We start from the raw sequence: 72,089 nt of genomic DNA, 5'->3' as shown, positions 1-72,089 counted from the left end.
GTACTTCTTCCTACTCATCTTATGGCACTGCAGCTCCCATCCAGATTTGATCTTTCAGACAGCATAACCGCAGCTATTCTGCAAAATGTCAAAAACATTTCATATCTCCTTAACTTCAGTGAGAATAATACAGTATTTGCATGCTGTGTCATAATGACCTGCAGCTTCAGTCTTGCAAAAGAACCACCATAAATGGAAATTTGAATGCTATAAAGATGAACTTTGTCTATCATTTGCTTTCAAGGAAAAGGCATATTTGTTGCATGAAAAAGTTTAAGAGATCTTAGTTAAGTGCTAGAGGGACAAAATGCCTCATCTATATTTACACTGAAATAAAAAAGTGAAGCAGATGCAGACTTGTTGAAGAGAATGTTCAGCTTGACACCTCAGTTCTACCTTTTGCTTTCAAAAGTTCCACAGTACAATCTAAAATTGAAATGAAACATAGACAACAAATAGTTTTCATAAATAATGCTATCTATCTTTATTACTTCGTTTTGAGATTCAAGATTCCTCTGAAGATTCTTATCCAGGTAAATTAAAATGTTTATATTCAACAGGAAGAAGTTTTTCCAGACAACACCTATCTGCCAGAATAAAAATCTGCACTCCCTTCAACCCCCTCCCACTCACACACAGGTTTCCCAAACAAAAAACCCTGTTTGAATATCACAGGCAAGTTTCAAGTAGTTTGCAAGAAAAGGCTGCAGCTTTGCACCGCAGAGTGCACTCCTTCACTAAGGAGCATCAGCTGAATGGGACAGGAAGAGGCAGAAATGATGTGTCTTGTTACAAAGCTTTTTATGACACAACACTAAAAAAAAAGGTATAGAGAGCGCAGAGCAATGTCTGTAAATGCAGAGTGCAGAAAGACTCAAGCACTGTTATTTGCCCCCAGTTTCTGCAGTGTAGCATGAGAGCTACTTACATGCAGTTTCACTAGAAACAACTATTTGCAAAATAAGAGCCCCATGTAAGATGGGATATGAATTACAGGGAAGAAATAGCAGCAAGAAAAGCCTTAATAATCTGTGCAGGTGCAATGACAGTGCATCGTGTTATCCTGTTAATTTGTTATTTAGGAACTGTTCTACCAATGCCAAGCACAGACCTGCCCAGAGCAGTACGTACCCTGCTATGTCAACTGTCAGTCTGAGAACTTGCATTTTCAGAAAATAACTTTACTGCGTGAATGACAAATTTGCAGTGTCCCCAACCACTTCCACATTACAAATTCACATTGCATTTTGCTGAACTAAGTTACATTGAGTTTGACAACTCTGGCACAAGAGGTCCTAATGTCATACAAACACGAGCGTTTTATATTAGGTCAGATTCTCCTGTGGTAGAAGTTTGACATAGTCCACAGAGAAGGTCAGAACAGGAGCTAAATCAATTTATATTTGCAATGGACCGAGGTCTAGTGTTTTTTTCATCCTAGAACTGAAAATAACTTAGGGTGCTAAACAAAAGCTGTTGCCTCAACTCACTTCATATTCCTGTTTCTGCTAATTTTCTCTTGTTCTTTACTAGCTTAGGTCTGACATAGTGCTTTCTACAAGAGGGGGGAAAAACTGCAGTCCTTTCAGTTCCATTTGACTTTTTCCCCCTCTTTCAGAAATTGCCATAATTACCAATTATGATTGTGCACATATCAGCATGTTTTCTTAGGAACATTTTCTGTGTAAAAGACATAAGCTAGCTCCCTACCTCATGCACTCGCCTACGCTCCAGCCCCATTATGAAGGCAAACATACATTTTTCAAAGCAGCTGACGAAAGTCTTGGGTCCCATTCCCTGGCAGCCACACTTGATAAATTATCAAATCATACAAGCTTTGCCTAGTCTGTTTGCTTTACTGAAAGTAGTTTATTTTTAATATTAGAGAAGGAAAAAAATAAAAGAGTCTTATTAAATAAACGCAATCTAGAACTAGATTATTGGCCCTGGACAGAAAAAAAAAAAAGAGTATGAGATTTCTGTATTTCAGATTAGACACACATTGGTTCATATAATTTTGGCTGCTAACATACAATCTCATATCAGGCCATACAGGGATAAAGGGACTTTGGTACAGAAAACAAAAATATCCCCTTAAAACAGCTATTCTCTGCAACTATTCCCAGTGCAAATTCTGCTTATAGCAATGTCTTCCAGATCTATGCAAGGACAAAAGAGTACTTAATGTAGTGCTTTAAAAAAAAAAAAAATCAGATAAAAATACATACAAACTTTTTTTTTTGGGGGGGGGGGGGGGGGCGTGGAATACAAAACACCCAGTGAGGGGAAAAAACATCCAGAGGACAAATGCTTGGGGGCGGGGGAATCAGAAAGCTCCAGTGGTTTGAAAGAATCTAGCATGCAATTTTATATATATATATATATGCGCGCAACCACTTTCAACCTAAACCTTTCTTTTTACCCCAATTTTGCGCTTGCACAGAAGGATATAAAAAAAATAAGCTATCATTGGAAACGGCACTTAGAAATACAGGCCTGTGCACAGAAGTATAGCTAGTGATTTGAAGTATAAGACTTCCTGATTCAAATCAGAAGCAGGAAGATTTATTCCCTTCCACCTCGATGAGGCAGAGCTCACTGAAGTCCAAGGGAACACAATTTCACTGAGCACCAGGCTGGACCTACAGTCATGATAATCATGGTGGTACAGTATCTGCCATCACTGACATGCATCATTTACTTCCAGGCTTCAAATGCATCTTCCACTTGGGAAACAATGGCTATGTGGGCTGCTGAAGCAAGCAGAAAAAAGAAAATTAACTAAACCAAAAGCCAGGTTCAAGTTTTGACCTCCACTTGAAAGTGCTTCTCCGCAGGTACCTGAGCTTTCTCACTGACTTACTAGCAAACACTGACTTTTCAGAAGCTATCTTTATTCGCAACCTTCAAAACAGCACCTAAGGGACTGACTCCTAAGTTCTCTGGGCCATTTACACCTGTCCCCAACCCTGCAAATAAGATTGTGTTCTTTGTGAGGCCGCTCCCTCATGTCTTTTCCTCTGAAGCAACGAGAATGGAGTGGCTGTGATATTCAGCTTTGAAATACTGTCACTCACCAGGGGTCTGTCAACACAAGGTCAAGCCCTAGCAGCTCTCATTTTCTCTCCTTTGTTTTCTTTTAATAGCAAAGACAGACACGAGCTAATACTTGCTATGACACCCACTTACCTGGAATTGTCCATTTCCTCAGACGACTGCTAAGGGAGCCCATTTGAATACATTCTTAGGAAAGGTGCTAAAAACTAGGGGTTTACATCTTGGAAAATGTGAACAGCAGGTCATGTTTCTGATCAGAGGAGCTAAAAGCTAAGGAGGTGTTCTCTCTTGGAAGCTTACATGAAGCACACTAGTGATAAAGAAATACTTTTGTACCTGACGTTCAATAACTTTCAAATAAAATTCTGAAAACAAATTTAAAACATTGCAGTCTACAAACAAGAATGCATTCAGCTGTCCATGAAACACTTTGATGACGCACAAATCTAAACCACATTTCACTTCTAAGAGCAATATTCTAGTTTCCAACAATTTTAAGACATAAGACTTGGCAGACAATACTGTTTACCAAGTCCTCAAAATGCAACATGATGCTGGCTGAATAGAGAAATCCAATTATTTGTTCATTGAAAGGAGACTGGATTGTAATATTTTGATTTGATAAAGCACCCACCACTGCAGAAGTCTGCACCTCTGCTCCACATAAGCTTGTGGAAGATGAGAAATAAATAGGTAAAGCAAAAAGCACCTTCACTTCCAAGCTTCCTTAAGAAACTTTGCTTCATTGAGTGTTTTTAGAGGGCAGAAAGAACCTGTAGTTTTTCCATTTCCTCATCTCAGCACAATGGAGACAAGGCTGTATGAAAAGAATACAAAGAAAGGCTGTTAGTTGAACTATGTATTTCCAATGATGCATCTAAATCCTGATCAAGAAGACATTGTTGAGTCTTCATTCTCATACTCATCTCTTCTCAATTTTTTCTTACTTTTCTCAGCATAATATATTAAATCAGTTGATTGGAACAGGCTGAGAGTAAGGAAGTGATTATGAGGGATAGGAAAAGACCAGCTGATGGCAGGAGGAGACTGTGACAGTAATAAACCCATGAGGCAAGAACAGGGCAAGGTGCACTGAGCGCTGGACTGGTTTCAAACACTGCCTGGGGCAACTGCTGGCTGTGTAGGGGCGAGCTAGCAGAAAGATACCCTCCCACAGCCCAGGCTACTGCAGCAGTTATGAAATCTCCACCAGGCCATGAATCAAAAAGCCATGCTTGTCCCTACACATCTGGGCACTGAACCCCAGCTGGCACCAACCAGCTTCTTGGACTTTGAAGGCAGCAGCCCAGGATGTGTATATCCAGGGAGTTAACCTGGCAGCCTGGGTGGGAAGACAGGAGGCAGAGAGGAAAGGGAGGGAAATCCAATCGATGCTATTTCAATAGCTGGAGGTTGGCACAATATTCTGTACTTGACTGCTTTCTTTGTAGAAGAAAACCCATCTGTCAGTTTGCTTGATAGCCTAATTCTCACCTAATTCAATCCTGTGAAAGTCTGTGTTAAAATTCTACTGAAGGTATTTTTGGTGTTTCAGTTGCGGGGAGAGAGGATAGTTTTGTTTTGACGTAGGAAGAATATAGATACAGCTTTTTAAAAATTTTTTTTAAAGCTGCCGTAATAGCAACATGAGTAGAGAAGTAGATTTTGTGCCTTAGCCTACATTAATTCTACATTTTTCTTTGTAAGCTACTCAGATTTCTTAATATCTTAGAGAGGAAGTAAAAATGCAGCCCTCTAGCCCATTACGTCCCATAAAGTTTTTTTTTTTTTTTTACATAATCACCAAAGAGACTTTTAAACTATGACTTCCCTTAATTGTACTAGCTGATCTTTGCTATCCCTGTGGTGGTAGTAACTGCCACAGGATTTCCCCAAGGGGTATAAAGTCTGTTCTACATGGAGTGACTCAGAAGGGGCTCCAGGCATCCACCGGGAACAGTTGAGGTCAGGGCTGGAAAGGCTAAGCACTAGAAGATTTGCTGGCTCATCCCAGCAGCTGCTGTGCAAATGCCACACATCACCCTTCAGCTGAAGGCATCTTAGACATCCCAAAAGAGACCACTCTCTTTTTGGGGGGGGTGTGGGGTGTGTGTGTGTGTGTGTCAGGAAGGTAAAAAAAGAAAAAACAACCACCCACACCACCACACCCCCAAACAAAACCACCCACATGAACATCCCCTGGTGTAAGGGATACAGACATGGGGTGACATGGCTGACACTGGAGATCTCAAGGCTATAAAAACTCGCCAATGGGCAGATAAAAATAAATGCAAAGCCAGGAGCTGGGTAAAAATCATTTTAGGGGTAACAGAAAACAAAGAACAGTTATCCAACAAATGAAATACACACTGTATATATAGCAAATTTGGATGTAATGTGGAGATGCAAGACAGTCAAGAAAAAGGTATAAAAGCTTCTTAGGAAAACATTTTAAAAAATACACCATGTTCCTCCCAGTGATGATGATTTGGGACAGTCATAACTCACTATAAACCCTTCACCCTAGCCTGAGCCAACCTTAGGACCCAGAGAGACTATGGAAGGTCAAGCATAACAGAGAAGGCACAGGGAAATATCAATGAGATGTTCCTAGCAGTTGTTATGCCACAACACCACCAGTTTTCTTGTGCTTCAATATTGCTTTGAGAAGAGGCAACACAGCAGCCATCTATATACTATGGATTTAAAAGATTAATTCTTCAACCAGAATGCAGCAGAGGTGAGAAAGACCATTTGGGGAAAAAAAAAAAACCAAAAACCTTTAGAAGCCAGAGGAAGAAAAGCTGAAAGGAAGCTTTGAAAATAACTTCTTCTGGATGAAAATGACACCAACAATAAGATGTGATGAATGGAAGGACAAAAGGTCAAGTGTTAAAGGAAACCTGCAGCCATTTCTCTCAGCCCAGCAGTCGTAAGAGTTCACAAGACAGGAAACCAGCTCAGACTGTAAACAAACTGTCAAGTGCAAGGTTTTTTCATCTTTTTAAAAAGAAATGAAAAAAGGACATCATACTTTGAGCTTATGGGTAGCTATCTTCAGAAAAAAGGGATTAACAGGTGAATGACAATTATAATGGATATCCTTTAAATGCTATACTGCTCTTTCTCCATTTTATCCATATGAATAACTTTCTCTTACTCTCACAGACTCAAGCAAGTTTCATACCCTTTTTCTGCTGAGCAACAGCATGGTAGCCATGCCAGTAAGCTCATCTAGATTTATTTCCCAGTTTGGGCTCACAATTTTTTGTTATTGGTAGGACATAGGGAAGCCTAAGACCAATGTGAGAAAGGTTCATAAAACCACAGATGTCAGTGAAATCTGAATTCTGTGGCATTGTAAGCACTGAGCTCCTAGAAGAAAGGGGGGGCGGGGTGGTGGTGGAATCAGCATATGCATTGACTACAGGAAAATCCCAAATGGCAGAAAACTGGTCCACTTGTCAGCCACTTATTAAGTGGCCACACAGCATTTCTGAAGATGGAGTGAGAACAGCTGTGACTGCATGTAGTGCTGTAATTCAACTTACTTATGGCAGTGGCCAAACCTCTGAAAATCAGAGGCCTAGACATCCATGAACATGTAGTTTCTCTCCAGTGGGCTCTATCAGTACTGATTCCTGCCACCACCACCCCCCCTCTCTAATTCAGAGTAAAGTCAACTTAATATTTTGACAGTGTCTTCCTAGAAGTAAAGACAAGGAACAAACACAGCCTTCAAAGCCTCTACTATCACATGTGATAAATGCAGTGTTTGCAGTACTTAATGTGCTGTATTTAATATAGGAAAAATACTGAAACCTCACTTTAGACAATTACTAGATTTACCACTTTGCAGCCCACGTGCCCACTTTATGGCTGTTAATTTATTACTTTATAAATTGACCGTTGGCAGGGCATGAAGAACATTTTAACATCCTCTTTGTAGAAAATGGCTTAACATCTGCAAGTGAAAACTTCAAGTCAAATTCAAATATAAAAGAACTCATGTAAGTGTTATGGTGCCCTCTACAACAGGTACTTTATTAATTCCTTAATGTATTTCTAAGTAGTTTTATGTTGTGACTTGATTATTTGATAATAACCTCTCCCAACGTCTTCATTCCTCAGAACTAAAAAGAGTAATAGTTTTCATTTACTGCAGTGTCTCTCTTGCCATTTACTCCCAACTGCATTGAAAGAGACAAATTAGCCAAAAAATAATTACAAAACTTTAGTTTGTAAGCACGATGCGATGAGCAGTGAGAAGGGTGCCTATCTAGAATAGTATGACATTTTTTAAAAATTGCTACTACATGAACAATCAGGCACCAAAAGATCCCACAGTAAAAACAATGCTCATCTTAGCTCACTTGGAAAACAGATACAGGACCTGTATGCCCCTTCTTTACAGTTTAATGCCTAATAAAGCCTAGTGTGACTCCACTAAACTTCACTGAACTTCTGCAAACCTTGAAAACTGACGGACATTCTACCTCATACTTCTCAAAAGAGTAGCAATAGGAGATTTAGGAAAGTTGGATAACAAAAACACATCTCCCTGGACATACTTGTTTTTCCTCTAAACACACTATTCTTCTACTCACAGGAGCATCTGTGATTCAGCTTAATCTTAGGAAATTTATAAATTGCCTGCATGAAATGAAGCAACAATGCTTCTCTGTCAATTAGTTCCCATTTTTCTGAGCACACTGATCAGAACAAGTGGACAGATGTTTACATGAGCCCCATCTGGTTTGGATTCACTGGCCAAAGAGAAGTAATGCAGGTAGAATAGTATTTCCTTTCATTAAGTATAAAGGGCATTATTCATCCAAAATATCTGCCTAATATTTCTCTCAATGTATTTTCTTCATTTTGCTAAAACCATCTTATATTAGCTTGACATCACATGGCCTGTCATCACTGCAATTTTTACCATAGCAACCCATTATCCTACATAGTCACGTGAACTAAAGCTGAATGTGGCACTGTCCCTATGCATATGAAGTTTTAATTTAGGTCAGTATTCGGTGCTGCCAGCTAGCAAAGTGCAGTCATAGGTTGCCTCTCGTATCTAGAGCACAAGGAGATGCGTACAGTGTGTACCAAGGCAATTTATGTAAGGAGGTGTTTTTGCAATGCCACAGGATTGGAAAAACATTTGTTATACCTCTCAAGCTTCTGATTACTTTTTTTCTTAACTACTGTAATCACACTGCCATTTGTAATGGAAGGATTTGTGGATGAGCCTCATAGGGATGCCAAGGACTTCTATGTACATACAACTGGAAGAGCACAGCTCCCCTCCAGGCACCTAAAAAAAAGGCCACAAGCAAAGCCTTAGAATAAACTCCTGAAAACCCAGCTGCCTTATTCTACTGCTCAAGGGAAGCAGGTAAGTTTTAGCCTAGAGATCCAACCGAACTTGTATCTTGCACTGTAAAAATTAATCTCAGTAGTATAAAAAAAAAAAACCTGGAACCGGGAATTCAAATCCTGCAACTATTAGGGAACCTTTTTTCCTCTGTCATTTCTTTAAGATGACATGAGCTCTCATATCTTTTCAAGACTGACATGACAAGAGCTGTGGGACAATATAAGCTGAGCACTGGCAACTAACTGTAGCAAGTGAGAAAGCATTTGCTTGAGCTCAATCCAGTTGCCTCACAGTATCTCACTATTTGTTTCTAGTTGGCTTATTGCACCATTGAAGGAAGGGGAAAAAAATTACTCAAAGGACAGCCACAAAACGAAGTGAACCCTTAGCCATAAAAGATGATAAAGTGAAACACATTAACAAGGACTGAGTGGCTAGTAAGTATTTATAATAGAATTATTTATAATTATTATTTATAACAGAATTACACAACTTCTATATTTTCTTCTGATTTTCAGCATAGAAAATAAAATTAATTCCCAGAAATGGTAGGAGGGATTTCATATTATGCCCACGATGCAAAGGGTTGTACCACTGAGTAAATTACATCACATTTGAACCTGTCTCTGAGGAGGGGGCAGTAGAAGATGATCTGAGCATGACAGGTTGGTTAGCCTGACCTCGGTTGTAAGGTTTTAGAACAAAATTCTGAGAAGGGGAAAAAGAGAATAAGCAAGACAATATACAAGAGAACATAATTAAGAGGTGAACAAATTTCCAGAAGGTCATTTGAAGAATCAAAAGCAGAAGTCTAAAGGATGTGATCCCTAGAGAGCATCTCTTGGCCTTCCATTCCTCACCATGCCCAGGGCCAGTTAAATCACTTATCTTTCCTGTGCCCCCAAGTGGAAAGCAGAGCATTGATTCTGGTTTTTGGGCAAATTCTCAAAAAGCAGTCTTGCACTGGAAAACTATATAAATCCCTGTTGCTAGGGAACCCTATGGGCTTTTTGTTGTTGTTTTGTTTTTAAGCTTCATTTCCTTTCCAATTTCTCCTTCTTGATCCTTTTAATCACAGTACAATCTACAATTAGCAAAGTGGTGCATATGAGTGCCCTCCATTTACAGAAAAAAACCCAACTCTTAAAACCTTAACAGAGATTTCCAATCCCCTGTAACAGTGCCTCGCTACTCAAGGCACTCAGGGTGTCAAGTGAGCTTTAGCTGAACTCCAGATAAACCAGAGATGCAAAACCAGTAATATCCAGTTCAGAGCATATGCAGTGGGTAAAAGAGAAGATGTAAAAGCTGAGATACACTAGAAAAAGATTTTATAAGCATCCTAAGATCTAAATACAGCATTGAGTTACGCACAGCGTATGGGAGCAAAGTCAGGAACACTTCAATCTACTAAAAATTAATCTAAAAGAAGAAAAGCTCCCAGGAAATGTCCTATTTCTTCATTGCTACAGTGATCCACGTGCCTCCATAATCCTCCAGGAAACTACAGCTAATGCAGTTAGACACATATTTTCTACTTTACCTCTTCCTCATTTCCTGTTCCAGGGCCCTTTTACAGGTGACCATGTGTAGAAACACACATGGAACTAACTTCTTGGTTTTGTTTTCAGCTATCTTTGACCACAACCAGATTCTGACCCAGCATTTCTTTTAAGTTATGTAGTCCTCAGCTGAGACCTCAACTTGAATACTGTCCATCTCCAGTTCTGTCTAAAAGCTGTATCCAACAAGTCTCTTAAAAATCCACAGGAGTCTTAAAAAACTGGTTGCCAAGAAAACAAAAACATGCTCCTTAAAGGTTTTATGTACCCTCATCAGAGCCTGCTGCTCATGACACCAGGCCAGAAATTGCTGGTACTGAAACTTAAGATCAGACTTTCCAGCTCAAAGGGCTGAATCTCATCATAACTTTCTAAAAGTGTCCCTGTAGTGATGAATAAATTCTATTACTCTTTCTGTAGTTTACTACTGTGCACAAAATATGCTGCACCTGGAAAACAAAATCCACCATTCTGGTTAGCCATTCTTACAGAAATTACTGTGTCAGGGGAATTCTTTTATGGATTGATTGCTGAAAGTTCAACTCAAAAGCAGACTCTTAGCTTTGACTAACAATGACATCTCTCTAAGTAGCAAAGACAAGCCCTTTTAGCTCTTTTTAAAGGCTCACACATCGCCAGATATTTAATAAGACAACAAGATCAAAGCACTCCTAATAAGCCATTGAATTTCAGCAGTCCTTGAAGCTCAGGAGAGCAAGGCTAGATCTCCAGAATTGCAGTGTTACTGGTTTAGATTCATCTCTACCAAACAATAATTTGATCACCTCCAAAGCGTATTTTTGTATTGTGCCTATTTGTCTCAATGAAGCCACAAGGAAAAAGGAAAGCACAAGACAAAAACCATCAAGGTGACAGCTTTTGTGAAAATGAGAATATAATCACTAAAAGAAACCTACAGCAGCACACTGAATTGGTTTTTCCCTTGGCCACAGCTACACAGTATTAATAGCTTCGAGAATCCAAAATAAGGCTAAATCTGTAATTATGGTACATTTACCTTCCTGCTCTTGAGAAACACTGCCAGTTTACTTTGGCACTCAAACTCCTCAGGAGCATCAGTCCAATCCTTTATCTGGCCAGATTGCATTCAGAAGGCTAAACAGGGGCATCAGGTGGTATTTTGGCCAAAATAAGTGGATGGGTTTCTCTTGGAGTGCCAAACTTAAGCAGGTAGATACTCTCTTTTACTCACTACACTTTCCCATTCTCATGCAGAGCATGCTGGAACAGCCACGCCAGGAAGCTTTAGGAAGGTAGACACTGTTGTTTTTAAAGGTCCAACAGATATAGGTTACATGGGTATTTTTAATAGTGTTACAAATCTTAAGAATGCTGAAAAACCGTTCTTCAAAATATACCAGAACTCCCATTAAAGAGGTTTGTTTAAAGCATTTGAGGATAAAAAGTTTTGTAGTTCTGTAAAAAGCATCTTGTCTGTACAGCACAGAAATGTCCCAGCATTTCCCTGGTCAGGACTTTTATATTTAAGAATGTAATTCCAACTCATCTATTTTTACAAGGCACCATCTAGGTAATTTATAAAGCTTTATGTTTACAGACAATGAAAACTTATTCTACATAGTAATTACACTTAAGTGTTTCAATGCCTTTGTTTAGTCTGAGATCTCCCAAGCTACCACCCAAGATCGATACCTTCTGAAAAATTAGGATTCCTACCTAGACTTCATGGTAAGATACAGCATGATACAGAACCTCCACGAGACCACAAAAAGCACTATCAACACTACAACAGTCACTGATGCTTCAGTGAAATGCCTATTGATAACTAGGCAAACCAGAGTGACTTGATAGTGTATTATTTTAGTGATAATCCACACTCCATATATTTTAACTCCTCTTAGGAAGAGCTCTGTAGAAACATGGTTGTGATTTTGACTCCACTACATCCACTGGTAAAGGCTACTAGAGATATTAAGCCCAAGATTTAATCTTCTTAATTGACTGCTTCCTGGCCACCAATGTCAGACTCATGAAGGCAAAAAATAAGATAAACTGTCAAGTCTCTTTGGACGTTCACTGCAAAACTTTATTTACTGTCCAGTTTCCTGACCCTGCTGGTTTGTTCACAGGAAGGGCCTTTGTTTCACAATGCATCAAAATACTAATTTCTAAAATGCTTGCAGCTTTCACCAATATCTGCCTTCATTTCTCTGAATTCAGTTTCTGTGTTTGGTACCTTTCCTAACTGCAGAATGACAGGCAATATTTAATCATAGAACATAGCTACAGCTTAAACACTAGTACCTGATTTTTGTTCTTACAGGCAAGAAGAATCACAAATCAGAATTTATTTTATCTAGAGTATGTAATTTAAAATTAAATAAGGGCCAGAAAATTGCCTGGTAGAAGCACAAACTCTATTTTCTTTGGACTTTGATTTTTCTTCAATTTCCAAAACTACAGCAAATAGAGAGATGTAAAGAGGACACATAATAAAGTTTCAATTTTTCTAGAAATGATAGGCAACCTGATACTAGTATAATGCAAGATGAAACAAAACTAAACAAAAATCAGAAGGGAGGATCTCTGATGGCTACCTCTAATTGTTTTTTTCTTCTCTCCTCCAAAAGGACAAGAGCTTCAGATTTGCACTAGCATTAGATAAAGGATGAACTTGAAGCCAGATGAGTTATGAAGGTATGTATTTCCATTGTTTTTCATATATTTCTACATTAGCCTGTGCTCTCAAAAGTCAAAGCTACTACATCTGCATGAAACAAAATCCAATCCTAACACCACATCTTGTACTAGAAGTGTTTGTCCCCAGTACTCAACCTTTCAGCCTAATCTCCTCAGCATGAGACCAAAATAGAAGGCAGTGAAAGGCAAGAACTTCTATAGTTGCCAGATACCCAAAACTGTTAACAACTACCTTAGTCCCAGCACAAGGTTAGAGGACCCCATCTGTTGTTCCACATTTAACTAACTACAATGACCCTTAATCCTTTCTTTCCTACATGGGAAGACTTCATTCACCCGAAGATTCTGGGGATACCAAACATCCAAAAGATATCCCTTTCTGCAAGGAAGTTTTCAGCTGGCCTACAGTGGTTTTTTTGGGGGTGTTTGTGTGGATTGGGTTTTGTTGTTGTTGTTGTTGGTTTTTTAAATGCAGCCTTATTGATACCAAAGGCATAGCTTACATGAATTGTTTTGTCAGCAGTGGAACTGCCGTAAATAATCACCAACATCAGCTGACAGTTCTTCTCCCAGCATCATCCTTGTGCCCTACCAAGAGTTACCACATTGGCAGATCTGCCATCAGAAGTATATAGTTGATTTTTAAGCCATATCTACCTATTCTTTTTTATATGTGGCTTTTTATATTAATGTATATATGGCATATACATAACGAGAAACAAATGAAAACTATCTTTGAATAGCTTTTCTTTGGAAAAAGCAGGGGAACATTCGCTTGGTTTGATTTTTTTTTTTTTTTTTCCTAAAGCCTGATCATTTCACAGATTACGTTTCAGGACAGGCTCACATTTGAATCAGTGTAACCAAGGAAATGGTAACTTTTGTAAGGACAGAATGAGTGAATGGCATTACTCAGATCTGTTATAGACAGAGCAGTCCTATATAAACACAATGTTTTTTTCCTCCAGTTTCACAGCATCTGCTAATTTAATAAGCGCACTTTATCATACTCACACATGCGTTGTTGCTGCAGTAATAGCTCATCTTTGCTTAAGACACGGTGATGACAGCACTGTCACACATTTTCCATACTAATAAGAGTCACCAATAGATACCAGATAAAATGAAAAGGTGAGAATAGTATTTTGGATATTTGGTTTTCCCCAAAGGTATATCTTAACAACTGGAGACAAGAATTACACATAGATACATGAAATACATGTGTGTTCACCAGTCTTGTAATAACATGGTTAAGATCACAGACAGAAATAAAATTCACAGAAAATTCAGGTTTTATAATTCAATTGTTTGACTCCTTAAAAGTGTTCAGTCAAAGTCCAGAAGCACAGAAGCTGACAGTAAGAAGATTTGGCAGTTTCACACAAGACAAATCTGAGCTATCAGGAATGCCTGGTATATTAATACATGCAATCAGTGATCAAATAATTCTTTCTTTCCACAGCTTGTGGTAACCAATATAGCACAGAGCCCAGACGCAAGTCTTAGCTGAACATACCATGCAGAACTCTGAAAACATTTAGTTACAAGTTTCCGCTCACACGCTTGGAAATCAAGTTACATACTGAAACTACCCATATGCCAGCCTACAGTCTTCCGCTTGGATTCCCAGACAGATGATTTTGTATTCCATCACAGACAAAGACAATGTATTCAACAATTTCAACCTTTAGGAGTTAGATGTTTGAACTGAACTTCATTAAAAGGAATCATCCTTCAGGAGCACTGGGAAAAGAGGGTGCAGGACAGTCGGAACAGGATTAGCTATTTTTGTGTACCATTTGCTTTGCCATTCATGTACTAGAGACAACAAGTTCTGTATGTTGTTGCAAAGCTAAGTGCACAAAACTGCTATCATCCCCCGAACAACACAGATGTTACCCTTTTACAAAATACCACTTCACTGCAGCCTGCAAAGCTAGTTACAGAAAGTAAGAGCTCTGGAAGAAAACAATTTCATGCTCAAATTGTAAATGTCGTAGGAAAGCTCCACTCAGAAAAATGCTGTATTACCTATTACAGCAGGGACATTTTCTACCCTAGGCTGGTGGTAGGGAAATAGAGCAGAGCTCTGCTCCTAAATGAAGGAAACTACTCTGTCAGAAAGGTTGCATGGGCCTTACAACACCGACTCAAAGGAAGTGGTAGCATCTCCCACCCCCATGCCCCTCCTTACCACCCCACAAGGGACAGTATTTACAGTGAGGTGCAGACAGTGTGGCAGGACCAACTCTACATTCTTAAGAGCTTGTGAAGTCCTGATCTACCAGTAACCAGTCATGCGAAGAGGCATAACTCCTAGAAAAGATCTAATTGCATTTAATTTTGCTCTGGGAACTACTCTCTGCTTTTAAGAGAGTATGGGCAATCTCATGAAAATCATCTGGACTTCACAGATCATATTGAGTCAAGCTAATGTTACAGAGAGCATTAAATAGCATGGGATCAGGAATTTGCAACATCAACTACAATAAAGTGACAGTAAAAACCCTGCTAAATAGCTTAACATCAGCCACAACTACAAGTCAAAGCAGGGCAGCTGGACTAGACTCAGTATAGATTTAATGCCAAACCATTAATATATTCTCCCCCAGAGATTTGCACAGGATTTTTTTTCAGTGGTAAGGACTGGTAGTGTCACTTCAGTTACTCGGAAGACATGCAATGTTTTTTTGGCTGTAAATGAAACACCAGTGCTAAAGCTAGGCTCATCTTAGATCCTGCTGCAGGAATAATTTCCCCACCTTCTCATTAATAAAAATACAACACCAACAGTGTACTCTCTAGACTTAACACTTCTACTTTAAAAATAAAGTAAGGTTGCCACTACATAGTACTCTCCTTTATTTCTACTGACTGGTTTTAACTGATGGCAAGCATAATATTGATCATCAGCCTCTCTTTCCTGTTCTATTTACAGTAACTAACCTCCAGTCAAATACCATGCTACCATTTACAAGAGTGCTCACTCACTAGATGATTCTCAGCCCCAGCAAGGGCTGCGGTGGATGTCTGGTTGATCTTATTTCATATTCTTTATTTGAGCCTTTATCCTATCTAATATATACTTACATGGTGGCCATTACTCTCTCCTCTGAGCTCATTTAATGAACATAGGTTCCCTTCCTGTACAACATGCATGGAAGGCCAGGCGCTTCACAAGAGCCAGCACACTCAAGAGGAGGTCAGCACAGACTGTAAGAAGGCTTGATGAAATGAAATACCCTAAGACAATAACTCTTTCTGGAGAGGACGGATGTTTTTGGGAGCTGCAAAACCAGATCCACTTCACCTGGCATTCGTATTTGCACAGAGATCCAAGAAGCATTCAGGCACCATGCTCCGCCAAGTTGGGGCAGGAATCCAGTGGTGTGGAACTTCACCCACCCTATATCATTGCATGTATTTCTCTTCAGACTCACCAGGAGGTCAAGGGAGGTGATCCTTCCCCTCTGTTCAGCACCGGTGAAACAGATCTTCAGTGCCAGGTCTAGTTCCGAGAGACACGGACATACTGGAGTGAGGCCGGCATGTGGCTACAAATGTGAGGGGCTTGGAGCATCAGACACATGAGGAGAGGCTGAGCAAGGTGGACTTGTTCAGCCTGGAGAAAAGAAGGCTCTGTGGGATCAGTGTGTATACAAAAACAGGGCAGAGGGCCGACAGCATTGTTAGTAAAGAGGGAGCCAGACTCTTCTCAGTAGTGCCCAGTGACAGGACAAGATGGCCACAAACTTAAAACCAGGAAGTTCAGTATTAAACAAGAAACAGTAAAAAAGCTTTAAGGGTTACAAGAACACTGGAACAAGTTGCCCAGTGAGGCTGTGGAATCTCCACCCTTGGAGACAGACAATACCCAACTGCACACAGGCCTGAAAAACCTCTAATTGACCTTGCTTGGAGCCGCGGGGGTGGAGTGGGGTGGGGTGTTGGACTAGATGATCTACAGAGGTGACTTCCAACCTCAGCTATTCTGCAATTCCTGTTGTAATCAGTGGGGAGTTCAAACTCCCATGCTCTAAGGCACCTTCTCCTTTAACACCAGGAGCCTTGGCTCCCAGGCTGAATGACACAATGCCTTTTCCACCCAATCCATCTGTAATAGCACAGAGGCAAACTACCTGCTTTAAAGTCCATTCTGTACTTCCACTTTACACAGTCAGATTTTCCTAATTAATGTTGGGGGTCTTTGAGTAACTGATTCTTGATAATATCTTGCTTCCAAAAACAGTGCCACACAACAGCACAGCATGGTCTCACAAGCAGATTGAAAATAGATTTCTGTAAATTACCAAGTTTCTTAATGCTCCGTGTCTAAAACCTTACATAGAGTAACAAACCAGGTAACCTGCATCATTGGAAGCACCTTGCCCACCACAGTACTTTCCAGCTTTTAATTCAGTAGCCCACCCCTTTACAAAGATTGCTTAAAACTTCTGCAAAACTAGTGGGTGGGAACAATCAGCTCTTTCAGAGCTGCAGAGAAAGAAGTTGGGACTAATTACATTTTTCTTGCCACTGTCTTTTTCACATGGCCCTGTTCCTATTTATCATCTCCCACTCACTCCAGTTCTGCAGAGAGGTAACAGAAAAGCCACTACTTACTTTTTAGACATTAGACAACTTCTGGAGACTAATAATTATTGACGGTTTTTATGCCCCATATACATATCCAAGATAGCAGTCTCACCTGGGCTGCCAAACAACAAGCACAAGATACCTGGACTCTCTTTACGGGGGGGGGGGGGGGGGAAGGAGGGGGGGCAGCAATAGAAGAGATTTCTGAAATTTAACAGGACCTTGTTCATCTAAGCTAAAAATTTCATTCCAGCATTGTTTGCCATCTCTTCAGGGAAAACCTCCTCAGTTCCTTCCCTGTCTCCTAACTCCAGGAAGAGCTGGCTCCCCTCAGACAGGCCCCTCAAGCTGATTCCTGCTCACTTGCTTCTAACATCTGCTAGCTGTTTGCAACTGCATCTGTTTATTCTAGTTCACTGGGAAAGGTCTATTTTTCCAGCATGAAGCAATGCAAGGCAGAGTTATTTTATCTGAATTAAGGCTCTGATGCACTTAGCTCAGATACATACGTAAAATGCAGAGAGAACAGAAATATTATTTTCTATGACATATGCTAGCTGCTCTCATCACCCAACTTATGATAAGCACTCATCACAAACAAGTTTGCCTTCTTCCTGCAAACATTTACCCATTCTGTATTTCTGCTCTATTGCTCTCTGATGGAAAACCAGCACCTCTAAGCAAATTGTTGCTCACCAGCTTGCAAGTATATAGCTGGAAATCTTCAGCTCGTTTACCTTCTGATGTTGCATAATCTCCACGCATGCCAAGGCTGAAACTCTGCTTGAGTTTTAGACACGTTATCTATCTTTAGAAATTAGCTTTTTGAAGAGCTGTTCATTGTTGCATACTAAGCCATGAGATATTTTGTGTTATTTGAAATACTTTACCAAAAATAGACTTTAAGAAACAATGCAGAAAGACCATTCACACCATTACACTTTGGCCATGCTGAAAAGAAAGATGAGATGACCCCCTCAAAAAATCCTGAGTTTAGACATCCAGGCACAGGCCACCACACCTGCAAATCACCTAATGCATCCAGGTACTCAGAGCAGTACATTTCAGTGAAAATGCTCTTCGGAAGAAAAGCAACAAGAGTTGAAATCATCCCATGTGCCATTATGTTAATGCACCTTGTTTGAAATGCACTGTCCCTCACCCCTTCAAAGCTTTGTGCCAATAGGTAGTTGCCAGTTTTCTCTCTCAACCTGCAAAACGTTTATGTATTTGCCATCATAGTATTTGATTAAGTTGCCTATAGAGTAGCTCAGTGGTTTTTTTTAAAAGCGAGCCACTCACAGTCCATGCCGGACTCAGTCATGGTCTCCAATTCAATGGTGCTTTTTCCTGATGTTAGGAGATTTGTATTCAAGTCTGCCAGGTGCAGTAAGCAGCTCATGCAGAGATTTTGTTCCAAAGAGGGCACCATGTCACAAACAGCAATAGAATAAAATCATGCCATTGGAAATGTCCTACAGGGTCCCTGAGCCCCAAAACTTGTTACTATGTTTATGAAAAAGTTATCCTTTCCCTGAAAGAAGCAGTGGAGGCCAAGTCTCTTCACTTCCCCAGTCACTTAAACCCATCTGCCAGCTTCCACATGCTCTTTCAGACCCCAAATTAGACAATCTTCTCCATTCCCATAAGTCTCCTCTAAACTGGTTGCTTGTTTGTATTCAGTGGAGGACCAGTTTTATCGCTGTTTGCAAAGATTAAAGCTGCTTTCGCTCTTCTTTAACTATGCCCAGTTTTGAAAAAAGACAGTATTTGCCTTAAGCAGGAGCTCCTATTATGCGTCACTAAATTCATGGCACTGGACTATGCAAAGGCTTGTTTTCAAGGCTTCAGAGCAATCCAAGACCCCTTGCATGACTTTCCTGTACTTCTCTGCAACAACACTTTTTACTTTTGACTTCAACTTTGTCACTAACAGATTTAATTTGTACAGTCTGTCTTCTTGTAGTATGTCTCCTACAGAAATACAATTCTTAAAACTAATGATCAATAGTAGAAAAGTCAGAATGGTTTTCTCTGTCCTGGTTCTTTCTGTCTCTCCCTGCCTTAAGGCTTCTTGTACTAACTCCCTATAGTTCCTTTCTCATGTGGCACTGTACAGATCTAAGTGACATCCAGACAAATGTGAATTTAATTCAAACATAAAAGAGGTAGCAGTGTTTTCTGGAACAACCTCATTTTGGTAATCCAGACTATGTTTCTACCCCCATTTCTCATTTGTGTGTCATCCTGCTATCATAATATCCCCCAAATTCCACCTCAGCAGCACAAACCCACCATCAACTCAGAGAAGTTAGCTCTCATTGTGATAGTATTTCCTGCAAGCTAGTGATGAGTTACAGACATTACTCACACATGCATATGCACACTACATGTATCTGCAACATGTAGCATCAAGCATTGTAAGTATTAAAAAAAAAAAGCTGTCCTGTAAAATGAAAATCTATAGAGCAAGGGATGCATATCATCCTTTTACCCCCTTTCCAAGCCCTCCCACCATCACACACTCGCTACAGGGAAAGGCAGCATTTATTTCAAAATGAGCTATTTGTTTATCACCAAGTTAAATACTAGAGCAATCATTAACACTTCATTAATGCTTCTGTTTACCATCTAGACAGGAGATGGCTTCAACAAACCATGCCCAAGGGAAATTAACATTTCTAAAAATTTAGATGCTAAAACAAACATCCTAATTAAGCTTTGGGTCACAAGAAAGGAGACCTGAATCTACACCAGAATTTCAGAGAACATCTGGGTATGTCAGGAAATACGCATCCCAAAACAGGACCACCCTTCTGTTAACACTCCACCTAGTGTTAATTTTTTTGTTTGAAGGATGTCCTCACACCTCCTTAATAGCTGAATGATACAGAGGGAAAGAAAGAGAAACAAGTATCTCAGAGCTGGCAGTGCCAGTGGGACTAGAGCACTCTTCCTTTATGAAATGCAAGTATGGGCATCACATTTACTAGGCTAAGACAGGAACAGAAAACCAGATTTCCTCTTGCATTTCTCTTTGGGACCAAGGGTGAGCAGGGACCAGGTGGCAGGAATGGCATTCCACTTCCAGGGCTGCACCAACATCCCAAAGCAGAGCTATTCTTGGCAGCACACTCCAATACAATGACGAGGGTATTCAGAAGGTACGTAGGGAAGAGGAAGAGGGGAAGATAAGTTGGCAGCCTGTAGTACATAGGAAGACACCATTCCCCTGCAAACAGCCTCAGGAGAACCAATGGGAGAATGGACAGTAGGGTCAGAGGCTGAACTGAGCAGTCCCCTGCAAGATCAGACCAGCTACCACTGAGACACCTCGGGTACAATTCAAAAGGGAGCTTCTCTGTCAAATGAAGCTACCTTGAGCATTTCAGCAGAGAGACTTTTTGTTGCTGTCATTTCCTTTGCCCTCCCCAAACTGTGATCTTATTGCAAGTTTTATTTTCACTTTACCAGCAATAGTTTGTTACATATCTTCCTTTTTCCTCACAGCCAAGGTTAGCATTCTAATTCTTCTTAACCTTCACAAATTCTTGCCGTCCTGATGCATCCTGGCCTCAAACACTGCAGCCTTTGCTGATCAGCTATAAGGATTAGAGAAGGAAGTACCCTGTTTCTGAAGCAATCCTTAAAAGAGGAAGATAAGCCAGTTTAAGCTACCTGAAGAATATTTTGGCTTGCACTTTTGTTTTTAATCTCAACACTTTCTTCTCAGTATCTCCCATCAAATACTAATAACTCAGTAACCAAAAAAGTTACAACAAAACATCATCGAACAAGAGGTCAGGTAGATCTAAAATCATGCAAATTTCATCAGCAAAGATGAGTTTGAAAAAAGTCATTGCTAGAGCGCAGATTGAGCTGCAGCTCAGGAAAGGATAATTTTAAAAACATTTATACTCACAGCAATATTTGGATTGTAACTCGGTGGGGTAGGATTGTTTTCTACATCTTTATTCCCAGTTAAAGACCCCTGCCGCAGAGCTGGAGTCAGTTTCATGGGGGTTTTTTTGCGTCGTGACTCATGCAATGAAGATAGGAATGACACCGTAGAGAAATAGTTTTGCCTCCTTCTCTCAAACTTTCTTATCCATTGCTTGACTGCATGACTCATTTAACATCAAGTACAAATATAATAAGAACTTTTATTCACTGAAAAATAGTTGCATTCACAGCTGCCTTCAATGCCAAAAGAAAGTGGGAAAATCCGGACCGGTAGTTAGGTTATTTACATAGTTATATAGAAACTGTGCACAAATTTCCGTGTTTGTGACATTTGTAAGAGTCTAACCTGTAAAAACAAGTCCAACCCCAGCTGAGGCATAAAAACAATTCTTGTGTAAAAATGTTTTATTCATGGAGAAAGCACTGGTACTGTATTCTTTCCACACTCTGTTTTTCAGAGCTTAATCAGCACCGTTTGCACCAAAGGAAATGACAATATGCACTATCTTGAGAGAAACCCAGTCTTTAGGCCCACTCATGACTGATTTACATTTGTGAATCTTGCCATTTATCCTAGCTTGTGGGGCTCATGAGTCAGCCTGTCATGAGCCAAGTAACAGGGCCTTTGCAGACAGATCTGTCTCTACAGCACAACACAGGAGAATTCAAAAGAGGGGTGTAACAGGACATGGGCTCAGCACACCCTGTTCACCTGGACTGTTTCCTACAACCTGCTCCGACCAGCACAGAGGTAGTGCAGCTCTAACTCATTTAAGGCACTTTAACATCTAGCCAGTTCCTGGTAGAAAGGAGCCCATAAGTTTTGCAGTATCTGCTCCTTGTAACATGATGCAGGAGCTCAGCATGGCTGAGCATCAGAGCCTTTTAACCCAACCAAGAACAAAAGGCACTAAAAGAAACTAAGTAAAAAAATTACAGAAAATGGAAGACACTGGTACAGCTGGCCATTATGCAGTAAAGCAAGCCAAACAAGTCACTGTGAAAGAGAAGTACCTTTAAACAACCTGTCAGATTTTGATCTGCCACAAAAAGCCATCCACAAACCTCTCAATTTCTAAGGTGGGAGGAACATCAAACAGTCACCGAGTTGTTCTCCCAGACAAATCCGAACCTAAATCATCACTGGAGGAGCAATCACAATCTGTTTTCTGGGCTGCTATTTGAAGCAAAGCTCTGCATAAGCAAAGAAACAACTCTTTGCTTTCTTTAGCATCTACATCTTCCTGGAAAGTTTCCTGTCCCAACAGGAACCCCACATTGCTGTAGCTCACAGCAAAGAATGGGAACTCCTGGCGCAAAAGCACAGGAAGGGGCAGCCACGCTTTGTTTAACAATGGGCTATGATACAAACGAAAATGGCTTCCAGGAAATGGCTCTTCAGAGTGCATTTACTATGCTACACATTTCATTTCTGCGTATTATAGAAATATTCTTCAGCCAAGCTACAGCAAAGTGTCTTGTTTGCTCGAATCACTACCAGTGACAGAGTACTTGCATTAACATTCACCGTAATGGTTTTTCACTGCCTACCCTTTCACACTTTCTGCTATTAGATTTTTTTTTTTTACCTTTCCAAGATTAATTCTGTAAAATGATCAATGACATTTGTAATGTTTAAACAAGAAAGAAAAAGTGCCTCGATGCTGCTTTGTCTGTTTGTACTTTTGCAGCTTCAATGGAAAGTCTACAAGCTGGCTTTTGTTTGCTAATTAATTTGCAGCATGGAGAGAAGAAGGGTTAGCACATGGCAGATAAGCTTTACTCTAAACATGAAAGGAATCACATGGCAGAGCATTCAGGCCTTAGGTGAATGATTTCCATGCTCTTTATGAATCAGAGAACAGCCTCAGCCATAAATTACATTTCCAGAACAAGAAGAATGTATACCTGTCCCAGGCTCTATCTGCAAAGGAGATCATAGGTTCATTGACACTGTCCCCCACTTGCTTGCTTTAGAAAAGAGGTTTACACCAGAAATAGTTTCAAAATACAAAGCAAACAATTCTTTTGTATCACCCCCTTTTTTCAGTGACTAGCACTGCCTATGTTTCCCCTGCTATTTGATTTCGGTATGCTGCCATCTAAGAATCTGTGTGGTCTTAAAAAAGGTGTTATTCCTGCCAAACCTCAAGTCTCCAGGCAGCTGTTGTTAACCAGCCACATAGTCTCCACACTTCAGTTTTAGCCAATTAACAGTATTCCTCAATACAGTGGAAAATTAGATTATTCATTGATACTAGGAAGAGAATAACTGGACTTTATTACTGACATTATAACAAGCTGTCTGCTGCTCACCTACCAGATGCTGCTCTGTTGGGGGTTTTTTGTTTGGTTGGTTTTGATTGCTTTTTTTTAAACTAACAGGTAAGTTTTCACAGAGGATGTGCTGAAAAGGTTCACTGTAAGTTAAAAGTGCAGCTTTAACAGCTCAAGAACAGTACGCTGGGTGGTCCAGTCCACCCCATGGCACACAGAGAGAGCAAGAGAGGGGGACAACGCTGCTCCTCCACCAATGCGCGGCCCTCGTCCAGGTCCCCACAGGGCTGCAGCCACACACCTCACCTCATCTCCCTGTTCCATGGTGAGCAGCTGAGCTGCCAGCTGGGAATTCCCTGGCACTAGACTGATGCAGAGACTCCAAGTAACAAGCTGTAGAGTTAACTGCAGCACAAATATCACTGACTAGAAATCAAGGAAAACCTAACTGAAAACAATCTAGCAAACTAAGCATGAGGTGAATGGAGAGCTGTTCCCTCAGAGGACATACTACCCCACTGCAACTTGGAAAATTTATTTTTTTTACTTTTTTTTTTTAAAGGCCATAATCATGAAGTGCCAACATAACCTCATCAGATACAATAGTGAGGTGAGAGGCAGTAGAGTTCAGAGCATAACAGACACCCCCCCCAACAGGAAAATGGGAATATGCTACTACCTTATTGAAGAGAAATACCAACATTTAAGCTTTCAGTACACCAGAGAAAGAAAAAATAATCAGAGATCTTTTTCCCATTTTACCTTCTTTAAAATAGTCCATAATTTACCCTTTGGACAAGAAGCAAATTAAAAAAAAAAAAGGACAATGGTTAAAAGCATATGCTGCTTTTGGACACAGATCTTATTCAAAACCTGCTCCACAACAGTGCATTAGATTATACTGACTCTGAATGCAATTCTAGTGTAGCAATTCAAGCTGGACCGCAGAATACTTAGGTCTATTTCGAGGTCTACAGTAATCTTTTCCCTCCCCTCTGCTTTTCCGGTTCCTGACAAATCCACTAAAAGATATCAGCAAAGAGCTTGGGTACATTTTGTTTGATCTCTTTCCCTGTACCCGTTGTGAGCACAAGACCAAGCGATGCCACTTTTGCTGAGCTGTTGTGTGGTTTAGTCTCATCTGCCACCCAGTGGCTTCCTGCCCGTCCTGCAGCCTGTCAACGCTCGGTTTCTCCTTCAGTTAAGCTCTGCAGAGTTAAACTTTTTTTTGCTAGACACTAGGGTCAACTCAGTGGAGTACAACGACAGCATAAATGCCAAAGCCTGGTATTCTCGGTACACTTGAAATAAAGCCAAAAGCACTTTTGGGGGCTTGGGGGTTTTCTGATGTTCTTTCACCCAAAAGAAAGCTGTGGTGGGTTGACCTGGGCTGGACACCAGGTGCCCACCAAAGCCACTCTACCACTCCCCTTCTCAACTGGACAGGGGAGAGAACATACAACGAAAAAGCTCATGGGTCGAGATAAGGACAGGGAAAGCTCACTCATTATAATTGCCCCATCATGGGCAAAACAGACTTGACTTGGGGAAAATCAGTTTATTGCCAATCAAATCAGAATAGGATAATGAGAAATAAAAATAACTCTTAAGACACCTTCCCCCCCATCCCTCCTTTTTTCCTGGGCTCAACTTCACTCCTGATTTTCTCCACCTCCTCCCTGCAAGTGGTGCAGGGGGACGGGGAATAGGGGTTGCAGTCAGTTCATCACACATTGACTCTGCCGCTCCTTCCTCCTCAGGGAGTATCCTCACACTCTTCCCCTGCTCCAGAGTGGGGTCCCTCCCATGGGAGACAGTCTTCCACAAACTTCTCCAACATGGGACCTTCCCATGGGCTACAGTTCTTCATGAACTGCTCCAGCGTGGGTCCCCTCCCCGGGGTGCAGCCCTTCAGGAGCAGCCTGCTCCAGCGTGGGTCCCCCACGGGGTCCCAAGCCCTGCCAGCAAACCTGCTCCAGCCTGGGCTCCTCTTTCCATGGGGCCACAGCTCCTGCCAGGAGCCTGCTCCAGCGTGGGCTTCCCACGGGGTCACAGCCTCCTTCAGGCACATCCCCCTGCTCCAGCATGGGGTCTCCCCAGGTGCAGGTGTATATCTGCTCCACCATGGGCCTCCATGGGCTGCAGGGGTACAGCTGCCTCACCAGGGGCTACAGGAGAATCTCTGCTCTGGCACCTGGAGCACCTCCTCCCCTCCTTCTGCACTGACCTTGCTGTCTGCAGGGCTGTTCCTCTCACATATTCTCAATCCAGCTGTCGTTTGTGTCCAATCATTCCCCCACTTGTTAAATACATTATCACAGAGGCGCTACCACTGTCGCTGATGGGCTCGGCCTTGGCCAGCGGCAGGTCCATCTTGGAGCCGGCTGGCATTGGCTCCGTCAGACACAGGGGAAGCTTCTAGCAGCTTCTCACAGAAAGCACCCCTGTAGCCCCTCTGCTCCCAAAACCTTGCCACACAAACCCAATACAAAAAACTTTCCTCAAAAACTATCAAGTTCCAGTGAAGACTCCTCTCATATTCAAGATGGAAATTCTGGTTGAAGTCTGAGGGAATAAAAATAGTCTTGGCGAGACTGGGGTGTTCCCCAGGGCTCTGTTTTGGGGCCAGTCTTGTTTAATATCTTTATCAATGATCTGGATGAGGGTATTGAGTGTGCCCTCAGTAAGTTTGCAGATGACACCAAACTGGGTGGGAGTGTCGATCTATTCAAGGGTAGGATGGCCCTGCAGAGGGACCTGGACAGGCTGGACCAATGGGCCAAGGCCAACTGCATGAGGTTTAACAAGGCCAAGTGCCGGGTCCTGCACTTCAGTCACAACAACCCCATGCAACGCTACAGGCTTGGGGAAGAGTGGCTGAGGAGCTGCCTGGCTGAAAAGGACCTGGGGGTGTTGGTCAACAGCCGGCTGAACATGAGCCAGCAGTGTGCCCAGGTGGCCAAGAAGGCCAACAGCATCCTGGCTTGTGTCAGGAATAGTGTGGCCAGCAGGAGCAGGGAGGTGATTGTTCCCCTGTACTTGGCACTGGTGAGGCCACACCTGGAATACTGAGTCCAGTTTCGGGCCCCTCAATACAAGACAGACATTGAGGTGCTGGAGCATGTCCAGAGAAGGGCGATGAAGCTGGTGAAGGGTGTAGAGCACAGGCCTTATCAGGAGCGGCTGAGGGAACTGGGGTTGTTTAGCCTGGAGAAGAGGAGGCTGAGGGGAGACCTTATCACTCTCTACAACTACCTGAAAGGAGGTTGTAGTGAGGTGGGTGGGTTTCTCCCATGTAGTTAGTGATAGGACGAGAGGAAATGGGCTCAAACTGCGCCAGGGGAGGTTTAGATTGGATATTAGGAAAAAATTCTTCATGGAAAGGGTAGTCAAGCATTGGAACAGGCTGCCCAGAGAGGTGGTGGAGTCACCATCCCTGGAAGTGTTCAAAAAACGGGTAGATGTGGCACTTTGGGACATGGTTGAGTGCGCATAGTGGTGTTGGGTTAATGCTTGGACTGATGATCTTAGAGATCCTTTCCAACCTTACTGATTCCTAGTTTTTACCTTCATTAATAAATAATCCAGCCACCAAGCCAAGAAGCATGAAATTACTACTCTACCCTTAACTGTTTTAGTGGTGGACTTGGTAGTGTTAGGTTAATGGTTGGACTGGATGAATTTCAAGGTCTTTTCCAACCTAAATGCTTCTATGATTATGCTGAAGACTGTTTCCCCCATGTTTTAATCCTGAAGCAAACAAAGCAAGGACTTAAACTGTGTCTTCCAAACACTGTGGCAAGAGTCCGAAGGTACAGAAGTCTTGAACACTTGGGTTCAAGGTTTTGTTTAGGGTTTTGGGGTTTTTTTTTTGGTCATCAAAAGCATTAGAAGGTGTTACTTGCATCCAGAAGAGACTGAAAGTCAGTCAGATTTTTGAGTTAAAGACTTTGAAGGAAAATTGTTCCTCCTCTTCCCCATCAGTAATTCCCAACCAGTACCTGAAGGAGCACCTTTGTCCCAGACTTAATTACTGCATTCTGACAGTCTTAAATAAGGCTTTATAGATATGGACCATATTAATTTTTTTTCATTTGATTGTTTTTTTAATTCTCTTTGATCTCTCTCAGATCACAACAGACAATGCCTCCTATTTCAGGGAAATGCTTTTGCAAGTAGGAAAGCTCCTGCTCTAAGTCACCAGTTGTTAGGACCATCTGTACAGATGACCTTGACTTACGTAGCTTGTTTGGTGAGCATACCTTCTGACAGAAAACAGCAATCTGGCCTGTACATTTAATGCATTGCAGTAACTGCTTGTACAGATGTATTCTAACAGCAGCTTACCTATCCAACACGTTCTTGTTCTACATGAATGTTGTACAGCTGTGGTTGTAAATTCAGCATTTAAAAACTCCTTTTTAAGTTCCATCCCTTTCTGTCTCTCCCCCTCCAAATAAAACCCATCCTTGCTGAAATAATATCAGGAAAGCCTTGTATACCTGATGTCCTGGTTTCAGCTGGAACAGAGTTAATTTTCTTTCTAGTAGCTGGCACAGTGCTGTGTTTTGGATTTAGTAGGAGAAGAATGTTGATAACACCCTGATGTTTTAGTTGTTGCTAAGTACTGCTTATGCTAGTCAAGGACTTTTCAGCTTCCCACACTCTGCCAGGTGCACAAGAAACTGGGAGGGGCCACAGCCAGAATAGTTGATCCAAACCGACCAAAGGGCTATTCCATACCACATGGCATCATGCTCAGTATATAAACTGTGGGGGGTTGGCCGGGGAGCAGTGATCGCTGCTCGGGAACTGTCTGGGCATCGGTCGGCGGGTGGTGAGCAATTGCATGGTGCATCACTTGCTTTGTATATTATTATTATCATTACCATTTTATTTTATTTCAGTTATTAAACTGTTCTTATCTCAACCCAGGAGTGCTTCTCACTCTTACTCCCCCCATTCTCTCCCAATCCCATTGGGGTAGGGGGAGTGAGCGAGCAGCTGTGTGGTGCTTAGTTGCTGGCTGGGGCTAAACCAGGACACCTGACCTTTCACATTGTATTCTAAACGCTTTGTGCTAATGAAGTAGCTGCATTCACACAGATACAAAGACATTCAATAGACATCCAGGGTCCTTGAAATGGGAAATGGTGGAAAAGATACCACTCTAAATTAGCATGTTGCAAATTTTCAGTAACATTAAAATACATATGTAGTGCTGAAAATTAAATTACTGTTTCATGGGTGAAAAGCCTATCTACCTAAAACCTTGCAAAGTAGCAAACAGAGAGGGGAGAAGTAAGGGGCCAGCAATTTCATTAGGCAAAAGCTACCCTGACTCTTAGATTGGCAAGTGACATGAGCTGTTGCAATTCACAAATAATGAGGTAGAGAAGAAGAGCTAGCACATGAAGTCATCTGCTGCCATCTAATCCATATGCATGAACTCTCAAGTTAGAAAGAAGGTTCACTGCATATTAGTGAATTTTGTAACTATATATAACAGCTGCTTTTCTACTGCAAACCGAGTTTTCTAAACCAGCCCACAGAAAAAAGAAAAATCATGTCAGGTACTCTATAATTTTTCATGTGGCTTTTAAAGCCTGTATTTTCAAAGCAGATATACATTTCAGTTCTACACAAATTAGCACTTATCAGTTAGCTGTGCAAACAAGTTCCAACAGAAGAAACTTACATAGCACAAAGTAGCTATAATATATGTATCAACCCCATTAACACCATGCTCTCCGTGTGTGTAATCTGTGTACCCATGTTTAGCAGGCAAGTTTAGTGTGTACAGGTACTGGAAAATAGTCTAAATTCAGCATGTGGTCCATTGCTCAATTTCATACAAAGAAGATTGTAGGGATGTTCCCATCCCCATGGACACAGGAACAATCATTACTCTGATGGCAAACAAAGTGCAAGAGAACTTAATTTCTTTTTCTCATTTTCTACCCATCTCCCCATTTTTAGCCACTTTCAGAAGGTGCAAGATACTGGCACTGAATAGAGTGAGCTTGGCTTCAAGAGCAAAAATACTAAAGGCCAAGAATATGGCTACCATTGTGCTGAAGAGACACACTGTTTTGGGGGAGTGCTGTTTTAAGATCGTTTTTTTCTTAACACATCCAAGCACCAAACTAGTATCTGTGATATAGAACTAGGACATATTGGAAACTGTATGCATTTAGTGGTAATAGACATAGCTGATCTGCTTCAGAAGGCCTCACTCTTGTCCAAAATAATAAGTTTAATACTATGAAACAAAAATAGCTTAATTGTTTCTGACATTGGGACAGCACCTGACCTTGCTCTACATTGATATGAATGCAGTAAAGCCAAGCTATTTGTTCAAAGTCTAATCAAATCAAACCTACAGCTTGCAGTTTCTCTTACAGCGAGAATGGTTTTGTTTCTGTGAAGTTTTCATGGCCACTGAACTAAAACCAGAAATTAGCCTGCAACAGAAGCATTTCTGCAATAGGCCCCATTCTTTGATGTGGTCACCTTCTCATGGTGAGCAAACACAACTTTATGTCATCCTTGATTAGCATTCACCTTCCCAATGAAAGGAGACAGAGATACCTTTCTGACATAGCTAACATCTTCACAACCTCCCCACCTGACAGGTTCTGCCAGGGCTCAATAGTTATCTCCTGCTCTTCTCCAGGCCATGCTACAGTGACACACAGTGAGGATCTTTGCAGACTAGCAAGGGCAATTCTCCCAGACAGCTATGCTTCCAAGTCTCAAAGGTCTTCATCTGTTTCCCCTAATATCTGTCCATGGTAGCAAAAAAAGAAATTAAACTCACTCATTTAGGCCACACAGTGCAATCTCTCAGTAACAAGCTAAAATTAGTTCCTACAGAGACTGCAGTGGCTAAATTCTATACAGATAGCTCTGTCCAAATACAATTTACCTCACTTCCATCCTGTTGTGACCACTTCTATTTTCAGTCATTTTTCCCCTCACCGCCTCTGACTCAGTATGACCAACACTAATACCTTGCCTTACCTGCTAACACCTCCATTCCCTCTTCATGATATACCCAGATACAACGCATCACTGTCACTGAGTCTTCCTCTTCCATTTCACTCTAGATTTCAACTTTCCATCCCCATCACAAAATCCAAGTCTGGTTATTTCTCCCAGTCAGCTTCCAAATAACCATTTCCCTCCCTTAATTAACAAAACAAAAACCTCACTGACTTTTTTTTTTTTACTTCTAGTTACACTGATCATCGAATCCCCTCCATTGGCTTCCTTGTCCCCATATGTTCAAAAATCTTATCTCCCACCCTTGACACATTGACATCTTTTTGGTTAATACTGGCTGAACTGCCTGTATCTCCCAGGCATTCAGGTCCACTGAGAAGATCAAAGTAGAAATCTCCTAGTGAGATTCTGGATTTTATTCTGGGGAGAGCCAAGTCACTGGAAGACAGGCATTTTCACTGACTGCAATTCGGCTCGAGTAGCTACAGTATAACCTTGAAGAACCATCTTTTGAAGCCGCAGGGAACTATTTGTATGAAACGTGTTACAGTTATGGGTGACCTAGGCTCTGTGCTCAGCTCTGTTCCCAAACTACTCAAGTGGTACGTACTGCATTGTCATGTCTTGCTTTGCCCTCTCAATTTTCAGCTGTAAAGTATAAGCAGGCACAAGGAATCTTTAATCTCCCCTGAAGTCTGCTAGCACTCTATAGCATAGTCTTGCCTTCTCCTGGTCAACTGAAAACTGTACATCATGCCCAATTTTAGGCACCATTCACAAAGTAACTCTCCCCTTTCTCCCTTCCCAACTGTTCAACTGGTTGAAGTTAAAACAATGCTGCTCAATTAGGATATGTAATCACACCTACACCTTAAAAATGAGTGCATACTTAGGTGAGAGAAGGAAAAAAATATAAAATCAATCCTGAAGTAAAAAGAACTGGCCCATTAGCCAGGTTGCCAGGCAAGTAAAATTCCTCTGCCTCATAATTACTGCTTTAGCCTCCCTTGTTCAGAAAGGGGGGAACACAGACCCATTTCCAAGAAAATAATTCATGTAAGGAAACTGTTGTTTCAGACTTCAGAAGACCTAAACTTCAGAAAAGCCACACTGCGTTTCTTTCAACTAGATCAATGAGCACATTTTAATTGTCAGGTTTGTTTACATAAGACTGTACAAGCTGTCAAGGCCCATCAGCACTGGATGGAAAGCAACTAGCTACCCACTCAGCTCCACGTTGCTGACGTATTTGGTATTGCCTTGTCTAACAAGCCTTGACAGCCCTGGAGGCAGGAGCCCTTTTTTCCCTACATGCAAGAGGCAGCTCAGGGGAAAAAAAAAAAAAAAAAAAAATATTTCAAAACTAAGCAGCAGCAAGTTTCACCTCATCTCCTCAGCTTCATGTTTTTGCCCATAAAGAACATTTTAACTGTTTCTGTAGAAACAGAGACAGTCCAACACTACCTTTGCCTTCAAATGTTTACGGAGTTTATTCACAACTGTTGACACTGTCTGTTTTTAAACCCATATGACTGGTAGAACATTAAGTCCAAGATAAGTCACTCCCTTTCAGCAAAGGCTTCTGGGCACATGGCTGAGGTATTTCAACAGTGAAAGGCAGCGGCTTGCAATGTTACATAGAAAATATCTGTGGAGGTACAAGACAAAGCAGCTCTTCCAATACCACCTTAGATACTCTGCAGCTGCAAAAGAAAGTTCTTCCCCCAGATAAAATTAGTGATTTCAGCAGTCACTGTAGAGATGAACTTGAGTTTGTTATAAGGCCTCTTCTATCTAGTGCACTACTGACAAGTGATGCATTAGACTGAGCAAAACAAGCTCTTCCCTGAAAATAAGTCCAGCATTCTAGAAACACAGTAATTAATTGTGTCAAAGTCAGACAGCAAAACCTTGTTAGGTCACCAGGATAGAAGCAGGCAGTAAACAAAGTGCATGTCCAACCCACTGCCCCAGGAACCTTCTCTCCATACAACCCTGTGCACACTTCTGCCTGAAAGAGGGATGGGGCAGAGTCCAGCCTGTTTCTTCTCCCAGGTGCTAGAGTCAGAGCCAGAAACTCCCCAAATTCCTGTCCTTTTAATCTTCTCGCCTTTGCTGCTGTTCCCTGGCAGTGGTAACTTCAAGAAACTGGAGGGCAAGAAAGAGAGAGAAGGTGCAAACCAACCTTTTTCAAATGCAGAAGGGAGGAAAATAGGGTACAAGGAGGCTCGCCACACAGGAAGTATTGCAGCCCTTCTATTCCAAGCACTTGCCTTTCTATGTATTGCTGCCAGACAGTCCAGCTGCATTCCCGGTTTTGGGTGAATTCCTAGGATTTTCTTTGGTTAAGAGAGACTTGTTTATAGGAATTTCTGTAATCCACTCGTGGAAGAAAATGGAAACCAGTAACTTCAGCAAAAAAGCTTTTAAAAGCACAGAACAGAAAAATAAAAGGCACTGTACCCAGTGCCCCTTAAGTGGTGAACACAAAATGCTATGCTCACACATTCACAGTGATATTTTATTTGGCAAATAAATAAAGCAAAACTTCTCCCAAAGGAGTCCATAAAGGCAGTCAAGCAATAACAACAGAGCTACATGAAGATTAGCTGTATCTCAGGCTCTGAAGTTGAACAAAATAAGGACAAGAGGCACTGAAAAGCCTTGCAAGATAGCAGTCATCATTTCACTGTATGTTGTTGTCTACAGATCATGCGGGTAGCACATGGACTGCCCTTTGAAAATCACAACTTGTAGCATAAGTGCACAACAGCAGTTCCTACATGAAAAACACTGGCTAACTATCACAGCTACCCAGCCTTAAAAAATAGATGTCAGGCAAAACAAGTCTAAAATCTAGCTTTAGATTAAGACGACAAACAAACAAAACAAGCAACTTTCACTCTACCCTAGGGCAGATATTTTTTAAAAGTATTCAACAGCAAGTTTAACAATAAGTAAACAAACTTCAGCACACTGCAACCAAGTGTACTTTAGTTTCTCCAGTGTCATAAAAACAAAAATTTGCCATTTTCACTCATGTAATTATAGAATTAGTCTTCTATACACAGGTCTTCCAACAGAATTGCTGTTCTTTCTGGAAATCATAATGCCATTAAGCTTGCATTTAAGAGGGAGTAATGCTGCTTGGGGATACTGCTACATTGCAGTTAAAAGAAAAACAGTCCGAAGAACAAGAGTTTTAATAAAGCCAAGGACATCTAGGGCTTTTTGCTGATCCTGACTTAAAAGATTACTTGCACTTTGTGGCACTCCTAACAAGGCAGATGCCTTGTAAGTCTTACGCTGCTTGAGACTAGTGTAACTGCACACGGTGACACTGGGGACTTGAAGCGCCAGCTCTGTCTGCAGCCATTCTCTGCAAAACCAGACCCCCCTCGCCACGCCACGCCACAGCCAGCACTCGAGGGCCCACCGCTGCTGCTTTGGCACCTCAAGCTGTCCAGCAGCAAAACTGCTTGTCAGTATGTTGTAATAATCTGGCTGACGTGTTCTCAGAAAAGCAAAAAACCCATACAATCAACCGAAATCTTAGTATTATTTTCCTTCAATTAACCGTACATATTTTGTACTAAGTAAAATAAAAATAACCCTCTCAGTATGTTACTCCAAATTATAGCTTAGATTACAAACAAACCAGCCAACCCTAGAACTACTATGAAAGAAATACTGTCTTCTCTGCCTACATTCACAGGACTTTGACAACACCAAGATCAATCCGTTTTTCTACAGAACTACAGTGCGGTGTTACTCCTCCAGATACAATTGTTATGTGCTTTGAAAAGCATAAGTTAAAAGCCTGCTTGGGAATTTCAAGCTCCAGCCTTAAAAACACCAAAACAATTATTAATGAATAATAAAAGCAAAGGAAGGGTTTCCTTTTGTAACACATTATTTTTTTCTTCATGCTACCTGCTAATTCAGAAGAATCTATTCTCTTTCCTTTTGTTGGTCTCCTTCTGTTATCTTCAGTTTTGTTTTCCCTGCATTTTTCTGACCCTACAAACTTGCTTTTCTGTGTTTCCCTTTCATTGCATCTTCCCCTGAGCCAGGCTTAATAATTGCTGTCTTTCTTGCAAGCAATCATTTTTTTCCCCCCAAAGTGCTAAATGAGCGCTTTTACTCTGCTATTACCCTGCTTCATTTTAAATGGGAAGTGCAGGTAAAGACACAGTTCTTTCAATCACTGTAGCTGGTATATAATAATGCATTAAAAATCTTTTTTTTTTTTTTTTAATCTGAATACAACATAATCTAGGATTAAGTGTATATATGAAGATCTGTAAGTATAAGCCATCCTTTACTGAATTTTAAATTGGAGCCTTCTAAAAACAGGATGCAAGCAATTTGTAAACTGACTTCAGCAATTTTTCATCATTCACTTTAGCTCCCCAGTATCTACAGGCCATCCCTTTGGGAAAACAAGTTCCATTTAACTGACATGCAACAACAGCAACAAAAATAACATTGCTTGTGTATGCAGAATCTCAAACAACTACAAATGAAATAAAAAAAGGATTTCGATATATGACCACCAACTCCCAGATAGAAACCTCAGAAGTACTGCATAAAAACATGACACAACAAATGCAGATCATTACGAATAATTATTCAATAAGATATATCAATATGCATATTATCAAAAAAGCAGCTGACTTCATCCTCCAATAATTTGTTTTGCTAAATCAAATGCAAATAGCCTTTAACAACAATTTCTTTAATCTCAATTAGTTAGATAGGCAGAGAGGAGAGTCTGGACTAGCTAAACAGAACTGAAAAAATTCCATGCATTTAGAATGAAAAACCCCAAAATCTAAAGCTTTACTCAAACCTTATGAGACCAGAGCTCTTCAGGATTTACCAGTCTCCACCCTGCCCAGCAGCATCCCCAGCTGCCCTGCCCAGTCAATGGAGCATTCATAGCTTTCACTCCGCTCTCTAATTCCCTTTTACAGAAAAAAGAAACTTAGCAGTGAGGCCAATATCCAGTTCTACAATCTGTTGTTTTATGGCTCTATAGCTAGTTCCCTTCTTCTGAAAAGGCCCCAGCTTAGAGGTCTAACCCTAGTCAGTCCCACACTCCCCCAGATGAGCCAGGAATGGTGCTACACAGGGCTGGTCATGGGCAAGTTCATTGTTTTACAAAAGGGTGCCCAAATGGATCCAGTTATTATTTCACTGTATCACCCAACAGATTTCCCTTCCTCTTTATCAGGTGTTTGATGGAAAGATTGTTAAGACATCTTTCCATCTATAAGAAGCTTATCAGCTCACAATACTGCAGAGCTCAAATTAATCTCCTTGAATTAAATCAATACTGCAGCTGAGACTGGTGCTATGACATAATGAATACAGGCTGAAAGGGAAGTATAGACTGAAAAGGAAAAAAAAGTTTCACACAAGACAAGTACAGCCAGAATATAAAAGAAAGTTGCAGATACCCTAGGCCTAATTCCTTTAAACGGAAGATCTCCAGGCACCACCACCCCCCCCACACACACATTATGCTGGAGGAGGCAGACCTGCACGTGAATGAAATAGACTTTTGAGTTTTTACAAGCAGTAGACTAGTGCATCAGATGCTATGAATTACGGATCCATTAACATTACAACAGCCTGCAAAGCACCTTTCTTGAGCACCCACAGGTTAAAGCAAAGTAAATATGAATCTTCAGCAGCCTGCCTACTGTAAGGGTTAAAAAAAACCCCACCAAACAAAACCACTTTTGCTGGTAGGGTGTTGTGTCCAAAGAAATGTTGTCTCTGTTCTCAAATACCAGTTCAAACAAACTGTTCTATTGTCCCAAAAGGCTTCAGCAACAGCCACTTCTGATTTCAGAGAAAACTGTCTCTTCAGCTCCATGAAACTCTACTGAACCTAGGAACTACATAAGCCTAATGGAAACAAGTTATGGGGAAGCCTTCAGGAAGAGATTTTAAGCTGCATGTATCAACAAATCTCTGTGAGATTCAGATTACCAACACAGCTCTGATGCTGCTGCAGGCCTTTCTATTGCAGCTCTTGCCAGCACATCTCCTGAGAAATCTGCAGTTACCCTTAACATTGCCAACCTTTGACATATCTTTGAAACAGGAATGTCAGACCAATGACAAGAATGATGAAAACAGAGATAACATTTAGCTTGTGGTGGGTTTGGCCTTGTCTAATACACAGAAAGACCAAATGTGATCAGTTGCTCTGTATCTGCAGATTCCCAGTCTTTGCAATCAGGAATCCATGAGTCAACAATCCGAGTGAACTGCTGGTTGCTGTGCAAACACTTTCCCCATGCTTGGGCCGTACTTATGCAAATTCATAAACTGTCATTTCATAAGTTCACATAATCAATTCTGGCTCCTGAAGAATTTAATACGGGAATGCCTCAACAGTACAACTCAGTCAATAAAACATCACTTGGATTTACAAAACAAAACCAGTGTGCTGTCAGCATTTTGCAAAAGCATTCGAGTCAGTTACTCAAACCAAGATGATAGTTACTGCACTATCACCTGCAGTAAGTCTGCAAGACCTTCATTTGCACCAGGGAAGATACTTAAGCCTCTAAACTTTAACAGCAAGGACACCTAGAGTGCAAGGCAAGTGCTAAATCCAGCTACTCTAATTAGAGCTTACTGATATCCAAATGTGACTTTTAAAGTTGCTACGCAGTGTTACTCCATAGAGGGTAGAGCGCAGGCAGCATGGCTGAGATATCTTACCGTTATCTGAGCAAAATGAAGCACTATCTCTGTAGCTAGGTAGCTTGTGACAGTGGGAAAGCCAGAACGTTCCTACGTTCAGATACTCAAAGAAAAGCAGGCTTACACAAGTTTTACTAGAACAGCCTCTGCAGCCACCTATGGCAGCAGTGGGAGGCAGAAATTCATCAACTGCCACATTAAGAGCCATAGAAATAAAAAAAGAGAGCCCACAAAATGCATCTTTAAGGCACCTCACCACGTACAATTTAGAAAAACAAACAGCCTGGTTAATAAATTTTGTGACTCACAAGGAGGACAATAACACTAGATGTGCAAAACAGAACGTAACCATTGATCTGACAGCCCAATTCTATGCCTTGAAGAAGTCCTTGAGCTAGTTCACAGCTGGATGGTGGTGGCAGCATATGTCACAGAACAGATCACAAAAAATTTTAACAATATATTCCTGTATTGAGTTTCCCTCAAAACTGAGGCCTCCAAAACAACCCATTTTAGTTACCAGCCACCAAAAAACTCATCTTAATTGTGCATTACTCACAACCTTTTGTTGTAACTGAGACACCAAGCAGGAGGTTTGTGCAGGAAGGGGTCTCTGCCCATTCTCCTGGGAGCAGGAGGAACAGCTGCTCAAGAGGCAATTCCTATACTCTACAAGTAGAGACTAAGGCTACTCTAAGGCTTGGTCTCTGAAGGACTGGATTAGCAGTTCACAGTGCAGTCTCAGTAAGAGGATCACGAGTAATCCATGCCTCCGCACAGGAGAACAACCTATTCCACAGCTTTCTGCCTCTCAGCTGATTGTCCAACTCTGGTTCAGCCATGCTGGCTAATACATAGAAGACAGAGCCATTTCAAAATGGATGAAGCAGATTTTTTTTCCTCTTGAAGGATTAATAGCTTTTACTTTCAAACAGTTCTTCCTCCTTCATCAGTTAAGATCAGAAACAAGAGAAAGAGCAATTTATTAAAAAAGGTGCCTGGCAGGATTAAAACAAAAGCATTCTCCTCAAAAATTAGAGGGGGTGGCTGACACTACTTATCAAAGCATACTAACATTTGGGCTTGCAGCCAGCTGTGCAAAGGCATTTAGTTTTCTGTTTGGTGGTACAATCACTTATAATCTCTTCCCTGCAGTGGTTTATGAGAAAAGTGGAAGAGGTCAGCTTATGTACACATCCATCTTGGCACTTCTAGCTTGAAGAAAGTGCCAGCAGTAGAAAAAGTTAGAACAAATCTATCCCAGGATACATTTGGCATTAGAAAATGTGGCTGATTGGTTTTCTGTAGGTCCTGCGGTCTGTACTCCTCCGGGATGCCAGTGATACCCATGCTGACAAAGAAGGGGTTGGTAGGGACAGTGTTCACGGTGTGTGGAACAAGCTATACCTTTTAGAAAACCAGTTCTCTGTGTGGTAAGGGGACTGAGGATGGTTCTGTGAATCTCAGTAGTGCTTCAGCGAAAAAACTGCTGTGCGATATGACAAGAGGTCAACAGCCTCTCCTTGCCTACAGATCTCAGAGAATAAGCAAGACATTCTTAAAAACTAGAACAACAGGGGGTTCACTTACATCACTTTTTTTTTAAACATTATTGGAAAAGGAATTTGATGGTGGTATCAAATATGATAAGTCTTATAATCACTTCAAAGTCTTTAAAACATAAGCTAGCAGAAATATTTAGGCTTACCATCATTCACGTTAGCAGTTGAATCTTAATGTTTTTTCCTAGCAGAGACAGAGTAGCAATAGTTGTTTGTTCCAAGTGCATCATGGCAACCTCAACGTAGGATTGGATGCAAGGTGGATTCCCACCCCCAGAAAACAGCATGGAGTGTTTTTTGCATGTTTGTTCCCTCAGCTATCAATAGGAATGGATGGCTGCAAGTAGCTTCATCTTGTTTATAAAAAAGTTACCGGGGGCAGGCAGGAATCAAAGAAGCTGACTTCAGGATTTCAGAGAAAAACAGACCAGGCTGTGTCTGCAAGTGGATGAAGAAACCAACAATGCTGGCTTACGAGTTGGAACCTCATGATGGTCATACCGAGACGACCATGGTGTCGTGCATTAAGTACATAGAACTCTGCTCCTTTAAGTTGCATTGCAACACTAACTGAAAACCAGAGCAACGAGCTCCATTACATCATGGAGACATCTAATCCATGCTGCACTGTGCCTCCTACAAAAAGAAGTACTTTAAAAGATGCCAATCTTCCCAATCACACCAGCTGCTCTTCACACAAAGCCAGCCATCAGCAGCTACCAATTTGAACAGAATGAGAAAGCCACTGCTTGCACCCTGCAGTCAGGGGCCTTGCTACTGCCAGATTCAAGTTTCAGCACAGCTAGAGCTGAAGTGCCACAATCAGCTCAAGGTAGAACAGAGTAGAGCTGCAGAATTCACAGCAGGAGGAATACTTAAAGAAGGATATCCACCACTCATCGTGCAACAAACATAGTTACAGTAGTATTAGCTGACAGGTAGAGGGTGGGAAATGATCAGTATGTATGTTTGCAGAAAGTCAAAATAAGTATTTTTCTACTACACTTTTTTTTTCCTCTCCATAAACTCTACTAGATAGATACCAGTGCAACATCACTATTCTGAGAAAGCTCCAGAGCTGGCCTGCAAGACTCTCTATGCTCACTGGTCAATTCGGGCAATTTGGAGCAACTCCAGAAACTGTCACCGCACACTAGCGCTTACTCAGAAGTACTCATACAATTATGAGCTTCCAAACAACTCAATATTTTCCTAGTGCCCAAGTGTGTCTAACTCACATGAAATGAAAACACAAGCTAGACAGCAGCTTTTGCTCAGCAGCATATTATGACTTCACAAAATACACTTTACATACACTTATACTACAAATAGCAAAGGATGACCCATCTTAGCAGCCTGAACCACAGAATTATTAGTTTTCTGCCATTGCTGTTCCAAGTATCCTTGAATAGCTACTTCCTTCTGCACTTTCCTCTCACCCTTAAAACAAAAGAAAAAAAACCCAACAAGCACAGTGTTTTGAACAGAGCTCTGCAATTGGAACAAAAGGTGGCAGTTCAAACCCTTAAGAACACTAGCATATGCTTACAATTCTACAGTACAAACAAACTACAAGCTAGCAAAAGCATATTGAACTTGTTCTGGCAGAAAACCATGTCTCCCCCAGGGAAGAAGGCGGTAGGGAGGCCTTAGGGACAGAGATTTTGCTGTCTTCCCTCTATTGATCAGGTTTAGCGACATAAGGCTTTTCCTGTATATGCAGCTTTTTCTGTTGAAAAGCATGGCACTTGGGCCACGACACTCTGACCTTTTCTTCAGAGTTAACACCAAGATCCACAAGTCTGTCTACACTGCAAAAAGCAGCATAAGGAAGAGAGCCTTGAGCTAGCTAAAACCAAGCTGCAAGCATTATAGTTACAACACTGGTGCCCTGCAAAAGCTATTTATTGACTTGAAAGATAGGGCTAATTTACAGCAGGTACAACGTCACACTCACATGGCCAAGCAGCTTTCAAGAGTCACATCCATAGCTTGGAACAACATGATTTAGCACTATGTAGATGTAACTAAACCTGGTGCGCGTTGAGTATCCTTGCAACACAGAAAGTTGAACAGGGTAGGTATGCTAAGTAGATTAAGCTACGATGAGCTTCACAAAGCAACCAAGCCTACTTGTGAAAGAAGAATCCATCCAGAGTTACTAAATGCAAAGACATCACCTCTGGTCCAGGGAATGCAGGGATGAGTCTGTCATCTAACACAGGATGGCTGCATTCTTGAATGCACAAGCTACAACATCTGTGCCTTGTTCCACCTGCTTGGGCCATCTCCCACATCAGGTCTGCCTCTCCAGCTCTTTTGAGGTTCCAGGCATCTCTTTGCCCCAGACTCTACCCAGTCTCCCACTGCTTCCTTTCAGTTCACAGTTCTTTCACCCCCATTTGAGCCAGGAGACTTTACCTGTTAGTACACTTCTACATTTACAATACTGTTCTTGCTTTGAGGTACAGCAGTGAGCTCACATAGAGCTTTTCTCAGCCACTGACCGTGGTGGATAGACTACCACTCATGACTGTGTATTATTTCAAACATTTACTATCATATCTTTGCAAACAAATGTCCCATGCCCCCTGAAAACTGAGCCCAGGTTCTAACGTTCACTGTCTCCTCTCACAAAACCCAGGCTAAAATCCTAATTCTAGCAAGGTGAGCTGTATGCCAAGGGGAAAGGGCAACGTGACAGTAAGAGGCCAAATTAAGTCTACAGCAAAAGACATGAGAAACAGTCCTATAGCAGAACTGGAAAGCAATTACAGATCTCAGCTACTTGGGTGAGATCTACCCCTCCATGCTGTGCTTCACTACTTCCAGTCTTGAGAAGGAGCTACAGCCCAAATGAATTAGTTTTGCCAACTCACTACAGTTGCCCATTATAAAGTGTAACATGTCATCCCACTAAAGACATTAAAGGAAGAGCAGAAGACGCGAAGTCAGTATTATTCTGCATACACTACAGTCCTTTAGTCTCAGCTTTCCCTAGGAATTATTACTTCATCCCTCTTCTCAGAACTGCCTTGCCTTTTGAATCACTGGCAATTATTATTTTTAAGGGGCAATATAAAATTATAAGGATATTTACAGATATCCTTAAAGCAGACAGCCTATCATTTCTCTATTACATCTCCTCCTAGATATTTCAAGGCACAGCATGTGGAATACTGCAGAGCCATTTGCATATCAAAGATGATACAAGGAAGTTCAATGCTTTGGCTGGCGTCACGATCAATACGTGCTGTACAGTATATTAAGTTGCCTGACTCTACATCAGATCAGTGCTAGCAATTTTACCCTTTGTAGCTCAAAGTGCTGGAGACTGTCTAAAGAACCACCCAGGCATCAAGCTATCTGCATTTAGTTTACACAAAGCTGTGTCACGGTTTCCAAGAGAAGAGTAAACAAGTGCATTGGCAGTTACACCACCTACAAGAAGCTGTTCATTGGAATAGCTAACACACATTTCACTCGTCACAAAGACTTTGAAAATCCACTAGAACTCAGAAGGAAGTAGGAGTTTTTCTCCTGTGAAACTTTCTTACCGAGGAATTTCTCTATTCTGCACCAGAACTGGGAACCATCCCCTTCCATCACCAATAACTGCCCCAGTAACCTTCAAAAATGAGGACAGGTAGGATACAGTTAGTCAGAGTTTCAGCCACCAAGAATTAGAAATAGAACTTCCCTGTATCATAGCTGAGTATCCAGCCCCCTGGGTTATTATGCATGCAGAGGGATTTCTCCACCTCTGGGTTCCAGAAAGTCTGCCTAGGACTGAGCAACCTTCAGCCAACAAAACGTCACTGAAACTGGTAGATTTGTAACAGAATACTGATCAGTGTGGGCTATACTCCAACACAGCCACTAGCAGATGGACTTCTCTCTTCCACACTGCTGTTCAAAGGGTATACCATATGGGAGGAAAAAATCTCATCCAAGTAGAGCCGAGTACTAGACACCCAAACTTAGTCCACCCCTTAAGCAATTTTACACAATCTTGTGGCAAAAATACAGTAATAGAGCCCAGTCTCCTTTTATGGGAATTCCTCCCATCTGAAAAAACAAAAATCTTTGGTGAAACCCTCTAACAAATCTTAACATCACTTCCACTGAGTGCCTGACCATAGGCAGTGCTTTGCCACAGCATGTATGAAAACAAGCATTGCAATAGAGAGCTGTCTTTAAGCTGCATTCTCACCATACTATCATGTAAGACAAGCTTTACAGTTTGTGTACTTGCTCAAGACTTAAGTGTTCCTTTGCATTTTACACTCTTCAGACATTCACACCTTTGTTTAAGCAATGCTGAGAAACTCAAGTATTATGTGTAATATATTAAATGGTATTTTCTAAATATTCATGCAGTTTTACCTAATACCATATATTTTGAGCTCCTGGTTTTTTGTGGGCTGACAGTGTAATCTCAGTCTGAGCAGGAAGAACAATCAGCCTCACACTGATTCCTTGTGATTTGCATTGACATAACGCTATTCACCCATCCCAAAGTATTTTTTTCCACCCACCCCCAAGAAACAGCCATTTCTAAACCTGAAAGCCATTTTGCCACAAAGCCATCAGTAACCTCTGAGGGCTGGTGACATAGCCAGCCATACCACACCAGTTCAAGAAAACCAAGCAGGGGTGGGAGGCTGTGAAGGAAGAAAACCCTGCAGACAGGTCAGTGTCAGCCAGTTGAAGATAAAGCATCTCGCCTTTGCCACAGGAAAGGCAAGACAGACAAACTATCTTTCAGCTTAAATCAGGTATTTCCAGTAAATAAACATAAATCAGGAATAGTTTAATAGCAAGCACTATTTTAAGAATCAGCTCAGGCCCCAAGGTTAGCAATAATATTCCCCAGTTACTCTTTTCCTTACCTGACTACTCCATACCAAGGGTTCCTAAATCTCAAGGTCACGAGAGGTTTCAGATTCATATCAGAAAGGTATCTTCTTCTTGCAACAACCAGCTCAGATAAAGTACTCTGGGTAACAGAGAATAGGCAAGCACAGGTCACCACTTCCCATCCTCTCCTGCATCTGCCTTGCCTGCCGACCTAGCCTCTTCCCTCAGTCTGCCTTTGCAGCCCCTGACTGCCCCCTCACCCTGCCGAGGTGGTGATTTTTACAGCAGCTGTTGCTCATCCCCACCTTGATCCCAGTCAGGGCTGCAATTAGCCTTTCATTAGCCCTGCACCAGGGCAGCTGGGGATGTTGTTTCCCCTCCTCCAAAGCCCTGATGCTGCAACCTGTGTGTGGAAAGGAACTCAGCACCTACCATCTGCCTGCTGTTTTCTGTCGCTGAAGTTTGGTGTGCGGAGTTGGTTGACACGCTGTTAACACGACCCTGCTGTGGGTACCAGCACCTCATGCGCTGCCTTTTTGCCACCCGACCAGGACCAGCACACTTCAGGAACACAAAGTGCTCTCATCGTCAGAGTGCATTGGCATGACAAAGCTGTGGTGGCAAGAACACATCTTCTGTGGAAGAAACACATTGCAGGAAAGCCCTGAGTGAACTCCTTGTCATCTTTCATAAGCCCTGAGGCATGTTTATTGTTAGTAGAACATATAACAAGATGCTTACAGCAGTGTATGTAATTAGGAAAAAATCTCCAGTGTAAAATGTTGGTGCCATTACAAGTAAGAATCAGATAAGCATGTGTGAATCCTTGATAAACTCAGTTATCCTTATTGTTACCAACAAGGCAAATGAGAAACCTGGTCTGCTGCTGTGCAATCTGAGCATGTTCCATGGAGAGACAGTGAGATGGGCAGGGAGCCACCAGCCCTGAGAGGAGATGCTGTGGGAGCTGGACTTGCTCAGCCTGGGGAACAAACAGCCGCAGAGGGACACAAAAGCAGCCCCCCAGAAACTACAAGGGGTTTATTGAGAAGGTGGATCTGGGCTCTTTATTGAGTTGTCCTGTGGAGGAAAAGGGACAATGGATATTAATTGAAAAAAACAGGTTTTAGATAAAGAATGTAATTCTCACTATGAGAATAATTAAGGAAAGTGTTACCCAGAATCCTTGGAGGTTTTCAAGAGTGGGCAAACCCGTGAGCAGTGTGATGTGGATTCAGTGTGCCCCTGCTTTGGGCAGGAGACCCCCGAGGGCCCTCCTGGCTGGGGTGTCCCTCTGATGCTACTAACCAGACGAGTCCTGCCCGCAGCCAGGCAGAAGCCAGCCACTGGATGTCAGCCTGCGCTCACCGAACAACGCTGCTCCCACCGGCAAACAAAGGATCAAATCCCATTGCAGCAGGAAGAAACTGCAAGGACAATAATCACTGTAGGGGAAAAAGAAAGAAACTAGAAAATCAAAAGCGTCCTCCACTGCCTGCTAGCATAATATTGATTCTCCTCTCCTTCTCGTGAAAGTCAGTTCCTGTTTATTTCAGCCAGGTACACTGCAGCATGAACACTTAGGGGTCTGAATGGCAAGCTGTGTTGTTCTGAAACGAGCTTCACCGAAGAATGTGAAATGCAGAAAGCAGATCCGTGTTCAGTGTCAAAACTATTGATCTTTAACTGTCGACTTCACATTAATAGTGCTGCCAACTGCAAGCACTCAAAAGTTTTCTACAGACATCCCGTGCTCCCTTGCCATTTCTCCCTTCCCTACTTCCCCCAGATTTCATCATACAAGTCTGGGATCATTTTGTTTACCTTTGGTAGCTAGTGCTGTTAAGATTACGGCTGTCACGCTTCCCTACATTTGTAAAGGGTAGAAACTTAGATTTTCCCCTAAAAGCAGGAGAGTCTCTTGTTTTTCTCTTGTAATCATCAGGCCTTAGCAATGGGAATTTTAAGTTTATCAAACATTGTGAAATTTGTGATAAAGTAATGAAAATTGGCATACTGAAAATAAAAACAAGCACCGATTTGATTCAAGTGAATGAATGACATATTGAGACATATTGTGCATCTTCTCTAGAGTGAGAAGACCATGTCAGGCTGCAACATCTCCACTCTTCTGAGCACACACACCATCCCTTGCAAAGTGAATCTACCCAACATGCCTTCTTGGTGTAGCATTTACAGTGAAGAGATTATCCTCAGAGAGGCAATGTCCATAAAGATCAGGAATTGCAGCATTCATTGTATCGTGTCCCTGGTGACTAACGAATGAAGCCACAATTCTCCTTTGGACAACTAAAAAAAGGGTCCTGCCAATAAGTGACATAATGAAGCTATAAATCTATCTAGTCTATCTTACTAGAGTTCAGGTTGTAGCATAGGTCACCAGTGCTTGTGAGATGACAGTTTTACACAATGTGGATGTATAAAACAAGTACCTATGACACTGTGCAGACGAAAGGTGCTATAAAGCTTCATTAGATTGGAAACCATCCAACAGTTGCACATTAGAGACTGAATTCAGTAGACAAGTAGCTTTGCCAGTACAATACTTCTTCACAGCCAGATGCTTTATGAATACCACAAAATGAACCCTTACCTTACTTTCCTCAGAATTAGATTTGCAAGTAGTAAAGACAGACTTTGATGCCCCTTGAAAGCCTGCTGAGTTACGTTCTGCACAGAAGAGATCACCACAGAACAGGGCCTCTGATGGCAGCCAGGGCAAAGGCAAAGAGAAATAAACACATAATGCCCACATTCTGCCACGCCGACCCCAGACTTGCTATAACTGCCAAAAAAAGTCAAGCAGGCTGTTTTTCACCGATACTCCAAAGGTTGCCCTTTGTGCAAGCTCAAAAAGGACAATATATGTATACCTGCTCCCTGTTCTATGCATCCTACACTGAAAATATTCTCCTCTTAGTTGTTGCTCTCCATAGCTCATACAAGCTGGTTAAGGAGCAAACAGGAGCTGAAAGCAGTTATGTCTGCAAGCTTTTCTTTAACAAGCACATGGGTTAAGGATTAAGTGCAATGTCAAGGACTAAAAACACTGGTCTCACTTTGTACCACAGAAAGTCCAGTTCTCCTGGCCTGGAGCTCCTGCACTGTAAATGAAGAGGAAAGGACAGTATCTTTGTGGAGAAATGTACATAAAGCTTTTTATATCTGCTTCTTACTTACATGTAGAACTGGGTACACTAATAATTGTAAGCAATTATCTGAATGATTTGAGGAAAAGCTCGTATTTTCCAATAGCAAGTGCTAAATCTCACCTCACAATTTTCATTCATAATATCCGCAGTGCAATTTAATGTCGTTTGTGTGTTGTTTGCAAACACCTACTGCTACCTGTACTCTTCTGGTACCCGCAGCTTCTAACGTGTGACCAGGTATGGGACCCGTTTCCATTGAGCCTATCTAAAATGCATGCACGGAATTGCAAACGCCTCACCTTGGACAGCTGTGCTGAGTGCGAACAACCCAGCTCAAAAATTACACTTTGTTGGTTAAACAGGAACTGTTTGCTCACAGACAACCCTGCCAGAGGTCTTTGCAAATGTAAGTACGGCTCGCCCTAAAATGTTTTGTCACTCGACCTCCCCAAAATCATGAAATTTTACCTCAAGAAGTCAGTTTTTGAGGCCGAACTGACAGCGTGGAAGCTGACCACCACCACCACTTTCAGCCACAGGCATGTTTAACATTGAGTGGCACACCCTCCCGCTCTGGGGGGGGGCGGGAGGCTCATCCCACCGGCTCCCCAGGCGTCCCCCGCCCCGGGCGGAGGCAGCGGAGGGCCGAGCTGGCGGACCCGCGGCCCGCACCCACGGCCCGGACCCGCGGCCCGGCGGCCATTACGCCGCCGCCGGCCCTCTGCCCGCCCCGCGCGCCAGAGAACGCCCGATGCTGATTGGCTGCCGCGCTGGCGGGCGCTCGGTCCCGCCCTTCGCCGCCGGCTGAGGCGCTGAGGCGGGAGGAGCCGCAGCCTCACCCCGGGCGGGCTCTGGGCGCCGCACGTAGGCTTTGGTTCCCCAGACACGGCACCCTCCCCCGTTCTGTGGCTTCAGAAACGTGCTTGTTCGTAAGAAATTAAACAATTTTTCTCCTTCACCCGATTCCGGGAGCGAGGCGCTCCGCGACATGGCAGGGAGTCCAGCGCCTGCAGTACCACTGTTAGAGCCAGAGAGGGATCAGCGGGACACCTTCCTCCAATTCTCGTACTTTTGTTGTCCCAAACAGGGCTGTGCAATAAGCCAGTCTTCACACACCGAGACGAGATACTGTTTTATTTCGTTTCTGCGCAGAGACGGGTGCTGGGTGGTAAATCCACAAAGCTAGCACAACTACCCAAGTTTTCTCTAACTTTTATACATTGCAGTTAACACCCCACACCTATCTACTACTTAATCATTAAATGAGCTAAGCATACTTGTTTCTTACCAGTTCACATCATCTTTGCTTAAATTTAAAGGTACAGTATGATTTTACCTTAACTACAGCTACTCAAGGCAGAGGAGGGGGGGGTAGTCTTTCTAGTTTTTAATTGAGGCAGCAGTCACAATCTCCCCCTGCCAAGATTAGCTTTCCCCTACTTTCCTTCTTGGCAGATCCTTAGAAACTTCATGGTTTACTAGTCAAGACATGTATCACCTTGTATCCTGTTCCTGGACAATTTGTCATCAGCCATCTGTTAACCAAACAAGGCATAGATAGAGCAGGGCTTTGCAATGGACGTTCTATAGCAGCACCAATTTTAGATAACTCTGAACATTTAGCAGAGCCTGAACGTCATCGTCTGCAGCAGCGCTCGAGGGACGGGGCACCGCGCTCCCTCCGAGCCGGGGGAGGCCCCAGCCCCAGCCTTTCCCCATCGCCCCGTTTCAGCCCGTGGCTCTGAGCCGTGGTTTCAGCTTGAACACGCCCCGTACCAGCACACACGATGGGCGAGAGTCTCTCTTCGACACGCAGCTAAAGCCCGTATTTAGTTACTGGGGATTTCTCAGTTGTTGGATAGCTCTTGCAATGAAAATGATTTATTCCAGCGAGTCACAGATGGCTCACCCAAGGAAGTATTTTTAATATCTAATACATGGTGTAATGTTATGGCAGGAAAATGTAGGTCAAGATCGCACATCTAATCCCATACATAGCTTGCTTATACTACACAAACTTAACAGCAATTCAAAGGCTATTAGCTTTATTAACAAGTAACAAAGTTTACGCAGGTAAAAAATGTCTAAAGAATGAATCCTGTGTAGGACTATTTCCCCGTGCCAAATCACTCCCTTTAAATGAAAAATTTCTTGTTTTGAAGAAGGATTACTTGTTTTACAAACATCTATTACAGGAAGGGCTGTGTGTTCAGGGAGCGTGTCGAGGTTTCCTCCTGTCAGCTTTCCCTGGTAGCAGCCAAGAGGTTACCTGACCGCCTTTCAGCGCTATTCACAGAAGAAATCGATGTCCTGAAAAAGAGAGTTAGAAGGAAAGATGTTTTGAGATTTCTGAAGGATTAACATTCATTTATCACACACACACCCCCCCCGCCCCGAAGGTACATGAATAGATGCAAACACAGAATACATTATAATATACTCAAAGTATTCTGGAAAAGAAAGAAGTATTTTGACCCCTTTTGCATAGCTGGGGTGATTTGTTCCTGCCATAAATTAAATTTTTGAAGTGAATTAGGCAATACCACCTTCTCTCATCATTTCAAATGATTCCTTTTTCTCCCTTTTTTGTTTTGTATTCCCACATCCATACCTGGATTTATTAGTCATATGTAACCCTTTATCCTTAAACAGTTCCTAATCACGCATGAAAAGGATGCCTTAAACAGACTGAGGCTATGCAATACACTTGCTACAGAGAATCATGACTAGAAAATAAATGCCAGTGTTTTGCTAGAAAACTTCCAACGTGGGATAGACTTCCACAGCATATTGCTTTCATCTAACTTCCTGCTATTATCTTATATGGCTACATAGATCTCTCTTCTGCTGCAGGGAATTATCACACTGAGGTGCTCAAACATTTACATTAGACTGCATATCACATATAGCTGTCCACTGGAAGCAGAAGACAGGGAGCTGTTTCAGAACAGATGCTTGCTGGTAGTGAAAGTACTCTCATCTTAGCTAGCAAACGGCCAATTTTGAGTGATCGAGGGAAGGCAGGCAATCCACCACCGCTTTGTAGTACACACAGTCTACTGTGTTGAGTCTGTAGTATGCAGTGCAATTCAGTGGTTCAGAAGTAGCAGCACCGGGGGGGGGAAAAAAATTCTCCTAAGATTTATTGCTCAAACGCCGACCAACAGACATGGATTACCCAGCATTGCACAAAAGGACGCTGAGAGAAGATCACAGGCAGAAACGTTTATTAACAGGGTCTGTAGCTAATGGCATACATTGACTCCGACAGTGAAAGTTACTTTTTTGGTGGGGGCAATAAAAGGAGGGTCAGAGACACAGAGGCCCCCAGGCTGATGTCCTCTTTCAGGCTTCTCCAGTGCAGTCGGTGCCCCCCATAATACTTTTCACCATCAAGTTCCCTACCAGTCCTTCCTCCATGCAAAGCCATTTGTATGTGCCACTCACGGCTTTGATCAGGGACAGGTGCCGCATGCTGATTAACTGTTAAGCTTTGAGCATCATCAGGTCCCCTAATATCAATGGCAACCTCTTCCCAAGAGAACCTATCGTAACACCAATACTGGGCTTTGCAGGTGCAAGGCCAGGAAAGCAAAGCAAAAACATTGCCAGCGCCTTGGGTGAAGGTTACAGAGCTGCGAGTGAGAGACCGGCTTCTGACTTGCAGATGGAAAGCTGGTGGCATTAGAGGCATCTGTGGTGGCGTGCAACACTAGCTCTATATAAAACAGCACCTTTAAGGGCTATTTCTGGGGCAAGCAGCATGCTTGACCCATACACAGATGCTTGACCCATACACAGATTGGTCAAGATCAGCTGCAGACTGTTTTAAATGGGAACTTAGGAAGAGTCAGATCCTTAAGGTGACATTTGCAACATACGACCGAGAGCAGTAGGACAAGGAAAAGAACGTATCTGTATCGCCCTTCATTTTTGTAGCAAAGTTCCTGCATAGCGAGAATGTGAGATAAGGGTGAAACAACTGTAGAAGTCTGTGTCGCTAGTTTTGCGAAAGAAAATTACTTCCAATTAAAGTTCTGCATTGCAGCCTGACAACAGCCCACTCTGGACCCCGAGTCAGCCTGCAGGCTGAAACATCGCTTTAACGTACCTCTGCTTCCAGTTCAGCTTGCCATGCAGCAGACTGGCTGTCATATTGTTGAGAAAAGAGCTTAGAAACATATTTTAGTCATTCTTTCATGTTCTGTGACTAATTAATTGCTGCAATGCTTCTGGGCCAAATTGAGAATAACCCAATGTAGTGTCAAGAAAAGCAATCACTTATCCGAGATTCACGTTTCCTGAAATAAAGCTTGTCTGACACATAATAACGCAAATCTTAGCGACTATTAATATAAAACAAAATTCTTCCTTTCACTTATTTCCTCTGTGTTAGCGAAACCCATCTAATAATCTGGATCTAGGCTTAAACACTCCATATACAATTTCAAGATTGACACGCTAACTGTATTTTGCCATATGCTTCAGAACGGCATATAGCTAAATATTCAATATTGATGAAGACAGTTACTGGAAACCTACCACTCAATTTGTTTTAAGCATAGAAATAAGCTACTAGTATGCATTAATTGTAAGCCAAAGTATACCAGCCTCTGAGAAAGGACCCTCCTCTCCCACAGCTCTGTGTAGTGTTTCAGATCTTCAGCAAAATTATGAATTGTCTGGCGCATGGGACACTACTGTACATGATCAGGGACAATCAGCCTTTCAGAAATACAGCCTACTTACTCACAGAACACTAACATGTTGCCAATAGCTTTTTAATTCAGCTTTTTGATGTACCAATAACTTTGTTATGAAAAAGCAAGCATGCTTTCAGTAAATCAGTTCTGCATGACGGTGTCCATCTATATATAAAATTAATAGAAAGCGCACTTGTACACATTACTGAAGTACGCAGCACAATATCCAGACTCTAAAAAAGAAAGCTTCCTGTAATGTATCGCAAATGGTTTGGGTAAAACTTACATGGCCTTGCAGGAATACTATTAAAATCAATAGGAACTCTAATAGGATCGAGCCCTTAATGCAACATTTGTAACGTCTGCAATATCAGAGCGTATGTTCAGATTTTATTGAGGCTATTTGCCTGTATAAAGGCCCAAAGATTGGATCCCTAAGCATCTGTGATATGCTACAGTCAACTGCCACAATTATGATTTGTTTTTACAGCAAATTAGCATTACACAGCCAAGTATAATTATGTAGCCAGCTGGGTTTTTGCAAATTCCTTACCGTTGTAGGAACAGTCTTATTTGCTTCTTGATAGACATGTTGTTCTGAGACTAAACTGCTAGGGAAATAACCAACTGTCCCCATATGGTCTTCATACTGTTCTCCATAAACCTTGAAGCAAGGAGATGTATGATTAGGAATACTTAGAACAGTCCTCATCTGGTTTGAGCTAGTTCATAATTTAGTCAAAAGCAGTTACTAATAGTATTTCTTACTCTGGTTTCAGATTTCCTAGTTTCCAATTAGCTGGCACATGAAACGAACCATTAACACAAGGAGTAAACTAATACCACCTATAGTTTATCTTGATTTTTTTTTTTTTAATAAATGCAGCTAATATTTATCTTTGCTTCCCTTAAATTTAAGAGTTTTATGACCAACTGTGTTAACAGCTTTCTCCTCCATAGTTTCAGCAAACAGACACAGAAAAGAGCTGTTGAGCCCTTCTGTTATGGTTCAGTTCATAATTAAGATATAATTATTGAAGATATTTCATAAAAAAAAATTAAATCCCTCAAGACTCCTCAATCAGTTTAAGCTTAAACATTCACTTTGAAAACTAAGTTGCTGCTCTAAAACCCACAATAGTGCAGCGTTAGCATCTATTTCTTGACAGAAACGCATGTTAATCTACTTCTGGTTTGCTCATATACACAAGAATCTCCTCTTACACTTCCAGCCCAGAATTCTCCAGAGTCTTTTTCTTTCACTAGTTTTGAGTAAACATAAATCAACTGCCCTTTTTTAATATTAATGAATCTGCAGTCTGGAGCATTATAATCCTCTTCTGCTCTGGCAAGGGAAATGGTGTCTAGAAAAAAAAAATAAAAGAATGAGGTGGACAAATTTAAATAGATATATACTTTTATAGAGAGAAATGTAAATACATGTGTGCTTGCATGCATACATGTAAAACCACTTCTACAGATAAAAGTAGGTTATCCTGAGATTAACAAAAGTCTTCAAGAATTTGTTCCGCTCATTTTTCTGTTCTCCAGTAAGCAAAGTAACAGCTTAAGAATGCGCCCTTTCATCATAGTGGAAGTTACAATCCCTCTCTCTACATTTACCTTTCACTTGAGTGAAGAACGCTCTTTATAGAACCCTTTTTGCAGTAAAGCTGCGTGTGACATTCCCCGTAAACCCTCCACTCTGCTTCTGAAGTTGACAAGCCAATACAAATATAATGGAGCTAAATGAGCAGAGTTTCCCCTCGCATTACCACATCCAAACTCCGCAGTCATTGTTGAGACTATTTTGCCCTCAAAATTAAAGCAAAATTACTTACAGACACAGTTGTCATCAGCACACAGCTTCTTGCTGGCAAGCTTGTCCATAAAGATTCCAGTTACAAGAGGACACATTAATCCGAGACACAAAAGTAAAACAACCAAATAAACACGTCGTGTCATTTTTCTTCGCTGCAGCGCTTGCTGAATGCGCGCCGGGTCCGGCGATCCCCGTCTTTTATGGAAGAGGCAGACACCTGGACAAACACGCGAGGCCAATGGGGAGGGGTCGGGGCAACATTCCACCCCACCAGAGCCGCAGGCGGGAGGAAGACCTCAGGGTCCACTCATGAAACCGAATCCCTTCCCAAAGCCATTCTGCATTAACATTTCAATCAGCAAATGTATTGCTTAAACATTTTAAGCCTTCCTGTAGTTGTCCGTAGTCTTAATCTTACCTCAAGCAAAGTTTGAGAATGAAAATTAAGTCAGACCCTGGTAAGCAGCAAAGGAAATTACATCCTTCCAAATCCTCAAGTTCTTCATTTTCCTAAATGCTCACTGGCAAATGTAATCTTCCCTGGATCATAAACCCTCTGTGGCAGCGATTTCCCCATTATGGTCTACAGAAAGGACCTACTAGGACCCTAGCACATGGGTGCAAATGTAAACAAACCATTTGGGAGTTGAAACACAGTAAAAATGCTTTGCACGTCAGCAATTTAAATTTGAAGTCTAAAAGTTCAAGCACTGCATACTTGTATAGGCAAGATCCCTTCCTCAGGGAGATGCAGTCAAGAGCAAAACACACAGGTTATGCCAGGACAGCGACCATTCCACTTTTATTTACATAGCTGAACTCAGTTGAGAGTTTGCAGATGCAAGACGCTGAACAACATACAGTGCCACAGGCTGACTTAACAGGTCCTCTTTACGCCTTGGAGAGGACATCTAGAATTCATCTAACTTCCCAAAATCTTGTCCCAGCATACATGAGGCCAGACTTGTATGCAGTATTTTAATTAAAATAGATGCACACACATAAGGAACAACCACTGGAGTTACCACACTGCAAAAGATTCACATGACAGCTGTCAGGCTACAGAAGGCTGGTCTGGATCAGTCCTTTAGAAGTCCTTTAGAAGTGACCAAGAGCAAGTCTGGGAATTCCCAAAGTGTCACTCCAGAGAACCAGCACTACCTGATTCAGGAGGAGGCCTGAAGAGCTGCTGGCTGTACCAGTTTTCAGTCAGCAAGCAAAACGGAGGAAGCTATCAATTGTCATCCAAAATCCCACACTCTCTAAATTTTAAAGAAAGAGCATCTTGCAATTTCTAGCATCACCCTCCTATCACAGCTGACTTCGCCACATTCTCCTCTAATCTTCTAGCCCATTACTCCTTCCTCCAACCTCCTGTATGTAGTGTCTGACTTCCTTTCCAGACAGCTCCACGCAAACCCTTCTAAGTGAGTAAAAGCGAAGAGCGGTGGTATGCAATGGTAGTCTCATGTACACAGACTAGTGGGATGCAAGGACAGCAGAACTATCTATAAAATTATGACTGCAGAAGGAAAAACATAAGGTTCACAACAGTAACATAGTCACTTTTGCTCCCTTACAGGCACATTGAAACAATTTTCACTTGCAAGTATTAGAATACTTGTGAAATCACACACACACAAAAAAAAACCACTGAAAAGAATGAAAAAATACATATATGGAGATACAATAGTAATTGAATTGACATGACACGGGAAGGGGCATCGTCTTGCCATGTACTCTGGGAGCAGAAGATGAAAGATTTTTCAGGTCTCGTGCAAAAAAGGTCGTTTATGTAGCTAGTTTTATGCTTACAGATGCACTGAAATATAGCACTTGCTCAGGAATTGAGTGGACATGCCAGAACTACCATATATAATATAGCAAGAAGTATACCACGGTTTTCTAAAAATCAATCACGCTTTCCTCAAGGTGCAGCACTTTGTCCAGAGAACAGTTTTAAGTCAGATCTCAATTGTTTCAGAACACAAACTGGGGGAAACAAGATGATCTGCAGCTACAGCCGAGCCCACACAACACAGGAAGGGACTGCACTGAGCCACAGTCAGAGAGGAAAGGCTATGGCTTCCAGCATCCTTCCTCCTGCCCTCACTGACCAAATTACTTTGGAACTTCATCCCTTCTTTGTCTGAAAGGGTAAGTAAGAGGCCTCACACAGAAAGCATTCAAGAAGTGAGGAATGGTGCAACATGACAAGCGCTGTGCAACTGCTTCCTCTCAAACATTAATCAATGGTCTGATTGCAATCCTCCTAGCCAACACCATGCAACAGTTACTGCAAGATTCACCAAAAATATAATCATATTTTAAGTAAATTTCATTATTCTCTTAACCGAAAATATCTTTCTAGGTCTTCCATCACCTGAACAAAACACAAGCCTTTGAAGTGATCTTTGCACCCAAATATTTAGAACAGTTACAACTCACAATACTACATCTGATTACTTCACTGCATTTAGTGTATTTCATGTCACACAAGACCTGTAAAAGTTTCTGACAAATGAGAAAAAAACCCCCCAACCTCCCCCCCGCACCCCGCCAACAAACCCAGAAGCATTAGGACATGTATTTTGGAAAAACCTGCCGAAAAATGGACCACCAGGCTCCTCTGCATTGTCTTTGTAAAGAGCCAGAAAGCTCTTCCTAAACCATTTATTAAAATCACTGGTAATAGGGCTGGAAAGAGCAGAAGACAAGACAACAGATAAGCTTTTACGTTTCTTCTGTGGACCTGCTTCTACTACCAGCCATCATTGTAAAGACAAAACCAAGTTGAACAACAGTGCTGTCAAACTGTAATCAATTTCTACCCATACCTGGAAAAAAACCCCACTAATAATAAGTCACAAAATTATTCTTGCTGAAAAGCAGCTGTCCCCTTGATAATGAGGCTGACAATTGAGTGTTGCATTTATTCCGAATATGCTGACATTTAGCTTTCCTGCTCACGCTTTTTGCTCTGGAAAGACAGCTATTTTTCCAGCACTCACTTCTGAGAAATGAGTTTCACCTTAAAAGTGGTTAAACCAATATACTGAATAAGCCCTGCAAGCCTAACAGATCAATAATAAGACAGATTTGAGGAAAAACATGGCTTGAAAAGAGCATAAACTGAATTTATTTTACAAAAATTAGTATTTCAACACAAAAATTTACTATCCAGTAGATCCGTGGAAATCCTACATCTGTCCTGCCTGTTGTGGCAATTTTAGACAAGTCTTAAGTTTTTTGCAGAGAACAGCAAACATGCTAGCTGATCAAAGACATTGTATTAAAAAAAACCAACTATCCACAGAAGTCCTTTATAGGAGCATCTGGTTATTTCTTCGCATAAGTGATTTTCATGGCATGAGATGGAGTAATCTTGAATCCCTGGAGAGCATCTCGAGCAGCTCCTGCTTGATTCTCATTTTCAAACTCCACAAATGCAATGTCATGGCGCCCAGGCACTAAGCGTACTTCTTTGAATCCAGGAAACCTTTAAAATAAGGTGAAAGAGTCAGATAATATTTTCTAGTTTGGTAATACATCTCTCTTCAGTAGCCATAAGACCTTACCATAAGCATTTACTGGTATAATAGTTACTACTAATGAAAGATTTAAATTGAAGGGTTTTACATGTCCAGTCCTTAGAACCGTGCCTCAATTAAGGATCACTACATGGAAGCAATTTAATCAGTCTTGTGCATATACAGAAGCAACTTAAGCCAGTTTTAAAACTGCTCCTGCTGTCGTAAAGTCTTTAATATTACAGTCACCCGCTTAAATCCGGTGCAGATTGATAGTAGATAACTTACACAATCAAAACCAGCTATGAAAAAATCCGATTTGCTTTCTGCACCAAGTCATCAGAATGGACATCTGTAATCTTGGCAGCAAGACAAAGAACTGAAATACCTCCAGATGAAACTCTTATTTCTAAAAAGCCAGCTTGCCAACTGAGAAAAAGCATACAGGTAACAGAAGAATTCAAAGGAGAAGTCCTTTCTATTCAAAACTTACTGATTGAATAACATGGACAGCATCATCTCATTTGTTTCCTCAGGCAAGTTATTAAGGAAAAGGATATAGTTTGGTGGGTTATCAGGCACCTGCAACAACAGAAGATCAAAGCTCAGAAGATTATACACAGCTCTCTGTTCCTCTGCATCTGTCTGCATGATTATTTGTACCAAGACTCACATATCCCTAGCTTTGCTCACAACACTGCTAGCTGGACTTCAGTGTACCTTCATGCAATATGCAGAGCCCCTTGGTTCTTTTACAATGATACACTAATTTGGAGAGGCTCTTATTTCCACAAGAATTACAGTAACATATTGGCTTAGATGTCATACTTAAACTTGTCAACTCAACAGCTGATACTGCAGTACTCTCAGCACTGTCGGGGTGAGACCCAGGTGCCTAAGGACTGGCTGTAGTGCTGTCCAGGACACCAGTACGGCAGTGGAAGAACCCATGAAAGACGCGCATCCTTCCGGAAGAGCAGTGGGAGGCCAAGATAAATACCCTGTTCATCTGCAGTAGTACCAAAATACTGACTTTCGGCAACTGAAACCCACAAAACCCACATGGTGTTACCACAGTGCTCAACTCAAATTTACTAGAAACCCCATTAGATTTAAAGCTTTAGAGTCTTTAACAGATTTGCCTGCTAATATGAATTTGCAGCAACCCATCAGACACAAGGCTGAGTAGTTAGTTTGCTGACACTGGACTGAAAGGCTGGAATCTCCTTAAGTCATCAAGATTACAACAACAAAAAGAAACCGGACGCCACAATTTCAAACATCCTAATAATGGTGCCAAGTAAGTTACGCCTCATCAGAACAATTTCCTTCAGCTGATGGAAATATTCCAGACAGTGCCATTAGAAAATAAACTTCTGAAGTTCAAACAAACACCTAAATACTCAGTCTTGTGCTTCAATGCAAACTGACATACACATACCATGCCTTGTTAGAAATGACACCTGATAGAAAACCCAGACTGGCAGCAAGATGTTTTCCCCTGTGGATTATGTATGCAATTCTCAATTACAGTACTCAAGAAGGAGATGCATGGCAGGGTAAGATATTCTTCTGCAGTATTTGCCCTCCTGCAAATCCTGGCTCTTCAGTACCTCCACTTCTAACACACATGAATCATTGAGAAGGTCACTGAGCAGACAACGTGAGCGAAGCTGTCCCAATTTCAGCTGGGATAGAGTTAATTTTCTTCCTAGTAGCTGGTAGAATGCTATGTTTTGGATTTAGTGTGAGAATAATGCTGATAACACACTGATGTTTTAGTTGTTGCTAAGTACTGCTTATGCTGGTCAAGGACTTTTCAGCTTCCCATGCTCTGCCGGCGAGGAGGTGCACAAGAAACTGGGAGGGGGCACAGCCAAGCCAGCTGACCCAAACTGGCCAAAGGGCTATTCCATACCATATGACATCATGCTCAGTATAGAAACTGGGGGGCGGGGGGGGTTGGCTGGGGAGCAGCGATTGCTGCTCAGGGACTGGCTGGGCATCGGCTGATGAGCAGTTGTATGGTGCATCACTTGTTTTGCATATTCTTTTATCATTATTATTACTTTCTCTTCCTCTACTGCCTTATCAAACTGCCTTTATCTCAACCCATGGGTTTTACTTCCCTCCCCCCCCTTCTCTCCCCCATCCCAGCTGGTGGGGAGGGTGACCGAGCAGCTGTGTGATGCTCAGTTGCCAACTGGGGTTAAAACACAACAGAAGCATAGGGAGTTGCTGCTAGATGACCACACAATCCTTTGGAAAATATGACACCATGAGAGAAAAAAAAAAAAAAAATAGCAGAGGACCCCCAAACTCCTGAAAGGAAGCTTTTAGGCAGATATTCTGGCACCCTGTGTAGTCTTCCTTCTCCTTTTCTATTAGTAGAAAAAAATAACTTAAAGGGAATTTATTAACAGTGGAAAAAAAATTAAGAATCCTTCAACTAAGCACAGTCCAAATTTAAGAATCCAGCAGGATCTGTTAATAGTGCAGTTTTCTGTATAACAATGAGAAACTGCAAATTTTCATTTCATGTCAACCAGATACAGCAGAATTGGGATTTATTTGCTTACTGTGATTTAACTGTTAGACAAATGTTGTCACAGAACAAAAAGGAAGCTGTAAAATATATCCTCAAATTTCCATGTATAATAAACTATTATTCATACACAATAATTTTAAACATTAGTGCTTTCAGTCACAAAAAAAGCATTACCTGTTGATTCTGTGCTGCAGTCCCTGGGGCACTGGCTGAATTTGGTGTTGCTCCCTAGTAAGTAAGTACAAAATAGTTTCACAAAGGTGTTCTGTTAGAAATACATAAGCACACATCACCATGTTTCTGTACAAATCAAGAGGTATGTTAAGTGGTTTTTAAGCTACAATCCAAGGAACATTTGTTGCTTATGAGATACCTCCCAAAGGGAAACATAAAGCACATGAATTTTGCCGAACTCCAAAACCAGGCAATCAAAGAAAAAAACATCAGTAGTATCTGATCTGACTAACAGCTGAGCCAGCAGATACTGCAAATTGCTATTTCTCCACATTATAAAATTTGGTTTAATAGACAGGAAGGAAGTAGTTTTGAAAATGAAGGCCTAGATGGGACATACCTAATAGGAGAAAAATAGGTGTTTCCACTGAGGACTCCAGTTTAGCAAGGATAACTAAAGCTATTACTATTATAGCTAGTAGCAATTATTTCTTCCTACGAGATTTGTATATAACAATTGATTTTTTAATAAATCCTGAGAAATCTCAATATTCTACGTAGAAAGTGTTGCTTTCTATGAACACTCAGCAGCGTACCTTAGCAGGAAGTGTAGTTAAATAACACACTATTCAAACTCTGTGCCTTGATGTCTTCTGCTATACTTCAGCACATAAATTACTAAACGTTGTTAGTTTAGGCCAGACCAACCCTTAGTGGAGATATATTCCAAGCCTACTCCTTTTCATCTACCTTTAAATGAATTATCTTGTTCCCATTTACCATTCTTCAGTGCCTACAGAGCAAATAGGCATTAAAACAGCAAAGGGAAAATCTGGTTGAGCACTTGGAGCTGGCATTAAATACAAGCACACACCCCTCCTTTTTTCTTTTTAGAGGTTAGTTTCTACTTTGGTTTATTGTACCTTTGCCCTACATCTTTGTTTTCATCTGGTAATACAAAAGGGGGCAGGGGTAAGGAACAGCAAGGGCTATGTAATCAACCCCCTCTCCTTCTAGTGACTACTCAAGAGCACTAGATATCAATAGACCACAATTTAGGGAATTGAGAAGTACCAAAAGACAATACTTAATCCTAAAAAAAACCCCACAAACAACCCTTAAAATAGCTTTTCTGTTTGGTTGGTTGTTTTTTCTTTTTTAAACAGAGAAGCAGCTTACCTGGATAACCTTTTTATTTGCTGCATTTGCTGACTGCTCCAGAGATTTGGCCTTCTTCTTTTCCTTCCTTTTTTCCTTATCAGCAAAAGTACCACGCATTTTAGAGATTATATCAGAGTCTGTTTTTGCATACTGAATGCGCTTTTTGGAAGGAAAAAAAATCAGTACATTTTGCAGTTAACAGTATTGAACATTTTGCACCACTTTCATTAATTGTGTTCTACTGTGCATTTACATATTTTTTGCAGGAAATTCTTATATTAAAAATATTGTTATAAACTGTAGGTATGCTTACACAGTATCTAATCCTCATAATTAATTCTGAGCACAAGTACAGCACTCTAAAAAAAACACCTAAGATGGAAATTACTAGTTTTAAGTCATTGAAATTGGAATTCTATTCATCTAACAGCATCTTTTTAACATCTGCCAAGGTAACAGATGTACAAAGCAATATAAGAGCATTTGACAAAATCAACACTAGCTTCTATTAAAAAACCTGAGACAATCTTTTAATGCCATTTTAAGGGGAGTTAAAATTTTACAGTGATTTCTCAGATCTCTGCAGAAAATTGAGTTCAGCAGAACTCAGCCTTCAAATAGGAAGGCAAGTACCTGCCTTAATCCAAACCAGCTTGCGTAAATCCTGTCAGCAGCACAACAGGGCTGGTTTTCTGACAAAGGGTGCCCAATGTGCTAATCAGGGAGGTAAGCAGATTCAGCTGTGAGTGCACAGGTGTGCAACATTACAAATGCACACAAGCCTATCACTTTTATTATCAGAGACTACCACAATACAAAATTACAGAGCAGTTGCAAGGGGGTTTTTCTAATACTTTTGTTTAGCACTTAAGAGTATGCATGCTGCAGGCAGTATTCAAAGAGTGAATTACACCTGAAAGCTTATGAAGCCTCAATCTTTTTAGTTCCTATTGAATTTTACTGATCACAAAACTCCTTAAGGGTAAACAATAGAACTGAGCTTGCACAATTCCTTGTTAAGGATTTCATTAGAGAATCTGAAAGTGTTAATTGAAAAAAGCTCGTGGCTCAGCAACACAACTGTCTGTGCTCTCCTTAATGCTCAAAGCCATGAGCTGAAAGCCAGTATTAATATATCCATCCATCACTGAAGTCAAGTGGGCCGTTTGCATGTATCATTACGCCTCACAAATAGTTGTAGAATTAAGAGCTGCCTAATTATCCAAGCAGGCAATGATGTGTCAATTGTTGTGCTATTCTGCACATTATCAAGTACATTATTAAATCACATTCTATCAACCAGCAGTGTATTTGCTTCACTGAAGTTATACTGAAATTCAGTTATTTGGTTTGGTGATGTGATGCATGCACAAGCAGAACTGGCTGTTGATTTAAAAAATAAATCACTGGTCACATCTGTTGATTTCTAGAAAGCAAAACTGCAGATATTTTCACTCTACTCACCATTACCTCAAAAAGGAAGCATCATATTCTAGCTATTTATTATGAATATAACAGCAATTATGGTTACTCTGGATAAATTAACTGAAAGCATCTAATTTTGATAACATTGCAGAATGAATTTAATCGGTTCAACAGAGGACATGATGAGTAAAATGGAAGTATTTAAGATCTTACAAACTTCAATCCAGCATAGAAAAACATAAAGCCATCACTTTGGAAACCTAAATGCTAAGTTCAATTCTGTGTGTGTTTTAACTAGTCTCTCCAGCATCCCTCTAGCTTGCATAAATACATATATTCATCAAGCCATGACGCAACTGATTAACAGCACAGTTGCAGTACACGTGATAGTTAATTCACAAGGTGCAAGTACCAAAACCCTGTATCATACCATGGCAATTTCTTTCTCTTTAAAAAGCTAACAAAGTAACTTACCATTGGTTTCCCATAAAATGGAAAACCTTGTAGTTGTCTCAAAGCATTGGTAGACGATCCAAGTTCTTTAAATATAACAAATGCCTGTCCTCTCATCTTCATAGTCTTTAAAGCCACAATGTCGACCACGTGACCAAACTGTGAGAACAACGCATACAAGGACCTTTTCAGTTCTGTTGACAATACAAAAAAATAGATTGTAACAGGTTGCATGCAAATGTCCACTACCACAGAGTTTGCTGTTCTTCAGGGACAATGTTTTTTGCCAGCTTTAGCTCCCACAGCAATATGTTACATGAGTTCACTCAAAACTGTTGCATGAGTACAAGTTTATTTGCCCAGTTTTTTTAAGTTGGCGTATAGCACTTGGTTTCACACCTCCAGTATTCAGGTAGTGAAAGTTGTACCACTGCCCATTCTACCATTCCAAGAGAGTAAAAATTACACAAGGATATGCATATACATTTCTTCATACACACATATATACACACACACACTCTCACACATTCAAGTATGATGTAAGAAAACTGTCAAAGACTGATCAGAAAATCCATACTGTAACACGCAACAGTGAACAGGTATGATTTAAAACAAGAATGTGGCAAAATAGTAACTACTTAACGGCTAATTAGATTTGGAAATTTTGTTTGTAACTGTTTCATCAATTCTCTCAGGCACATTAAATATTTTTTTCACATTCTGGATCTGAATGTTTTTGTATGATCACACTGTACCTTACCACTGCAACAGATTTATTTTCATTATTTAAAATCACCTGACCACATGCCAAATTAAACCTTAATCTTATCCAATCAAGCTAACTAAATCCTCTGTATTGCATGGTTACCCTAACTCACAAATCTTACTTTTGAAATATTTCAGCAATGTAAGAGCACTGCCTCTTGTTTATTACTGTTGAGACTTGGCAATACAAGCCCACCATCACTTTGTCCAGCTGCTCTCAACCAACCACAGTGCTGTATTTTTTTTAAAAAAACATTTTCTTATCAAAACACTTTCCTTAAAAATAACTTCCAAAACTGTATTAATAAAATAAATCACATTTGTGAGCTTTACAGGTAATTTGAAACCCTAGATTTAAAAACCATAACCACACAATTTCGTAATGGAGACTTACTAGTTTATACGGCACTTAACATAGAATCATTTAGGTTGGAAAAGACCTTTAAGATCATCCAGTCCAACCATTAACTTAACATTACCAAGTCCACACTAAACCAATTAAGGGTAGACTAGACTAAACCATGTCCTGAAGTGCTACGTCTACCTGTTTTTTGAACTCTTCCAGGGATGGTGACTCCACCACCTCTCTGGGCAGCCTGTTCCAATGCTACAAACAAAGCCCTAAGTTAAATTTATTCAGTAGAACCATCTTGACAAGTTAATAAATAATTTCTTATCAAAGCTGTTTCCACTTTCAGATCTCTCTCTAAAGCTCCCTGAAGAAACATTTAAGTAGTGCTAGTCTGTTCCAGCCACTCTGTTCACAAACAGTAACAAATAAATTACCTTGATCATTTTAGATTACAAGCTATGCATGAGCACTGAGTGGATGGTTGTATACAAACATTGGAATATAGAGCCAGATAAGGGCAAAAGATTTTTTTCTTTTTTAGCACACTGCAAGGAGCTAAAATTCTTCAGCACGATGTCATCTGTTTCTAGGGAGGGCTGCAGCGACTGCAAGGCAGCATCCCTGACACGACGATGCAAAGCAGGCTGGCTCAGGCCATGCTCACTGCTTTTGTGTGGCGCCAAAACAAATGAGGAGCACACAGATGCTCCCACGCTGCAGTGAGGGAGGACTGCTGGCCACCGAAATGTATGCCAACGTCCCTCTTAGCATCCATCAGATATTCTGATTACTGCTATCGTTACAGTTATTCACTGACGAGGAAACCTAACGTATGCAATTAGCTACAGCACTACAGCAGAGAGACAACCAGAAACTTCGGTAGAAACGAGGGCCCTGGCTTACAAAAAGACTTAAAGGTTGTGCTACGTTTGTTGACTTTAGCTGCCTCTTCATCACGAGCAGCCGTCTGGGGAGCCGCCGGGCGCTTCAGAGAGCCCCGGCAGCCCCCGAAGCCCCGGCACTGCCAACACGCCGAGCGCTGCGTGAGGGCGTATGACCAGGCGTGGAAACTACCCCGACGTGAGAACGTCCGCTTTCTCAAGGCGAGTCACGGACACGCATACCTTCTTTCTTAATCTTGTCATTGATGTTGTTGATGTAGATGGTGTGGTTCGGCCTGATGTCCATCCTCTGGGGCGGCTGCAGACCTGCCTGCGGGCAGAGCACACGCGGGAGCCGTCAGCGGCGGCCGAGGCGCGGTCCGAGCCCCGGGGGAGGAGAGCCACCAGCGCCGGCGCCGCCCCAGCCCTCGGCAGCGCAGAGTGCGCCGGCCGGCACCACTCCCCCGGCCGCAGGGCCTGGGGCGGGCCCCGGGGGCTGCCCGCCCGCCCGCCCGCCCTCCCGCAGGCCGCACGCACGCCCCGCTCCTACCCTCCCCACGCGGGCGGGTCCCAAGGGCGGCGGGACGGGCGCTCCCGGGAGGCAGCTCCAAGGCAGCCTGCCGTCCCCCCTCCTTCCTTCCTTCCTTCCTTCCTTCCTTCCTTCCTTCCTTCCTCCCGCCCAGGCCCCAGGCCCCAGACCCCACGCCGCCGGCCTCCTCACCTCCTCCCACCGAGATGGCAGCCGGCCCCTCCCGCCCCGCCCCGCGCGGGGACGCAGCGCAGGCGGCAGAGCCGCTCCCGCAGCAATCGATGTGCCGAGCGCCGGCGCGCCGATGCCGAGCGGCGCCTGCGCAGTGCCGGCCACCGCCCCGCGCAGGGGCTGCTCGGCGGACGCCATCTTGGTTGGGCTCCTCAAGCGCTGCGGCAGCTGCTGGCCTGAGCTCGCACCTTAAGGGCAGCCAGATAAAAGGGGAAACGGGTCATAAAACTGTTCGACAGGCAGCTTGATTTACGTAATGCGGGTTAGCAAACTATATCGGTTACTTGGTCCTGGTCCTTACGGCAGAGGCAAAACAGCCCGCGGGCAGGCCTGGCCCCGCGGCGGCCTAAGGGCCCGGAGCCCCCGCGGGTCCCGCCGGGCGCCTCTGCCTGTGCTGGGGAGGTGGCGTGCCCGCCCGCCCCGCCGTCTGGTGAAGCCCGCAGAAACGCCTCGGGGAGCTCGGTCTGTCTGTGCATCAGCGCTGGGGTGAGAGAGGGTCGTAGTCGGGGCTGCAGGGCAATCAGCGAGGCTCGAAACTGACCGAAATAGGGATTTGCTGCCTCAGGTTTTAGCTCTGCTCTGTGCCATTACAGTAATAGCTGCGATTTCTGTCTTCACAGTTAACACCTCATACAGCAACTTGTGGAGACTGAAGAGAAGCAGTAACTTAAACTTGGCTCTAGACATTTATCAGCTAACATTTGTTTTTAGTTTTGATATTGAAAAGGCAAAGTATCTGAGCATGTTATGTCTTGAAGGTACTTTGAAAATCCCTGCAGTAGTGGTAGCTCAGGATAAATAAACAGCAGAGATTGAGGTTGCAGCCTTTGAATTTTTGGAATAATTTTGCAGGCTGCATACCTTCACTTCTATGAATACTTACGCAGTTTTTCTCAGAAACAATTTTAAGTTGCAAAAGTTTAACCTGGTTACATAACAAAAAAGTTCTTTGTGGGGAAAAATATTGTCAGTGAGATAGTTCTTGTTTAAATTATAAATTGTGTTTGGACAGGTCATCTTTTTCTAAAGAGACAGGAATATTAGGGAGGGGGTTCTTAGTTCAGTTACGTTTTTAGAGAGGGAAAAAAGCGCCAACATTACTTCCAGATTCTAGCGTTTGCTTGAGTGAAAAGAAACTCTGGAATTTAGGAAGCCAATAAAGAACAACATGGATTAAAGTGAGTTGAATATAAAAGAGAAAAAAAAAAAAAGCTGTTGATTGAGATGTTACTGGTGGAAGGGAACAGTGTGTTCTTCAGTTTATAGCATTGCATGCTATGGGAAATGGTATGCCAGGATGACGCTGTATACAATGTATATGTGCCACAAATTCAAACAATGATAGGCAGCAGTTCTGGTCAAATTTTAGGGTCCTTTTTATTTTTCTTTGTTTATTGTCTTAGAAGTAGTTGTTAAGATAAAGAGTAGCTTTGAAATCCAAGCATGAACAATACATTAAAACATTCATTTTTCAGAAAGGCTGACTGGTATTTTATGTGTTGATCAGCAGTATAGTCCACGTAACTTCATAATTCAGTATCAATGTTCAAAACTATCCATTTGTTATTGAATCAACATAGCTAAGGGAATTTGTCTCAGAATCAAAATATTGATGTATTATAAATGATTTTAAAAATAAAGTTCTTAAACAGTTCATAGAGAAGACATTCTAAAGAAAACAAACACACAAAAAACCTCAACCTGATGCAAAGTAAGGAAGAATTCATGGCCTCTATAATTCTTTCAGTGCAGTATGCCACACTCATACTTGCTCAGAGTTACTTTAAGCACAGCTGATTCACTCTTGCAGAATTTGAATGCAATAAAGCAGAAAAGCTGTGTCTTTCCTGCTCCTCAGGTGGGATTTCACAGTCTGCCTGCCAGTTCAGTAGAAGTGACATTCATTCTTCAGGTTACCCCCCCCCACCCCCAAGGTTTATTTGAATGATTTTTGTTTTCTTAATCCACAAACGGAGAGGTACAGTGCTCTTATATTCAATAACCCGGTCATTTGTTTAAAAGACTGTGAAAGCTTAAAGTATTGTAAAAATTATTTCAAGTTTCTTAGCAAGAATGCATGTAGCAACTTAGTAAGCAGTTGTAATTCATCACCAGTATAATGGGCTGGACACGCACTTCCAGCTTGAATGGGCAGCTGCTTCCTTTGTCAGAAACCAGGACAGTTGAACAGCGTTGGAGAAACAAAGTGAAGAGCACAGGGTTCTTGAAAATATCTTTGTACCCACTGCTCTTCCCCCTTCCTGCCCTTTGCTCAAGGTCAAGGAAACCTAGCATTTCATTATTATTGCTGCTGTTTGTTATGAAACCTGTAATAAAAATGGGAGGTTTTTTCCCTTTGTCTTCCTTTTCTAAATTCAATGCAATTCTCTGAACTAAAACAGGGCAATGACCAAGAGCTGTGTATAGTGGAAGCTTCACAACGTCGTGCAATCCTCACAGCTTTGACTGGGTGCGCATACACATGATGATGCTTCACACTTTTCACAGTTGTTATCTTCCTGTATGAAGACTGTGGGATAAGTAAAGTTACTCTAATTTATCAGTATAGAAATATTTTTCATCTCACCTCTGTGTGTGCGTGTAAAATCAAAATCGCAGGCTAGAAAGAAATACGAGTGTGAATGCTTTGTGATATGGCCAGATTGGTCTTCAGTATTTTGGTTCTACCCTTTGATTGATGTGTTCTGCTGTGTCAAGGAGTATGGTAATACAACATATCACTAACCATTGGAACACGGACAAAGAAAATGACAGGAAATGCAGAAATTCCCTAGCAAGTACAAACGTATGGCAGCGGTGCTGTGAGCGCTTGCTAAGTCAATATGTACGAAACCTCACGTTTAAGACAGAAAAGGTTCTCTGAAGGGTGAACAACTTAGGGATCTATATTCAATTGGAAGGTGCAAAAGAGAAGGAATTGTGTCCTATAAATCAGTGGTTGCTGGGCAGTTGTACTGACTGCCATCCAGTAGTGTAAATTGCCAGAAGGAGCTGAGGAGGCTGCAGTGATTTACAGATTATTGTTTGCAGGTTCAGGATACATGATCTCTGCAAACTAACAAAGCAGAGTGAATGGACAATGTGATGGCAGGAGAAATTGAGTATTGACAAATGCGTGGCAAAGCACTTGGAAAAGCATCATTTGAACCCCCTGAATTAACTGTAATCACTCAGGAAGAGGACCCAGCTGACCCCCTTTGGGGGACAATAAAACACCCCGTGGTAGGGAAAGAGGCAAATAAAAACACCATGCGGAAGGGAAAAAATGTAATGCAGTTCCTTTAATAAGGCTGTTTCATAATCTCTAAAAAGATGCTTGAATGTATTACTACTTGATCTAAAATAAAAAAAAAAACCTTCTGCACATTCCTCTGACATTTATTATTGGCTGTTTATATAGGGCTCACCAGACGACAACAACTATAACTGCTCTATTAATACCTAAAAGTTTCAATTAATACCAGCTCTTTGGGAAGCCAGTAATAGACCACCTCCCTGCCACCAGACCCCAAGAAGGAAGGGTCTGCGCCCCAGAGAACGTGCCAAACCCTTCGCAGACCCTTAGTTCAGTTTGCTGTGTGGTTGTATTCTGCCCCTAGACTGGGCTTTCCTTTACAGGAGAGCCTTTTCCCTCAGACCAGTTGCTGTCGCCGGCACTCGCGTCTTGCGTTACACTGTGACTTCACCCCCCTGGGGCAAAAGATCATCTGAAATTGCAAGTATGCTGAATGCTGCCCTTAAGAGAGAACTCATATTTGCTATATTTATCATTATGATGATTCCCAATTAGTTTGGGTGTGCTAACATACTGAAAAAGATGAAATGTGGGTAGCGCTTTTCATTTCATACAGGTGGTTCCAAATTAGTTCAGGGTGCTGGGATTGTCCTTTTAATAGTATAAATTGGTGGCAGTGCCATCTGCCCACACTGGAACTCTTTGTTGGGAAGAATAGCAGCGTGCTGGTTTGATATATTACTGTGCAAGAATACCTGCATTCCTTCCCTTGTTCTTTCAGTCTGAGTTAATTTTTTTAGTTTTACTGGAACCAGCATAGTAATGTAGTGTAAGTGATGTGACTTACACCGAGCGTTTGAAATTGAATACTTCTCAGTCCTAACATATGCGATACATGGCAATGTAATGAAATCAAGCCTTACCCGCTTAGTTGTATAAAATTGCCCGGTTGTTTCCATCACATTTTCTTTTTAAATCTCGCAAACTGCCAGTTCCCCATTGTGAACATCTTCACCCACATCAACACAAACCTGTTTTAGCTGCAGCTCTTGCAGCATTTCCCCGGTGCAGCACACCAGGGATGTCCTCCTGGCTGCGAAGCCGGGAAAAGAAGCGGAGCAGTGCTCTGTGCCGCATGCTCATGGGGAGCACCGGGTGCAAGAGAGACGGGCTCTCACAGGGCATGAAGCCCTGTCCGGATCAGAGCTAGGAAACTAGGAACTGGCTGCAGAGCGTGACCTGCTGGAGGGACGAGCCTGGGTGATCCGTGAAGTCAACAGCATTTGGTAACACAGCTGGAGAAGGCATCGCTGTCTGTTAACAGGGAAATGGAGACAGAGGGGCAGCCAGGCACCTGGGAGGGATGGGCTAGGGGCCCTGATGCAACCTACAGACACCTGAAGGACTGCTGAAGGTGGAGATGGGTGCCGGGAATGTTACCTGCATCTCTGAGTTCAAAGCAGCTGGGAAATAGGAGGCTAGAGGTGATGTTTGCAACAGCCCAGATAAACTCTGGCAGAGGTGAGTAGGAAGCTCAGCCTGCTTTTAAGCAGCATTGCTGGGCTGGAAGCCAGGGCAGTGGGTGGGCGTGGTGGTCTCAAATAGCTGGTGGCACCACTGTGGAGCTGAGGAACCCCCTCCCCAGATGGGGAGGGACTAGAGAATGTCCTGGATGGAAGGGCAAACCTGCCCTTGAAAACGCAGACTGACAGGGAGACAGAGACAGGTTTGCCCAGAAGGAGGACCTCAAGAGCAGAGAGTTGGTTACACCAGTCCCACCTGAGGAGGGAGGTCTGCCCAGCAGAGCGCTTCCACAGCACGCACTGGCAGCTTGCCATCAGCATCAAGTGTGTGGGGCTCTGTGAACAATAAGATCCTATAAAGCAGCTCTTAGATTTCCAAACACTTCTTTCTCAAGCCAGCTCAGCCTTGAAATTGCTAAGACCCATGCCAGCATCAAGCTATGAAGCCATAAATAAGCTTGTTTATTACTAGTCTGATGGTTAATAATTACTGCAGTTTGGGCAAACAGCAGTAGTAAGCCCCTCTAACAAGTTCTGCCTGGGCTTGTGTTGAAGCTCTGCCAGTTCCCCATATGGATACTAATAAAGCTCGTGAGTTATTTTGATTGTCTCATTCCTTCAAACATTTATTGATTTAAATCATTTAATTCTCAGTCACAGCAGACACTGGGGAGCTGATGGTAAATCATATCATCTCTGGTACTTGAGCTGGCTGTAAATTTACCATATCTGGTAGACTTGAGCTGGCTATAAATTCTTTTAGTACTCCTAAAGGTTGGCCGGCTGTGGAAAAGACTGCATGTGTTGTGCTGCCTTATGTTTGCAGCCGTGCTGGGAGTCAGAGCGCCTTTCAGTGCCTATTTCTCATTTAGCCTCAGTGTGGTAGAGCCCCTTCCAAGTGTTAGGGTTCTCCTGTGCCATCCCCTTAAAAAAAACCCTACATCAACAAATAGTGTAGGTCAAGACCAACATCAAACGTGGCTTCAATCTCCTCTCCATCAGAATTCCGCTGTGGAGCAGCTCTGCACGCGCTGGCTTTCTAAAAGACTCCGTTCCAACTATGATTTACACCATCTTGCCTTCAGTAAGGTAAAAATAAATCTCAGCTCTGTGAGATGAGATCTTGCCTCCAAATGAATAAATTTCCCACCTCCAAAGACTGAAATGAGAATAGGTGCTTGGATATATGAACATATGAATCTGCTGGCTTAAAATTAAGTGCACAGGTGGATTAAGACAATCCTTTCCACTGCACTTCTGGTTTCAAAGTAAGGCTATACAATATTAAGCAGTCAACATCCTAAATCAAATATAAATTTCCTGTTTTCAGCCTGAAAGGCAATTATTTCACATGCAGCTGGTTGTAATTTTTCAAGAGAAAACTAGTATTGAAAAAACCCCTTTCGTTTAAGAGTATTTTTATAAATTATATTAAATTTTTATAAAAGGTTTTTGTTCTTTGTAAAATGGATAAAACACTGGAATATTTTCAAGCACTGAAAAGTTTTATTAAAAAAGGTACTTTGTTCTTTTCTTGCAAGACAGAAGAACTATGAAGTCTCCCCCATACTCCTTCTGCTTCCTTAATTCTCCATGAAGTGATAGTTTATCCTGGAGAATCCCATTCAACCGATACAACTTCATTACTTTGAGGTTAGTTGTTTTGCAGATAAATGTGAAAATGTGATCTTGCGGTTGCTATCCAAAGGTAAGTCTACGTTGCTGCCGAAAGTGTGATTTCCAGCACGGGGAGACATTCCTGCTCTAACAGTAATTTAGCTAGCTCGTGAAGCAGTAGCATCAAGGTGACAAAAGCACAGAAGGATGACTTCTGCAAAACCACCGGTGATCTCAGATACTTGGATGGCAGCATTTCACTGCGCCTCCCAACCCTGC

At 41.9% G+C, this 72,089-nt stretch overlaps 2 protein-coding genes across 2 annotated transcripts; both read right to left on the bottom strand.

Annotated features, from left to right (window-relative positions):
- Nucleotides 1–49,099: 49,099 nt before the first annotated feature.
- Nucleotides 49,100–53,508, bottom strand: OTOR (otoraplin). The gene is made up of 4 exons (XM_009487513.2): nt 53,385–53,508; nt 52,768–52,907; nt 52,097–52,207; nt 49,100–49,150 (listed from the first exon to the last, which is right to left on the bottom strand). Exons 1-4 carry the CDS (start codon nt 53,506–53,508, stop codon nt 49,127–49,129), a joined length of 399 nt encoding a protein of 132 aa, XP_009485788.1. The 3' UTR covers nt 49,100–49,126.
- Nucleotides 53,509–56,481: 2,973 nt separating this feature from the next.
- SNRPB2 (small nuclear ribonucleoprotein polypeptide B2) lies at nt 56,482–65,404 on the bottom strand. The gene is made up of 7 exons (XM_075707238.1): nt 65,376–65,404; nt 64,898–64,985; nt 62,678–62,850; nt 60,797–60,937; nt 59,618–59,671; nt 57,389–57,477; nt 56,482–56,864 (listed from the first exon to the last, which is right to left on the bottom strand). The coding sequence occupies exons 2-7, from the start codon at nt 64,959–64,961 to the stop codon at nt 56,705–56,707; spliced, it is 681 nt and encodes a 226-aa protein (XP_075563353.1). The 5' UTR covers nt 64,962–64,985; nt 65,376–65,404; the 3' UTR covers nt 56,482–56,704.
- Between the last annotated feature and the right edge of the window lie 6,685 nt (nt 65,405–72,089).

Source organism: Pelecanus crispus, chromosome 3 (assembly GCF_030463565.1).
Source record: "Pelecanus crispus isolate bPelCri1 chromosome 3, bPelCri1.pri, whole genome shotgun sequence".
NCBI classification, from domain to species: Eukaryota; Metazoa; Chordata; class Aves; order Pelecaniformes; family Pelecanidae; genus Pelecanus; species Pelecanus crispus.
Note: the sequence above shows the minus strand (reverse complement) of the source record. Positions and strands in the feature narration are given on the sequence as shown.

Excerpts from the sequence above, each read along its gene's own strand:
- OTOR (XM_009487513.2), bottom strand. The coding sequence starts at position 53,508 with ATGACACGACGTGTTTATTTGGTTGTTTTACTTTTGTGTCTCGGATTA. Across the intron at positions 52,908-53,384 it reads TGCTGATGACAACTGTGTCT|ACACCATTTCCCTTGCCAGA; the intron begins GTAAGTAATTTT and ends TTTTTTTTCTAG. Across the intron at positions 49,151-52,096 it reads ATAAGACTGTTCCTACAACG|GACATCGATTTCTTCTGTGA; the intron begins GTAAGGAATTTG and ends TCTCTTTTTCAG.
- SNRPB2 (XM_075707238.1), bottom strand. The coding sequence starts at position 64,961 with ATGGACATCAGGCCGAACCACACCATCTACATCAACAACATCAATGAC. Across the intron at positions 62,851-64,897 it reads TGACAAGATTAAGAAAGAAG|AACTGAAAAGGTCCTTGTAT; the intron begins GTATGCGTGTCC and ends TATTGTCAACAG. Across the intron at positions 60,938-62,677 it reads CATTTTATGGGAAACCAATG|CGCATTCAGTATGCAAAAAC; the intron begins GTAAGTTACTTT and ends CCTTCCAAAAAG.